The sequence below is a fragment of the Entelurus aequoreus genome, linkage group LG11 (genome assembly GCF_033978785.1).
Source record: "Entelurus aequoreus isolate RoL-2023_Sb linkage group LG11, RoL_Eaeq_v1.1, whole genome shotgun sequence".
NCBI classification, from domain to species: Eukaryota; Metazoa; Chordata; class Actinopteri; order Syngnathiformes; family Syngnathidae; genus Entelurus; species Entelurus aequoreus.
The window spans coordinates 72,920,978-72,993,066 of NC_084741.1; the positions used below are offsets into that span (position 1 = coordinate 72,920,978).

Consider the following 72,089-nt stretch of genomic DNA (forward strand, 5'->3'; position numbering starts at 1 on the left):
TTTGCAAATAATAATTAACTTAGAATTTCATGGCTGCAACACGTGCCAAAGTAGTTGGGAAAGGGCATGTTCACCACTGTGTTACATGGCCTTTCCTTTTAACAACACTCAGTTTTGGTTTGGGAAGTGAGGAGACACATTTTTGAAGTGGAATTCTTTCCCATTCTTGCTTGATGTACAGCTTAAGTTGTTCAACAGTCCGGGGGTCTCCCTTCTCATATTTTAGGTGCCACACATTGTCAATGGGAGACAGGTCTGGACTACAGGCAGGCCAGTCTAGTACCCGCACTCTTTTACTATGAAGCCACGTTGATGTAACACGTGGTTTGGCATTGTCTTGCTGAAATAAGCAGGGGTGTCCATGGTAACGTTGCTTGGATGGCAACATATGTTGCTCCAAAAGCTGTATGTACCTTTCAGCATTAATGGTGCCTTCACAGATGTGTAAGTTACCCATGTCTTGGGCACTAATACACCCCCATACCATCACACATGCTGGCTTTTACACTTTGCGCCTAGAACAATCCGGATGGTTCTTTTCCTCTTTGGTCCGGAGGACACGACGTCCACAGTTTCCAAAAAAAACTTGAAATGTGGACTCGTCAGACCACAGAACACTTTTCCACTTTGTATCAGTCCATCTTAGATGAGCTCAGGCCCAGCGAAGCCGACGGCGTTTCTGGGTGTTGTTGATAAACGGTTTTCGCCTTGCATAGGAGAGTTTTAACTTGCACTTACAGATGTAACAACCAACTGTAGTTACTGACAGTGGGTTTCTGAAGTGTTCCTGAGCCCATGTGGTGATATCCTTTACACACTGATGTGGCTTGTTGATGCAGTACAGCCTGAGGGATGGAAGGTCACGGGCTTAGCTGCTTACGTGCAGTGATTTCTCCAGATTCCCTGAACCCTTTGATGATATTACGGAGCGTAGATGGTGAAATCTCTAAATTCTTTGCATGCAGTAGCTGGTTGAGAAAGGTTGTTCTTAAACTGTTCAACAATTTGCTCACACATTTGTTGACAAAGTGGTGACCCTCGCCCCATCCTTGTTTGTGAATGACTGAGCATTTCATGGAATCTACTTTTATACCCAATCATGGCACCCACCTGTTCCCAATTAGCCTGTTCACCTGTGGGATGTTCCAAATAAGTGTTTGATGAGCATTCCTCAACTTTATCAGTATTTATTGCCACCTTTCCCAACTTCTTTGTCACGTGTTGCTGCCATCAAATTATAAAGTTAATGATTATTTGCCAAAATAAAAAAGTTTATGAGTTTGAACATGAAATATGTTGTCTTTGTAGCATATTCAACTGAATATGGCTTGAAAAGGATTTGCAAATCATTGTATTCCGTTTATATTTACATCTAACACCATTTCCCAACTCATATGGAAACGGGGTTTGTATGAATATGCCTCTGGATTTCTTTATTAAATATATAAATTGTTTTAAGTAGTAAAAACTTTACATTTACAACATTTTACTGTAAAATATAGTGTATCTTTTTTTTTTTTTTACAATATTTTATGGTAAATGGAAAAACAGTACCGCTGTTTTTTGGGGGAGTTTTACTGGAAAAGCTGGCAGATAAGTTGCCAGAATTTTTGTGTTAAATTGACATTGTTTTTGCAACATTATATTGTTAATGGAAAAACAGTACAAGATCTTTTTTTTATTCTGGCAACTCAACTGCCAGTTTTTCTAGCGTAAAAACAAACGTACCGTCTTTCCATTCACAGTAATACACCGTTAAAAACAACAATCGTAGAGTTTACAGTGAAAAACTGGCAGCTGTCAACAGAATTTTAACGCCAAAAAAAGGGTGTTTTTAAAAAAATCAATTTACAGTAATATGCCGTAAACTTTATTGTCATTTTTATTAATTTGATGGGGAGTTTGCTGTAAAGTTAAGTATTTTTATTTAGATAAAAACATGTTTGGAAAGTATGATAATAGACTGTAATATTTGTTGCAATATTGGATACTATTAAAGTTTAAAAGGTGTGCAATTTCAAGCAGTACATATATTTTATCTGTCAAGATGAAAAAAAATCTATTATATTTAGTGAGAAAATATTAAGTACTGTATTGACACGTATCATTTCCAGGTGTTTGCAGGCCAGATCAGAGTTCGACACGTCAAATAACCAAAATGATTCCCGAGCGCGGTGCTAGGTGCTGCTCACTGCTCCCCTCACCTCCCAGGGGGTGAACATGGGGATGGGTCAAATGCAGAGTACAAATTTCACCACACTTAGTGTGACAATCGTTTAACTTTAACCTGTGCATTAGACAATAATAATTATTTTAAAGTATTATTATTATTTGTTTATATTTAATCGTAACTTGGCCACATGTTCTGTTGAAGTTATTAAATGATTTATGGGTATCTTTTGGCAGGGAAACATTTTCATTAAAAAAAAAGAAAAATATGTTGTGTAACAGTGGATATGCATTTATTGAGAATAGTATAATTAGGGCCACAACAACGAGCAGCTACCCGGATAACAAGCCACCAAAATGGGCTAAGTGGTTTGTTAACCGGGTAGCTGCTCGTTGTTAAGGCCCCTGAGTAGATCCAGGACTAGGTCCAAAGCCGACCCGCGTGTCCAGATCCCAGGGAATATCCGTCGGTCGGGTCCGTCCACGTGGCGAGTTTTAAGGAACACAATAATAAAATACAACCAGCACTTACAACACTTTGCCCATTTTGGTGGCTCGTCATCCGGGTAGCTGCTCGTCGTTATGGCCCCTAAGTGGTTCCAGTAAGAGTGGACATGCATTTATTGAGAAAGAGTATAATTAATTTTACACTTTTAAAAAAAATAAAAAAATAAACTACCAACAATATTTCAAATATTTATATATTTTTTTATCATTAATTGAGCAGATTTATTTTGGTTAAAATCGACGTTTCTAATATTTTGGACACATATTTAGCGGTGTCTCATATCTTATGAATAACCTGGACACATTTTAAATTAAAGTGCTTTTTTTAAACTGATCCTGGTAACTTCGAGCAAAATAATCCTTTAATAAACAGTGATAGGTGTGGATTTATAGAGAATGAGTATGAATAATGTTACACGGCACATTTTTGTGAAAATAAATGACATTTCGTATTTCTTTTATAAATAAAATATTTTAGAGCTTTTTTAAATGAACATCGTCAAAGGCAGCATTATATGCTACAACAGCTCTTTCTCATTATTTAATTAATGTTGTGGAAGAGGAGTCGTATATGTCAAATTAACAAAAAAAAGGACATATTCAAATGAATAATCATAATAATACACAGAAAGTAAAAATAAATACCATTTCTTATTTATTTCTTTTATAATAAAATATTGTTTAGCTTTTTTAAATCATCTTTAAGTATGTGTATGAATATTAGTGTTTGAGAAGATGAGTCGTATATCTTAAATTGTAATAAAATATATTTATTCAAAATATTACACATATTTTAGTAAAAATAAATCCAATTGCGTATTACTTTCTTTTAGTTGAAATATTGTTTAGCTTTTTAAAATCAACATCTTTAAAGATATGTGCTACAACAGCTCTTGAACATCATTTAATATAATGTTGTGACAGGTGAGTCGTATGTGTAAACATATTAGAATAGGATATTTATTCAAATTAATATAATTACACACATTTTGGAAACATAAATACAACTGCTTATTTCTTTCTTTTATAGTTGAAATATTGTTAAGCTTTTTTAAATCAACATCTTTAAAGATATGTGCTACAAGTTTTGAACATAATTTAATTTACTGTGTAAAAATATTAAAGTAGGATATTAAATTGTATCTGTTATTTGCAAAATCTTACATCTTAAATTGTGCATTTTCAAAAAGATTGATTTTTTAGTCATTTACCACTAGTTATTGAATATACCGTATTTCCTTGAATAGCCGCAGGGGCGCTAATTAATTTAAAACCTCCTGTCACTCCGGCGTTTACCAGAAGCCTGCGGGATGGCCAAGCACGCGCTAATTATTTTAAAACCTCTTCTCACTCCGGCGCCTACCTCATCATGAAAAGCACATTTAATAAAAAAAAACCATTATTATTGTCTTACCTTTAGGTATAAATGAGTCCATGCCAGCTCCTTTTGAAGAAAAGCATCAATATAGAAGTCTTCCTTATCTTTCTTCAGTTTTAAAAGTCTCTCTGTCTCGATGGAGATCTTCCTTTTAAGTATTACCTCCTGCTTCCATTGAAAGTCCAGTTTAGAAAACTGTTTTATTTTAGATATGTAATCCTCCATGGTAAAAGTCCAAGCAAACAATGGCTGCGCACTCTTGCTGCCGGTTGTCTTCTTCTGCAGTACCAGCAGTCGCAAGAAGGATCACTAGCGCCCTCTACCACCAGGAAACGGGAGTCATTTAATGACTCATATTTGACCCGGCGGAAGTGCCAAGCATGCGCTAATTATTTTGCGAAACGAGTTTGACCCGGCTGTAATTGGAGGCATGCAAATACCATATTCCCGGCGCCAATTCAAGGAAATAGGGTAGTTGTATTTAATGTAGCATGTGTGTATTACTAATCACATCAAATCACCCATTAAAAGTTCCTCCATTATTTATGTAGTGAACATTGTTACACATGATAGTCCTCTTTAGGTAGGAACCGTTATAATAATATAGTATCAAAACAATTAAAAAAAGTACAAATAACAAAACTTACGACGTCAATAACAAGAAATACTTTTCCATGGAAATATTCTCAAGAATTGTTTTCAGATGATAATTTAATCATACAAATGTGATGTTGTGCGAGCCTCAAAAAGAGACCCGTGTAAAAAAGCACTCCAAATTATTGGGATGCATGTAGCGATTTCATCATTTAAGAAGGCGAAATTCAAGTAGAAAAAGGTGAAATGTACAAAATGTAAAAAAAATGGGCCATGTAAAAATATGCCAGTTCCGGTTGAAATGCTGGTGTGAAGTTGGACATACACGGAATACAAAGCATGCTGCCTTGAGGCTGGCGTGTGCTACGCGGAATAAGAAGGCCCTCATTAGATGAGGCTGATGACATTCCAAAGAAGATGTGGCGTCGGCGTAACGTGTGCCCAAATACTGCTCGTCGGGTCCTCCTCCGACCCCCCCTCACGCCCTTTTCAGCTTGTCGATGTGAAAGGTGAGCTTGAGGGCGGGGCCCAGCTTCAGGCCCATGTACTTCATCATCACGTCGCTGCGCAGCAACAGCAGCGCTTTGCCGTCAATCTCCTGCGGCAAAGGAAGGCCACGTCATTCAGCGCTCGCCCAACATTCCGAGGGCACGTGTCATTAGAAGGGGTGGAACAGTACGCCGTAAACACCACTATGAGCTGCAACTCCCCCCCCCCCCCCACGCTTTAAACCCAGCAGCTTATTATCTGGTGTGACTAATTCATGGATTTTTCTTTCTTGGCGACCATAATGCAAATACAGTCATGGCCAAAAATATTGGCACCCCTACAGATAACACACCACTTCTCCCAGGAAATTGTTGAAATTAGAGATGTCCGATAATTAGGGATGTCCGATAATGGCTTTTTGCCGATATCCGATATGCCGATATTGTCCAACTCTTTAATTACCGATACCGATATCAACCGATATCAACCGATATATACAGTCGTGGAATTAACACATTATTATGCCTAATTTGGACAACCAGGTATGGTGAAGATAAGGTACTTTTTTAAAAAATGAATCAAATAAAATAAGATAAATAAATTAAAAACATTTTCTTGAATAAAAAAGAAAGTAAAACAATATAAAAACTAGGGATGTCCGATAATGGCTTTTTGCCGATATCCGATATTCCGATATTGTCCAACTCTTTAATTACCGATACCGATATCAACCGATATATGCAGTCGTGGAATTAACACATTATTATGCCTAATTTGGACAACCAGGTATGGTGAAGATAAGGTACTTTAAAAAAAAAAAAATAAGATAACTAAATTAAAAACATTTTCTTGAATAAAAAAGAAAGTAAAACAATATAAAAACAGTTACATAGAAACTAGTAATTAATGAAAATGAGTAAAATGAAGTGTTAAAGGTTAGTACTATTAGTGGAGCAGCAGCACGCACAATCATGTGTGCTTACGGACTGTATCCCTTGCAGACTGTATTGATATATATTGATATATAATGTAGGAAGCAGAATATTGATAACAGAAAGAAATGGGGGGAGGGAGGTTTTTTGGGTTGGTGCACTAATTGTAAGTGTATCTTGTGTTTTTTATGTTGATTTAATAAAAAAAACAAAAAAAAAAACCGATACAGATAATAAAAAAAACGATACCGATAATTTCCGATATTACATTTTAACGCATTTATCGGCCGATAATATCGGCAGGCCGATATTATCGGACATCCCTAATAAAAACAGTTACATAGAAACTAGTAATGAATGAAAATGTGTAAAATGAAGTGTTAAAGGTTAGTACTATTAGTGGAGCAGCAGTACACACAATCATGTGTGCTTACGGACTGTATCCCTTGCAGACTGTATTGATATATATTGATATATAATGTAGGAAGCAGAATATTAATAACAGAAAGAAACAACCCTTTTGTGTGAATGAGTGTAAATGGGGGAGGGAGGTTTTTTGGGTTGGTGCACTAATTGTAAGTGTATCTTGTGTTTTTTATGTGGATTTAATAAAACAAAAACAAAAAGCCCCGATACTGATAATAAAAAAACCGATACCGATAATTTCCGATATTACATTTTAACGCATTTATCGGCCGATAATATCGGCAGACCGATATTATCGGACATCTCTACCGATAATGGCTTTTTTGCCGATATCCGATATAGTCCAACTCTTAATTACCGATGCCGATATACACAGTCGTGGAATCAACACATTATTATGCCTAATTTTGTTGTGATGCCCCGCTGGATACATTAAAGCAGGGGTGTCCAAACTTTTTCCACTGAGGGCCGCACTCTGAAAAATCAAAGCAAGCGGGGGCCATTTTGATATTTTTTATTTTAAAAACCAATACAATATATGTATAAAAAATATACATTTAGGCCTCCACTCAGGCTTGATCCCGGGGACTCCAAAGGGTTTTGGTCAAAAAAATATTAAAAACATGTCATTATTCAGTATTATTATTTTTATTATTATTCAAGTTTTAAATGTCTAGAGCAGGGGTCACCAACATGGTGCCCGCGGGCACCAGGTAGCCCGTAAGGACCAGATGAGTAGCCCGCTGGCCTGTTCTAAAAATAGCTCAAATAGCAGCACTTACCAGTGAGCTGCCTCTATTTTTTAAATTGTATTTATTTACTAGCAAGCTGGTCTCGCTTTGCCCGACATTTTTAATTCTAAGAGAGACAAAACTCAAATAGAATTTGAAAATCCAAGAAAATATTTTAAAGACTTGGTCTTCACTTGTTTAAATAAATTAATTATTTTCTTTACTTTGCTTCTTATAACTTTCAGAAAGACAATTTTAGAGAAAAAATACAACCTTAAAATTTATTTTAGGATTTTTAAACACATATACCTTTCTACCTTTTGAATTTCTTCCTCTTCTTTCCTGACAACTTAAATCAATGTTCAAGTAAAAAAAAATTTTTTATTGTAAAGAATAACAAATACATTTTAATTTAATTCTTCATTTTAGCTTCTGTTTTTTCGACGAAGAATATTTGTGAAATATTTCTTCAAACTTATTATGATTAAAATTAAAAAAAAAAAATTCTGGCAAATCTCGAAAATCTGTAGAATCAAATTTAAATCCTATTTCAAAGTCTTTTGAAATTCTTTTAAAATTTTTGTTCTGCAAAATCTAGAAGAAATAATGATTTGTCTTTGTTAGAAATATAGCTTGGTCCAATTTGTTATATATTCTAACAAAGTGCAGATTGGATTTTAACCTATTTAAAACATGTCATCAAAATTCTAAAATTAATCTTAATCAGGAAAAATTACTAATGATTCTTTTTTTTAAGTTTTTCTCTTCTTTTTTTCGGTTGAATTTTGAATTTTAAAGAGTCGAAATTGAAGATAAACTATGTTTCAAAATTTAATTGTCATTTTTTTCGTGTTTTCTTCTCTTTTAAACCGTTCAATTAAGTGTAAATATCATTAATTATTAATAATAACATAGAGTTAAAGGTAAATTGAGCAAATTGGCTATTTCTGGCAATTTATTTAAGTGTATCAAACTGGTAGCCCTTCACATTAATCACTACCCAAGAAGTAGATCTTGGTTTCAAAAAGGTTGGTGACCCCTGGTCTAGATCAACATTAGGTCTATCTGTCAATATAACGGTTTTAAAGATTGAAGTTGTATGCTCTTGTTGTCAAAGAAAACCCTGTTTTTTTATGGAAAAAATACAAAATATGCAATATTTTCACACAATAACATTTTTAAGTGGAATATTTGAGATTACTTAATAATTGGAGCCTTAAAAAGGTAAATAACTCATAACAACATTGATTTTAATTCATTATTATTTTTTGAGCAATGACACTTAAAAACAAATCACACTAAATTTATTGAGGATTCAAATAATTATAGTGTTAAAAAATAAATTCTATTTTTTTTTTTACTGGTTACTTTTAACACAATAATCTCGAGATCAACTTCAGATCTATCCGTCAATTATACGTTTTATTGTTGTTTATGTTTTTCGTTTGTTCGTTTTTGGCCCTTCTTTAAAAAAAAACAGCTCCGTTTTTTATATGGCAAACACAAAATATGCAACATTTTCCCCAAAAATATCTCAAATGTGACGTAATTGGAGCCTTGAATAGGTCAATAATTCATAATGACATTGATTTTGATTCATTATTATTTTTTAAAGAAAGAAACAGCCTGCATGGCAGCTTTGTGTTATTAGAGTAAACATTGCGACATTTTCTTGTTACATTTCACCTGTTTGCTCTTTTATAGCACTTATCATGTTTTACATTTTTTTCAATTACATTTTTAAAATGTGCCGTTAAAAAATGACACAAATGGCCCCCGGGCCGCACTTTGGACACCCCTGCATTAAACAATGTAACAAGGTTTTCCAAAATAAATCAACTCAAGTTGTGGGGGAAAAAAATGGCAACATGGCACTGCCATATTTATTATTGAAGTCACAAAGTGCATTATTTTTTTTAACTTGCCTCAAAACGGCAGCTTGGAATTTGGGACATGCTCTCCCTGAGAGAGCATGAGGAGGTTGAGGTGGGCGGGGGTGTATATTGTAGCATCCCGGAAGAGTTAGTGCTGCAAGGGGTTCTGGGTATTTGTTCTGTTGTGTTACGGTGCGGATGTTCTCCCGAAATGTGTTTGTCATTCTTGTTTGGGTTCACAGTGTGGCGCATATTTGTAACAGTGTTAAAGTTGTTTATCAGTGTGACCTGTATGGCTATTGATCAAGTATGCTTTGCATTCGCTTGTGTGTGTGTGTAAGCCGCATATATTATGTAACTGGGCCGGCACACTGTTTGTATGGAGAAAAAGCAGGCGTGACGACAGGTTGTAGAGGACGCTAACGGCACGCCACCAATATTGTTGTCCGGGTGGAAATCGGGATAAATTCGGGAGAATGGTTGCCCCGGGAGATTTTCGGGAGGGGCACTGAAATTCGTGAGTCTCCCGGGAAAATCGGGAGGGTTGGCAAGTATGGTGTGACTACTTTAACTTGAATTTTTTTAAATTAAAAATTAAGGGAGCATCACATGCTTAGAATACAACTATTTTTTTAAACAATTTTGATAAGGTGCCAATCATTTTGTCCAGTCCATTTTCGAGTTCTGTGTAAAATAATATGAAATTTGGCCTTTTTTGTGTGTGTTGCAAAGTAAAGAAATACACATGTGAATACCAAAGCATTTGTAATTTCAACAATCTTCTGGAAGAAGTGGTGCACTATCTGACAGAAACGCAGGGGTGCCAATATTTTTGGCCATGACTGTAGTTTAAAAAAAGACACTGAAAAAAGGTGTATCGTTTGTGGTATGGATGGCGCCATCTTTTGGACAAGTTCGCTCACTGCAGGGGTGTCAAAACGTATGGCTGAACAGGTTTTATCCGGCCAGCGGGATGAGTTTGCTAAGTGTAAAAATGGGCTGAAATATTTGAATGAAGCAAACTGTTGTTCTAAATGTGTCCACTAGATGTCACTGCTTCAAGAGGGTGCTGTATTAAAAGAGAGGCAACACATGTTTGGACAGTATGTACTTTCACTGCTTATTAGTGATAATATACAAAATGTGGATTGTTACGTTTATGCTTTGATTGTCAAATGTGTTGTTGGTAATGTAACCTAGGACATTTCTAAACGCCCCCGCCCCCAAAATTTTTTTTGGGATAATTGGTACATTTCGTGTTGTACTTATGACTGGGGACACCTTTTCTGGGCGCACATAAATATGCTGAAATAATATGTATCCCCTTCTAACTGCACGTGTGATTAAAGAAAGGAGTCTAAATTCACACGTTTTGTTGTAGATGATGCGACATATGTACAGAATACACCACATGATGTTAGTACATCAGTTGAGGAAAATTTGATATTATTCATTTAATCTTTTGATGGATTAAAAATTAACACCGAAGGGAGCATTTCAAAACTTTGCCAGACTCAATTTCACCTACTTGACACAAAGTATAAATAACGACAAATGAAGATAGAATACTATTACCTTTAACATGTACAGTAAGTGTAAAAAAAACAACATTATGATTTGTACATTTTCAGAATGTGCCTGCTCTATTTTCAAACAAAGAAAACAATGTGAATTTGTCTTTATTTTTAAGTTATCATGCCATGATTTTACCAGTCCGGTCCACTTGGGAATAGATTTTCCTCCATGTGGCCCCAATGTGTTTGACACCCCTGTTCTAGAGCTTTCCGTGTGTAAATGTAATGTATCATGTAAATCATTTTAGGCAGGGGTACCCACACTTTTTCTGCAGGCGAGCTACTTTTCAATTGACCAAGCGGAGGTGATCTACCTCATTCATATATATCATTTATATTTATTTATTTATGAAAGAGAGGTTTTTGTTAGCAAGTTAAAAGGTGTTTAATGATAATACAAGCATGTTTACATTCCTTTCTTTCATGAAGACAAGAATATAAGTTGGTGTATTACCTGATTGTGATGACTTGCATTGATTGGAATCAGACAGTAGTGATGATAACGTCCACATTTTCAAATGGAGGAGAAAAAAAGTCCTCCTTTCTGTCCAATACCACATGAAAGTGGTTGCTTTTTGCCATCTTATTTGTCCAACTCCCAGACTCTTTTTTTCCACACTTTACAAGAAATACATTGGCGGCAAACTCCGTAGCTTGCTAGCTTGTGCACGGCAGCTTTCTGAAACTCTCACAACAGACTCTCTCGCCGTACCTTGATTGATTGATTGGTTGATTGATTGATTGAAACTTTTATTAGTAGATTGCACAGTACAGTACATATTCCGTACAATTGACCACTAAATGGTAACACCCGAATAAGTTTTTCAACTTGTTTAAGTCGGGGTCCACGTTAATAAATTCTGCCGTCAAAACTCTAAAGGCCGACTGCACAGTTTCTATCTTCACAATAAAAGCGTTGCTTTATCCTGCCTGCGCGAACAAAATAAGAGTCTCAAAAAGCTGCCGTGCACAAGCTAGCAAGCTACGGAGTTTGCCGCCAATGTATTTCTTGTAAAGTGTATAAAAACGAGTATGGAAGCTGGACAAATAAGGAAAAAGCAACCACTTTCATGTGGTATTGGACAGAAAGGAGGACTTTTTTTCTCCTCCATTTGAAAATGTGGACGTTATCATCACTACTGTCTGATTCCAATCAATGCAAGTCATCACAATCAGGTAATACAGCAACTTATATTCTTGTCTTCATGAAAGAAAGGAATGTAAACATGCTTGTATTATCATTAAACACCTTTAACTTGTTAACCTCTCTTTCATAAATAAATAAATATAAATTATATATACTGTATATATATTAGAGATGTCCGATAATGGCTTTTTTGACGATATCCGGTATTGTCCAACTCTTAATTACCGATTCCGATATCAACCGATACCGATATATTCAGTCGTGGAATTAACACATTATTATGCCTAATTTTGTTGTGATGCCCCGCTGGATGCATTAAACAATGTAACAAGGTTTTCCAAAATAAATCAACTCAAGTTATGGAAAAAAGGGCCAACATGGCACTGCCATATTTATTATTGAAGTCACAAAGTGCATAATTTTTTTTAACAGGCCTCAAAACAGCAGCTTGGAATTTGGGACATGCTCTCCCTGAGAAAGCATGAGGAGGTTGAGGTGGGCGGGGTTGGGGGGGGGTGTACATTGTAGCGTCCCGGAAGAGTTAGTGCTGCAAGGGGTTCTGGGTATTTGTTATGTTGTGTTACGGTGTGGATGTTCTCCCGAAATGTGTTTGTCATTCTTGTTTGGTGTGGGTTCACAGTGTGGCGCATATTTGTAACAGTGTTAAAGTTGTTTATACGGACACCCTCAGTGTGACCTGTATGGCTGTTGACCAAGTATGCTTTGCATTCACTTGTGTGTGTGAAAAACCGTAGATATTATGTGACTGGGTCGGCACGCAAAGGCAGTGCCTTTAAAGGTTTATTGGCGCTCTGTACTTCTCCTACGTCCGTGTACACAGCGGCCTTTTAAAAAGTCATACATTTTACTTTTTAAACCGATACCGATAATTTCCGATATTACATTTTAAAGCATTTATCGGCCGATAATATCGGACAGCCCTAATATATATACCATATTTTCCATAGTATAAGTCGCTCCGGAGTATAAGTCGCACCGGCCGAAAATGCATAATAAAGAAGGAAAAAAACATATATAAGTCGCACTGGAGTATAAGTGGGGGAAATGTATTTGATAAAAGCCAACACCAAGAATAGACATTTGAAAGGCAATTTAAAATGTCTAAAGAATAGTGAACAACAGGCTGAATAAGTGTACGTTATATGAGGCATAAATAACCAACTGGTATGTTAACGTAACATATTATGGTAAGAGTCATTCAAATAACTATAACATATAGAACATGCTATACGTTTACCAAACAATCTGTCACTCCTAATCGCTAAATCCCATGAAATCTTATACGTCTAGTCTCTTACGTGAATGACATCAATAATATTATTTGATATTTTACGCTAAAGTGTTCATCATTTCACACATAAGTCGCTCCTGAGTATAAGTCGCACCCCCGGCCAAACTATGAAAAAAACTGCGACTTATAGTCCAAAAAATACGTTATATATGAATGAGGTAGATCCACTCGATTTGGTCAATTGAAAAGTAGTTTGCCTGCAGAAAAAGTGTGGGCACCCCTGCTCTAGATACACGATTCTTACACCAGAAAAACACTTCTTGGCTGCCATTTTCACAAAGCGACAGAATGGCGGTCGTCGATAAATGCCAGACATCTATTAAGTTACCAACCGTGGACTTCCTAAAGTTGTGACGTGAGAGAAATTCATGTCAAGTTTCTAGGACCCTAATTACGAATGCACAAATACAAATACACCCCTGGTAATAATTACAGTAACGGTATGCGTACGTGTTTCCTGAACAGGTCGGCGTACGGCGCCAGCACGGGGTCGATGTCCCGGATGTACCGCATGACTTCCTCTACGCTCCAAAGGTTGGGGTCCTGACCGCTGGGCTTGGGGCTCTCCCGAAAACTGCCAGAGCCTGAAGGAGCACCGAAGTCATCCATCTGCTGACTGTTCAGGTATGTGTGTGTGTACCTGACGAGCTGACATGACGCACTGCAGACTTCTGCGTCAAAGATTTGGGAGAGAGGGGTCTCTTCTTTAAGTGCTCTGCTGCCGCCATGACACTGCTCTCCAGGCATTCCCCTGAGTAGGACAGTAAAAGCCACTGATGAAATAAACAACATTTAATGCAGATAAAGTGAAATATACCTAAGAGGTGATTGTGTTGGGAGAGGGAGAGTGTTTAAATGAATAAATGACTCGTCATTAAGTTAACTGTAATCCAAGGAAACACAAAGCTGATTAAAAGTTGAGAGTAACCGTGCAGGTCCTGTTTTACCACCATCTTTTTTAATCAGGTGCAAACTACAGACTGTGCAAACAAATGTCTCACTTAAACTTAACTGAGCTTGAGAGCAACTGGATATCAAAAAATATCATCAGTTGAGTTGCTCAACTGCAGTGAGTTTGGGCATCTGTAAATCCAGTTTGGGCTTCAGCGCTTTCGCTTTAAAAAGGTCCCTTATGGCAAGGGTCCCCAACCTATCTTAACCCTCCACGTGTGGCAGATAAATACAGCAAAAATAAGTGCATGAAAAATACATCTGATAGTTTATATACCAATGATGAAATCTTAACATTGCAACACATGCCAATACGGCCGGGTTAACTTCCATCCATCCATTCTCTACCGCTTATTCCCTTCGGGGTCGCAAGGGGCGCTGGAGCCTATCTCAGCTACAATCGGGCGGAAGGCGGGGTACACCCTGGACAAGTCGCCACCTCATCGCAGGGCCAACACAGATAGACAAGACAACATTCACACTCACATTCACACACTAGGGCCAATTTAGTGTTGCCAATCAACCTATCCCCAGGTGCATGTCTTTGGAGGTGGGAGGGGCCTATCCCCAGGTGCATGTCTTTGGAGGTGGGAGGAAGCCGGAGTACCCGGAGGGAACCCACGCAGTCACGGGGAGAACATGCAAACTCCACACAGAAAGATCCCGAGCCCGGGATTGAACTCACGACTACTCAGGACCTTCGTATTGTGAGGCAGACGCACTAACCCCTCTCCACCGTGCTGCCATGAAAAATACAACTCCCCATAATTTAATTATGTTGTTTCTTTGTGATGAGATGGTCTCCAGCAGGCTACACCGTACATTCCGAACTATAAGTTGCTACTTTTTTCCTACACTTTGAACCCTGCGGCTTATAAAACGGTGCGGGTAATTTAAGGATTTTTCTTTGCTCATGGCTATAATACAAAAATCGGCGTTAATTTGTGTTGACTAAAAATGTTTGTTGTAGTCATAGACATCTTATAAGTAGACGCAGCATCCAGCGCTTCTGCCTACTGGCGCGGACAAGACGCGGGGCCGCCATCTTGGAGTGGTGATCCGCTCCACTCAGTGCAATTCATTTGGCAGGAGCAATGAACCGTCAGCACATTTGATTCATCTTACCTCACTGAATACTACTGATTTTCACACGTTTTTTGTCATACGTGTAGCTATGATAAAGGACACATGTTTTTCTTCTGGCGTGTTTTATTATTCATAGTTTGCTTAACAGTAATATAATATTCTTATATGCTGTAAGTGACCAGACGTCCGAGATCAAAACTGGGAATATAATCCCAGAGAAGGGCGGAAAAAAAGGTTATCTATTTCTAAGTTGAAGAAACAATATGATTAGGTTATATACCGTAATTTCCGGACTATAAGCCGCACCAGCTAAATTTAGGGGAAAATACAGATTGCTCCATATATAAGCCGCACCCGACTATAAGCCGCAGGGTTTTGATGTGTAATTAGCGTAATATATAGGGGTTCCTGCTACCACGGAGGGGATTGTCGGGACTGAGATGACTGTTTGGGAACGCAAAGCGTCCCATTTATTAACAAAAAATCATTCAATCATTCAATCAAACTTTCACATCTTTGACATGGCGAACAGCATTCGTGCAGAGTACAAATAATACAACGGTGCAAAGTAATACATAGTGCTCGCCTGTACGTTATCAAAATAACCAGCCTACCGGTATATGAAAAGTCAGTCTTTAATCATTGTGTCATCGTCTTCCTCCTGCGTACTAAAACCACCGAAATCCTCTTCGTCGGTGTCGGAGAAGAACAGGCCGTAAATAAGCCGCACCCTTGTATAAGCCGCAGGGACCAGAACGAGGGGAAAAAGTAGCGGCTTATAGTCCGGAAATTACGGTATACGATATATATATATATATATATGAATACATTAGATATCTATTTATCTTAGGGACCTATAGACTGTATCTCTGTTTCTGCAGCAGCACAGAGTTTATTCTGTCTTGACACTTTGTATTGATATTTTGTATTATGTTTAAAAAATATAACTTAGTCAGAATATTTCAGTGTGTATAAGTACTTTTAAGCACATTCAACAATATCACTATAATAATTTCAAACAATATTGTAGGACCTTTGAGAAGTATTTTTAACTTAGCTTTACAGATGCCATGTATGCAGGGTGGTGTGCGTTGTGGTAAAGACATCCATTACGACACATGGCAGACAGCATTATTTATAATAAAGTTTAATTACCATCAGTCGATGAACGGGAAATCTTGGCCAGTTTTGAGGATCGGATACTGATGTTAGAGTCCTGCAGGAGCCTCTTGGTGCCTTGCCCAGAACCCGTCGTCAGGTTATCTCCCAAACTGCCACTGTCTAAGAGCAGAGAAGTGATAGCCGTCATTTTCTTGTTCACTTTCCCATGTTATATTGCTAATTGTCAGTAATTGCTTTGAAGGAACAAAATGAAACATTGTGGGGACTGGCCTGTAGTGTAGGTGCGCCCGTCGTAGTGCAGGCTTTCTCTGGCCACAGGCTGACTGCCAAACAGGGGGTCACAGTGGAGGTTATGGCAGAGCTTTTCCAGGAAGCGGAGGGCGTACGTGACGCTGCCGACGGTGGGCAGCGTCAGCGTGTGGTGCTGCTGATTGAAGACGGCTGGTGGACATTCATAAACGTGGAATTTCATATAAAAAAAAGAAAATACATCTGCTGTATTCAAACTACAGTTCATTGTATCATTCTTACCTGAAACCACCTCGCCCCCCTGGCCGGGCTTGAGGCAGGAGAAGACGGTCGCCTGGTTATGGGCGGAGTCCATGCAAGCTTGGACACACTGCTGAAGCACGGAGGACGCGCGACCTGGGCCGAAGTGGTCTGGGAGCTTCTGGACACGCCGCTGGTCCAGATGTGGTCCCACTTTGCCATACTTGTTTAGGTAAACACAAACTGAGAGTGGGGACAAAGACAAGGAGGTGAGTCTGTGGCTGTAGGAAACCTCAGAATGCATTGTTTCGATTACGGTCAGCATCCAGCAGCTTTAATTCTCTCTACTTTAACTTTAAAATGTTGCTACACCGCTAGTTAAAAAAGTCAAAGAGAGATACTGTTTCCTTCTCACTTTTTCATGCACTCCAAATCTTTACGCTAGCAAGCTTTCAACTAGGGCTGGGCGATATATCAATATACTCGATATATCGCGGGTTGTGCGATATAGAAAATGACAATATCGTGATATTGGAGAACCGTATTTTTCGGAATATAAATCGCAGTTTTTTTCATAGTTTGGCCGGGGGTGCGACTTATACTCAGGAGCGACTTATGTGTGACATTATTAACACATTAGCGTAAAATATCAACTAATATTATTTAGCTCATTCACGTATAAGAGACTAGACGTATAAGATTTCATGGGATTTAGCGATTAGGAGTGACAGATTGTTTGGTAAACGTATAGCATGTTCTATATGTTATAGTTATTTGAATGACTCTTACCATAATATGTTACGTTAACATACCAGTTGGTTATTTATGCCTCATATAACGTACACTTATTCAGCCTGTTGTTCACTATTCTTTAGACATTTTAAATTGCCTTTCAAATGTATATTCTTGCTGTTGGCTTTTATCAAATACATTTCCCCAAAAAATGCAACTTATACTCCAGTGCGACTTATATATGTTTTTTTCCTTCTTTATTATGCATTTTCGGCCGGTACGACTTATACTCCAGAGCGACTTATAGTCCGAAAAATACGGTATACGTTCTCAGGCAGTTGCTTTTAGCTGCAGGCATTATACTACAGGTGTTTCTCACTCTTTGTTGTCTCTCCTTCTCACAGAGACTTAAACAAGCGCACCTTCTTACATACGTCACATACGTATACGCCCTCGCGGAGCAGAGAGGTAGCATGGGTAACGTTAGCTGTGATGCTAGCGGTGTGGTGCGAGAGAAAGAAGGTGCGAATCTGGTAACAAATGAAGGAAGAATTAATTCCCAAGAAAAACAGCACGGGGTCCATCGTCTGGCGGTGGTTTGGCTTCAAGCGGGAAGATGTCGAACAGACAACCGTAATTTATCAAGTGTGGGGCAAAAGCGTTGCTACAAAAAGTAGCATTACTGCTAATTTGTAGCATCATTTGAAAAGTCACCCGCTAGAGAATGAAGAGTGCTTGAAACTCTGCATGTCAACATCTCCGTTTGGTGCCACACCCACAAAATGCGGAGGCAACCATTTCCACATCAACACCGTATGAAAAAAATAGTCAACAACAGAAGGAGATAACGTCCGCAGGAACCTACCACATAGCGAAGGATTTGATTTCCTATTATGCAGCTCATTTTTATTTGACATTTATTGAAATATCTTGTGTGACATCATGCACAAAAGTGCACTTTATTTGTTTTAAACTATTGTAGTGGCGTTCTGTACAAAAAGTGCACTTTAATTTAGTGTTGTTTTGATATGTCAACTTAGTGACATCATGCGCAAAAGTGCACTAACAGCTTGTTTTAAAAAATCTTGCACTTTCTGTTTTGAAATGACATGAATGTTTGTGCCACTGCTTAATAACTGTTTCATAAATACACTTTTAGTTGTGATTTCCCTCTCTGCATGAACGTTTAAAATGAGCATATATTAATGCAGTATGAAGAAGAATGTTTTAATGTAGACACATAGAATCATCATACTGCTGGGATTATATGCATCAAGTGTTCATTCAAGGCTAAGGCAAAATATCCAGATATATATGGTGTATCGTGACATGGACTAAAAATATCGAGATATTAAAAAAAGACCATATCGCCCAGCCCTACTTTCAACAGCCTCTATTTGGTTTAGAGAAATAATAGAAGAGGATTCATGGCAATATGTTTTATGGTACCTGTGGGGGCTTGTAGTGCAGAGTTGGGGATGGTGGCGTTGTCGAGGATGATGGTGCTGGTGTCAGGCTCTGGCATGCTGCTGGTTGGAGACGTGGGGACTGGATTAGGCACCAGGCGAGGTTTTCTCTGGACAAAGAGGCGTTTGTACTATTCTTTACAACGGAGAACAGCTGAAGTCAACAAAGTAAAGCCACAGGCCAAGGAATGTCTGAAGAAATCGATATTGAATTGGCAACGTTCGCTGGTTGGCAGCATAAATGAACAAATCCTTCGCTGCTAACATTATTGTTGAAGCTTAAGGCTTCCATCAGAAAACAAGCCCAGGTTTGTTGTGTAAGTGACGTCTACCTTGCTGCCAGGTTTGGGCCCTCTTTTTTGGGGGATCTTGATAGGTGTGGACTGGGGCTGCTGAAGGGCTATCCTTTGGGCCCAGTTGTCCGGCAATCTTCCGCGGGGTCGTCCTGGACCTGCAGCTGGCCGCCCGGGTCCTGCCATAGCGTCTTTCAGCCAGTCGGCTTTCTTTACCCAACTCAACTGCAAATACGGTAACATACCCAAATAGATGTTAGTGGGGACTTGCCAGCGTGCTACTTGTCACACGTGTCTAGCCTACCTTACGTCCAGGCTTGGGCCCACGTTTCTTGGGGATCTTAATGGGTTCAAGGTCTTTGGTAGTAGCCTGGACACTCGTTGGTCCTAAAGCCCCTGAGGTCTTCTGATTCCAAGCCCCCTTGGTTTTCCTGCGCCCGGGTTTACGCCCCCTTTGTCTGGGAGGTCTGTCTCCAACGGTTGGTGTTGGCATGGCTTGATTTTCCACTGCCCGGTCTGTTAGGGGTCCGATACCCTTCGGCAACACTACTGTTAAGGGGAAAGTTTGAGATATTGCTATGAGAAAACTAGGTCAAGTTTGACACAATTTAATCACAGGGTAGGAAACTAACTTCAAGAGGTAACAAACTGAGACTCCTTTGAAACAGAGTGCTATCAATGCTAATTAAGGAGTGAAGTACCAAATATTGACGCAGCCTTAATGCATTTCTACATAACTTCTTCAAATAATTATTCCAGTCTTGTCCAGATGTCCAATAGCTACTTTACAACTCATATGCTTCCAAAGATGTTCTACGCTATTATCATTTTGGACAGCAGTGTTTCCCACACATTCATTTATTTGTGGCGGCCTGCCACGAAAGATTTACCTCCGCCACAAATAAAAAAATAAAAAATAAAATTAAAAATTAAAAAAAAAAAAAAATTTTTTTTGTCCTCTCCAGAGTCTCAGGCAAATCATATAGTTGATGTAGATGCCCATATCGGCTGTTCAGATTTACTTTACAAAAGAGAAGTGTAGGATACTTCTCTTGTTGCCTTATTTGTATTTGACTTTATTAAATGTATTTATATTAGAAACACAACATGTGTATATAACAAAGGGTGCAAAGTCTGCAGGCAGTAGGAAACACATGGTTAAGTGTAGGGAGTAAAACTGATGGCAGTCTAAAGTTCAAGATTTTTGGAGCTCTTTGTTCAGTGGATCAGATGTTTGATGAAGCTCTGTGTCTATCTACCACCACTACTGTTTTCTGTTTATTTGTTACTGACTGTGGCAGGACACCTCTGCCTCTGTTTCACTTTATGTTGCTGGTAAATAATATGCCTGTAGTAGTAGGCTAAAGTTAAATTATTTAGTATGCACTAATTAAAGGGGCAGAGCTTTATGAGACATTTTAGCTTTTATATTTTATAAGATATATTTTTTGTAAGAATCACAATTAATAAATATATTTCAGTGAATAACTTATTGTTCAAATCTGTATATAAATATGTACATAAAGTGTTGTAATTATATTGTAAAATGGATGGATGGATGGACGTTTAAAACAAAACTGTTATTATTAATTAGTAAGTATACATTTTTTTAGCCTTTTTAGAGAAAATCATATCATTGTAGTAAATTATGCAAATTACTCGATGATGTCATGGTGACCACGCCCCCACCACCACAGGTATCTTGGCAGTTTATGGGAAACACTGGACAGTTTCTTATAATCACCTTATTGTGAAATACAAACAAGCAAGCGTTAGGTGCATCGACTGCAAAAAGAAAAAGAAAAAACTAAATAGCAAACCCAGACAAGAAGTAAGGATTTATTTTGCACTTCGCGACCTTCTAAATGCCTGACGGCTGTGACTTAAAACCAGGTAACCTTTGAGGCCTAAAGGTTCAACACCTTACAAGGAAGCTTGCTGCCAACAGATGTCAACCCGACAGCAAATCAGAAGCTGAAGCATACAAAGTATACACTATGCAGCCTGTGGGGATTATAAATTAAATACACTTCCACAGAGGAATGCTGATAAATGCGCTGCTGCAAGCTGCAACAACTTTTCATACGGGAGCTACCGTGAAGCTGGGAGAAACACCACAGTTGACCGATCAGCACAGATTGCTTGATTCTTTGTGAATATACTTAGGTTACATGTTCATTGATCAGTGGCAGCCTTTACAAATACACACGTTTGTAGCAAGCAAGCAATCACACTCTTGTCTAGCATTTCCTCCCCTCGAGGGAGAGTTCAGGGAGTTCACAAACACACTCAAAACACTTCCTTCACTTTAAATTAATTCTGTCCTTTTGCTCGTCTTACCTTCGCTGTCCTGCTTAAACAAGAGTCAAACGTCTCAGCTCGGCTGTTTTTCTACGGCAGATTAAAAAACTACTATCCAGGAGCTCAATGCCACTCTTCGCTCCTCCCTCCTCCCACCATCTCTGACTGGAATATGTCCTCTCAGCACACTTACACCAGTGCGCCCGTTCCTTGCATCACTTATCATGCCTGTCTTCCAAACCATGAAGAAGACAAGCAAATGTTGTGCTTAACTTCACAAAAACCCCGGAAGGATTCCTACCTTTGGTTCCAGGCGGCTGCAGGTTGTCCCCGGTTAGCGTGCACCAGCCGACCGGGAAGATGTCCCTAGAGTCGTAGCGGCAGTAGTAGTCGAAGGCCCCCCGCCAGCCGTCGAAGGTGACCAGTACCTCCACTCCGCGGAGGGCGCCCACTGTTGCCGGGCAAATGAAGTGAGGGTTTTTGCGGTCCACCGCCTCCAGCTTCATACCCACTTGGAAGGAGTTTTGCTCCGGAGTGGGAGGCTCCTGCTAGGGGATGTTATAAAGGGAGGAAGAGGGTCACGGTATAGAAGGCACAATGAGTGTTAGTGCACCTTGTATAAAGAGGTGGGTGTAGAACTTAGTTTATTTACTCAACAGGAGAGGGTACCAGGCAAATATTTATTTACGAGGAAGGCTTTCATTTTTACAAATGCGTGCGTAAGGGTGGAAAATGATGTGTTGTTAATTAAAGGGTTACTTGTGTTACAACTAGGGATGATACTCGAAACCGGTTTTCCCGGTTGTTTGATAAGAAAAGAACCGAGTCCTCGGACTCGAATCCCTTTTTGAGAACCGGTACCCGTTATCGAGACCACTATAGTAAAGGAAAAGAGTTGATTCTTTATTCGAATCCCGTCCCGACCAGAAATGCTCCGTGAGACATCACAAGAAATTACGTCATGTAGCTCAGTCATTAGGCGCAGATAGCGAAAGCAGGAAAACAATGGACGGGAAAAAGCGCTCCAAGGTGTAATAAAGTTCAAAACAAAAGCTATCGTCCATCGAATAAATTTACTGAGAGATTTTAGCAGGGTAAAACACATGACGGACACTTTTACGACCAACCGGAAACATAGCAACCAGGCTAGCAACGCACCTCCTTTACGGCAGCTGTCGCAACGTTCTTAAAGCAACCGCAGCACATACATATATATACAACACTGCAGCACATACATATATATACAACATATCTCCCTTTTTTAACTTTTGTTTTTCTTTCCTTGTAAACGTTACAAAATCACACTGTAGATGTGTTGTCTGTCTAATTATAAATAATGCAGACGAGGCGTGTTGGCTGACTTCTTGACGTTTACTTTCACAGCGTGGCAACATGCAACACTTTTCGGGGCTACCGCGCATGCTCGTAACTCCCGTTGCATGCTGGGTAGTGTAGTTGTTATATTCTCTCGCTCATAACATTTTTCCTCCTATAAAGAAATAATGTTAACTCAATAAAGTGTATTTCTTTTTTTAGCTTTAACTTTTCATTTATTAGCATTGTAACCACATTTGCTAAGAACTTTTCTCTTCATAGAATTTTCTTTCAATAAAGAAATAAAGTGCAAAAATGTCAAAGCATCATAACAAACAGTTATGTCAAATAGCAGCAGAAGTGCACTTTTTGGAGAGCTGTATTATTTTCAGTGTTGTGCCCAAGGGACTGATTTTATTGAACACTATATTATTATTTATACACCTATAGTGATCACAGAGACAGCTTGTTTTTGTGTTACTATATATATTTGTTTCTCTGAAAAATCCCACTTAATATACTTTGGGTAACAACAGTCAATATTTATTTTATTATTATTTTTTTTTTTAGGTGGGTAACCATCAATATTTATTTATTTATTAGATTTTATTTTTTTATTATATAATAAAAGTGAGCTTTTGTTAAACCAAATATTGTGTGTTTTTTTCCATATACAACAACCTATCTGGACTCGATTAGAGAATCGATAAGGAATCGGTTCGATAAGAGGATTCGATAATAGGCTCGAACTCGATAATTCCTTATCAAACATCATCCCTAGTTACAACTAGGGCTGCAACAACTAATCGATTAAAATCGATTATAAAAATAGTTGGCGATTAATTTAGTCATCGATTCGTTGGATCTATGCTATGCGCAGAGGCTACTTATTATTATTTTTTTTTTACATAAACCTTTATTTATAAACTGCAACATTTACAAACAGCTGAGAAACAATAATCAAAATAGGTATGGTGCCAGTATGCTGTTTTTTTTCAATAAAATACGGGAAAGGATAGAAATGTAGTTTGTCTCTTTTATCCGATTATTAATCGAAGTAATGATCGACAGATTAATCGATTATCAAATTAGTTGTTAGTTGCAGCCCTAGTTACAACGCCAAAAAAACATTTGTTTCTCTGCTGTGGTCCATACGGGCCGAAGTAGTACTTAGTTGTAATACACTTTTCCACATCTTGTGGCAAAAATGACAATATCAAACAAAAAAGACGTTTGGACCTAAAGTCATATATACGTTTCTTAAATGCAAAAAGTATGACTTAAGTGGTGAAGCTTTATTACATTTGCACTTTAATTTTATTGACAGTTTTGTTAAAATGTTTTAATTATTAAGGATGTCCGATAATTTTGGACTACCGATATTATCGGCCGATAAATGCTTTAAAATGTAATATCGGAAATTATTGGTTTAGGTTTCAAAATTATCGGTATCGGTTTTAAAAAGTAAAATTTATGACTTTTTAAAACGCCGCTGTGTACACGGACGTAGGAAGAAGTACAGAACGCCAATTAACCTTGAAGGCACTGCCTTTGCGTGCCGGCCCATTCACATAATATTTACGGCTTTAGACACACTCACAAGTGAATGCAAGGCATACTTGATCAACAGCCATACAGCTCACACTGAGGGTGGCCGTATAAACAACTTTAACACTGTTACAAATATGCGCCACACTGTGAACCCACACCAAACAAGAATGACAAACACATTTCGGGAGAACATCCGCACCGTAACACAAGATAAACACAACAGAACAAATACCCAGAACCCCTTGCAGCACTAACTCTTCCGGGACGCTACAATATATACCCCCCGCAAACCCGCCCACCTCCTAATGCTCTCTCAGGGAGAGCATGTCCCAAATTCCAAGCTGCTGTTTTGAGGCATGTTGAAAAAAATAAAGCACTTTGTGACTTCAATAATAAAAATATGGCAGAGCCATGTTGGCACTTTTTTCCATAACTTGAGTTGAAGTTGTTCTCTTATTTTGGAAAACCTTGTTACATTGTTTAATGCATCCAGCGGGGCATCACAACAAAATTAGGCATAATAATGTGTTAATTCCACAACTGTATATATCGGTAGCGGTTGATATCGGTATCGGTAATTAAGAGTTGGACAATATTGGGATATCGGATATTGGCAGAAAAGCCATTATCGGACATCTCTATCAATTATTAATGTAGTTATTTATTTTAAACACAATATATCCATCCATTTTCTACCTCTTAATTGTATGTACATTTATTGTTCATCAGTCCCTTCTTATGCGGTATGTTTGATTAGCATGTATTTGTCTAATCAGCCTGACCTAAAGATTATGTATTGAATAATAATCTTTGTAATTACCACGTCATGTCGTTTCATGTCATTAAAAAACAAGATCCCATTTAAACTATTTTTTTTCATGATCGCTTTTATATTTGCCTCTAAATCTTTGAAAATACGCCTAAATCTGCACTGATTCAAGTAAATAAACAGGAGTGTGCTTGAAACCCAAAAGTGCCCGGAAATGCCTCTAGGTCACGTGATTGCAACCCAACTATTTTGTGTTTGTGCATGACTTCATGTCCCAAACAAGCAGATTTTAGCTAAATTAATGTGCTGTGTTGCGGCGACCGTCAAAAAAAAAAAGCTCTGCGTATATTTAGCGCGGGGATGCGGCAGTGGAAACCGACCCATTGACTAGAATGAAAATGGAAAAAGTCAGCCGCCGTCGGGGCGCCCTTCCGCAGCCATTAGACATACAGTAGAAATCTGGGATTAGTCTGTGAGCTTTGTATAAGTACCTTGTGAAAGATGCGAGGAGGCGCCATCTCAGCCCCATTTAGTGTCTTCAATAGAAACATAGGCCAGGACGATGCATTAAGACGAAAACCTGAGGAGACGATACAATACGCAGAAACTTATGAATTTTTACTAAAAACCTGTAAAGCTCAATGCCTACGTACGCGTGTCCTTACCGAGCGGCGGCTGCAGCATGCCCCCGTTCTTCTCGCAGTAGCCGATGGGTTGGATTTCTGACGAGTCCACCAGGCGCCAGAAGTCATTCTTGTTGTCCGAGCCATCCAGGCGGAGGCGCAGCCGTGACCCTGTCAGGCCCACCACGGTGGCGATGCAAGTAGACGTGGTGTTCCGTGGGTCCTGCGCCTCCAGCTTCATGCCCGCTTTGAACTCATTGAGTGGGGGCGTAAGGCTCTACATCAGGGGTGTCAAAGTCATTTTTAGCTAAGGGGCTACATGGAGGAAAATCTATTCCCATGTGGGCCAGACGGGTAAAATCATGGCATTATACCTAAAACAGGCATGTGATTTGACCACAATGAAAAAGACTGAAACATTTTCCAAAGGCCCCCAGCCAGGTCCAGGGCGGTGCCCTGGTGGGGGTACAAGGGGGGCAACGCCCCCCGAAGCTCCTGGTTTTTCACCAATTTAACATGCTAAAATGAACAAAGACAGCACCATTTGAAGAAAATATTTGAGTGTTTAAAGACATGAAAACATCATTAATAGAACATACATAACCCAATGATCCTAATGAATCACTGTATATGGTTCAGTCCCAACAGTATTTAGTCACTAATATTTACATCTTGTGTTCATTTCACATCCACAGGTGTCACATTGATCAGTGTTATTATCTACACTTTATTTACAGTATTACCACATTACTTCAGTTCATTTAATGTAATGTAAACATTTCATTCTTTTCGCCAAAATAGGATATAAATTTATGAAAATAATTAAACGTGTTTAGTATTGTTTACTCATATTTGAAAATAGGAAATAATAACAATGTGAGGACACTGACATATTGCATGAAACAAGTGTGAAAATATTTACCTTCAAGATTGTTACACCACTGACAATAGTTTCAACAGACTACATAAGAACTTAATATTACAAAATAGTATTATATGCAAATTTATTTCAAATAAATTGTTAACTAGAATCAATAATGCGACTCTTTGAATTTCTGTAATTTCATAATATATTTTCACGTGGCTTTTTATTTTTAGAAAAACCCATTTATATTTCGCAAAGCAATAATTGGTTAATATTTAAAACAAACATGCGTATTTCGCAAGCAAATATTTTTTAGCTTACCTCATTATTAACAACCCTGTCTGCAACTGAAGTGGGTGGATCTTTCCTCTCCATGTCTACGGCAGTTGTGGATGTAAACAAGATGAAGTCCGTAAGGTTTGCTCACTTTCGGTTGACATCCAAAAGTAGCAGCTAGTGAAAAGTTTGCTTTCCTTGCTTCAAGTTGTTTCATATGTTTTTGGCGTTTCACATGTACTTCCAAAGCCTTGAAACCTCGTGATCCATAGTCAATATTATCATGACACCGCGTGCACAAAACCTTTCCGGGACGATCGATTTTCCGAATAAAATCACCGAACAAAGTCGTAACTTCCTTCTTCCCAACAGTATCAGTGATTTCCCTTTCCATCCAGTCCCATCCAAACTTATTTTTGACATGTTTATCAATTTCTTTTACTCGTAAAGCGTCCTTTCTCTCGAGAACCGACATCGTTTACATATGGAAAATGGCGCTAATAACCATTATGAATGATGACGTTATTAACGTCATCATTCATAACAGATGTCCTGATTGGTCACAAGGAACATATCGACCAATCAACTACGGCGTAATATAAACTACGTCTCGAATATTGATTTAGGGTCGGAAAAAAAACGGAAAAACGGGAGATAATTTTTTTTCCCCCCGAGATTAAAAAAGACGGAATTCCGACTTTAGACTGAAAAATCACATGCCTGCTAAAAAGAACAACTATGACAACTTCAGATTGTTTTCTTTGTTTTAAGATGCGACTTTCAGGTTTTACTACTTACGTATAAAATAATAAACGGTCTAGCTCCATCCTATCTTGCTGATTGTATTGTACCATATGTCCCGGCAAGAAATCTGCGTTCTAAGAAGTCCGGCTTATTAGTGATTCCCAGAGCCCAAAAAAAGTCTGCGGGCTATAGAGCGTTTTCTATTCAGGCTCCAGTACTCTGGAATGCCACTACCAGTAACAGTTAGAGATGCTACCTCAGTAGAAGCATTTAAGTCCCATCTTAAAACTCAGTTGTATACTCTAGCCATTAAATAGATCCCCCTTTTAGACCAGTTGATCTGCCGTCTCTTTTCTGCTCTGCCCCCCTCGCCTGCGTGGAGAGGTTATCAGGTGACCACAGATGACGAGCTAGCTGTTCAAAGTCGGACTTGTGCCAGCTTCTTTGAAACATGTTGCAGGCATCAAATTCCAAATGAGCTAATATTTGCAAAAAAAATAACAAAGTTTACCAGTCCTTTGCAGTGTATTCAATTGAATATAGGTTGAAAAGGATTACAAAACATTTAGCTTGTATTGATGTTATAGGAACACTGACAAAGTTAGCAGTTAAATAACAGACGAGTGACCATCCCAGTAAACAAACGGTTGTGACAACGTTCCCTACACATTGCTCGCTGCATGGTAAATCGGGATATATGCGTCTGTCTCCAATACTGTCCAGACCTGTCGTCATCTAATAACAGCAGTGCGCTCTTAAATGCACTCCAAGATTCGGCGGAAGTAGAAGCGAGTGAAATGAAGCAATCAGTTCAGGGAACCCCTCCAGAGCAAAGTCCCTGTAGTTGCCGCCATTTTTTTCCGAACCTAACAGTGCTAGAGCACATGCGCAGCGGCGCTTCCGTTTCCAGGAAGTGGGCAGTGTTGCCTGAAACATTTTTTTTTTTCAGTAATTACAAATTTAAATGGTATTACTAACTTTCTGGAATTTTACCGCGGTTTATCATTATACCGTTTACCGTTACATCCCTGGTTGTTGTATGACGCATGTTAGTGGGAGCTATTTATTATGCACTGAAAATAAATGAACACAGCCACTATTTTTTCACAACCCGAGTGAGTAGCAAGTTAACTGTGTCACTGAGAAGCTGCGGCTCATAAAGGGGAAACCCCAATTCTAACCTTAACTGTGACGTTGTGAAGCAAAGCATGATTCTCTCTAGAGATGGCCGATAAATGCTTTAAAATGTAATATCGGAAATTATCGGTATCGTTTTTTTTAATTATCGGTATCGTTTTTTTTAAATGTTTTTATTAAATCAACATAAAAACACAAGATACACTTACAATTAGTACACCAACCCAAAAAAACCTCCCTCCCCCATTTACACTCATTCATACAAAAGGGTTGTTTCTTTCTGTTATTAATATTCTGCTTCCTACATTATATATCAATATATATCAATACAGTCTGCAAGGGATCCGTAAGCACACATGATTGTGGTCCATGATTGTGGTCCACTAATAGTACTAACCTTTAACAGTTAATTTTACTAATTTTCATTAATTACTAGTTTCTATGTAACTGTTTTTATATTGTTTTACTCTCTTTTTTATTCAAGAAAATGTTTTTAATTGATTTATCTTATTTTATTTTATTTTATTTTTTTAAAAAAGGACCTTATCTTCACCATACCTGGTTGTCCAAATTAGACATAATAATGTGTTAATTCCATGACTGTATATATCGGTATCGGTTGATATCGGTATTGGTAATTAAGAGACAAGACAATATCGGCAAAAAGCCATTATCGGACATCCCTAATTCTCTCCCTTGGGAAACGGGGCCACGAGCTAGATTTGCAATATGATAAGGAGTCCAAACACATCTTCAAGATGACCTGTGCCTTGCTGAGGAAGCTGAACGGGATGGAGTGGCCAAGTATGTATCCTCCAAACCGGAGTGCATAGTGTAGTGTGTAACATCCACCACCTTAGTGATGTCATCATGGTGGACTGGACGAGGATTTCAATAACAACTAATGTAGCTCTGGTAAAATCCCAAGAGGATTAAGACAGTGCTTGATACAAATAGTCCTCATACTAACATTTTAGACACAATTTGGACATGTTCACAGGAAGGTGTACTCCCTTGCGTTGCCAGACAATAATTGCTGTGTTTTGACTCAATTTCAGTGGATAGTAAACCTGTACCGCTATACAAGCTTTTACAAATGCTTGCTGAAATATGTCGGATGTTTTGTGAGATACTATACAGGCAGGGTAAACATTGATCTAGCTTACCTGTCGGAAGCATTGTGCAGGTGCAGCACTGGTTCCTGTCTCTTTTAGATACTTATCCCAACTGAAATGTCCTGTGGAAAATATAAGAGTTAGAAACCAACTAATACTTTGATTTTAATAGTTGGCTGTCGTGGGCTAATCACCTTGATACAGTGTGGGCCGTCCACTGCGGGTATGCTTAATCTTTCTTGCATCTTTCCACTCTATAGCTAGACAGCAAACAGACAAAACAGACTCATCTTCAATGTATTCTCCTTTCAACAAATAACCTGCAAGAATTAATGTTTGCTTTCAAAACAATTCAAACATTATAGCAATAATTTGCTTACCTTTCTGTGGCATAGGCTTCCTCATGCTCCAACGGTATGGACCCAGCTCAAGATAGGACAATGACGTTTACCCTTTAAGAGCAGAAAGAACATGACAAAAAGTCACAACAACAGTGCGAGACCACGAGAAGATGCATCAGACTGGCCCGTAAAATAACTTTGAAAAGACACAATATTTTGCAGTAGATTCCCAAAACACTATAGCTCTTTAATATAGATATTTTACTAGGTTTTTTGCAGTCAGTACTTAAAAACAGCTAATTCTCAGGAATACACAATGTAAGCATAATAGTGTTCCAAAAGGGCTTGGCCAACTTCAGTTATGTTTTACGGCAAACTGAATAGGTTTTCTTAGTTCTAACAATGAGAAAAAAACGACACAAAATACGATCCGGAACATCAGTTTTAGTGAATGCATTGGCCATCGATTGTAGTTTACGTGCTTGTTTGTGTCCATAATTCATTTATGCCGAATTCCATTGCAAGACATAACAGGAAAATAGACAACTTCACCTGCAGTGTCCAATATACAGTATTTGTTACACAGTCACAATGGCAGACAGTATGCCAGCGTCGGTTAAAATCCAGCTTAAGTGTCTATGTAAATACACTATATTGCCAAAAGTATTTGGCCACTCATCCAAATGATCAGAATCCGGTGTCCTAATCACTTGGCCCGGCCACAGGTGTATAAAATCAAGCACTTAGGCATGGAGAATGTTTCCACAAACATTTGCGAAAGAATGGGCCGCTCTCAGGAGCTCACTGATTTCCAGCGTGGAACTGTCATAGGATGCCACCTGTGCAACAAATCCAGTTGTAAAATTTCCTCGCTCCTAAATATTCCAAAGTCAACTGTCGGCTTTATTATAAGAAAATGGAAGGGTTTGGGAACAACAGCAACTCAGCCACGAAGTGGTAGGAACTATGGTGTGGGGTTGTTTTTCCAGGAGTTGTGCTTGTCCCCTTAGTTCCAGTGAAAGGAACTTTGAATGCTCCAGGATACCAAAACATGTTGGACAATTCCATGCTCCCAACCTTGTGGGAGCAGTTTGGAGCGGGCCCCTTTCTCTTCCAACATGACTGTGCACCAGTGCACAAAGCAAGCAAGGTCCATAAAGACACGGATGACAGAGTCTAGTGTGGATGAACTTGACTGGCCTGCACAGAGTCCTGACCTGAACCCGATAAAACACCTTTGGGCATACTTGCCAACCTTGAGACCTCTGAGAGGGTTTCGAGCTGTCCTGGATGAACTGAAATTATTTTTTCCAATCATTTTGGAACTTGCAAGCGTACTTCTTCTTACTCGTCGTCGCCATGTCTCTTCTTCGTTCTTCTGCTTCGTCTCTGTAATGTTTTTGGACCTTACTACTTGCCGTAGTTTTGAAGCCATGCATGATGGGAATCCGGATGTTTTGTGTCAGTGTATAAACACACGCTGAGAAATAGCTCCGTGCCTGCCTACTTTATGGCTTATAGATAAACCTATGGATAACGGAGACATATATAATAGTCTCCTTTTCATGTGACTATTCTATATAGAAGACTCTAAAGGCAGTGCCTTTAAGGCAAGCCCCCAATATTGTTGTCCGGGTGGAAATCGGGAGAAATTTGGGAGAATGGTTGCCCCAGGAGATTTTCGGGAGGGGCACTGAAATTCGGGAGTCTCCCTGGAAAATCGGGAGGGTTGGCAAGTACCGTATTTTTCGGAGTATAAGTCGCTCTGGAGTATAAGTCGCAACGGCCGAAAATGCATAATAAAGAAGGAAAAAAACATATATAAGTCGCACTGGAGTATAAGTCGCATTTTTTGGGGAAATGTTTTTGATAAAAGCCAACACCAAGAATAGACATTTGAAAGGCAATTTAAAATAAATAAAGAATAGTGAACAACAGGCTGAATAAGTGCATGTTATATGACGCATAAATAACCAACTGAGAACGTGCCTGGTATGTTAACGTAACATATTATGGTAAGAGTCATTCAAATAACTATAACATATAGAACAGTGGTTCTTAACCTTGTTGGAGGTACCGAACCCCACCAGTTTCATATGCGCATTCACCCAACCCTTCAAATTCAAGACAAAGTTATATGTTTTTGGTAACACTTTAGTATGGGGAACATATTCTAAGTAACAAAGACTTAATTTAGAGCTTTTTGGACACTAGGGGAACATATTCTAAGTAACAACGACTTAATTTAGAGTATTTTGGACACAAGGGAACATATTCTAAGTAACAAAAACTTAATTTAGTTATTTGGTTAGGGTTAGGGTTAGAGGGTTAGGGCCATGGTTAGAGGGTTAGGGTTATAATAAGGCCATGCCGAAAAAGGCATTAATAAGTACTTAATAATGACTAGTTAAGAGCCAATATGTTACTAATTTGCATGTTAATAAGCAACCAATTAATGGTGAATATGTTCCCCATACTAAAGTATTACCATGTTTTATTACTGGTGCACAAAATGAACCGTGCATGAACATCACCTTGTTCAAAGAACAAAACCAATACAGTGCATAAACTCACAACAAATGACACACCTGCAAATCAGTGTGACTTACGTAGCACGCCGATAGGGAGAAGTTTTTATTTACACGATGAGTCGGGTGTGTCTTGACCTCCGACGAACCCCTGAGCCCGACTCACCGAACCCCTAGGGTTTGTTCGAACCCAGGTTAAGAACCACTGATATAGAACATGCTATACGTTTACCACACAATCTGTCACTCCTAATCGCTAAATCCGATGAAATCTTATACGTCTAGTCCAGTGGTTCTTAACCAGGGTTCGATCAAACCCTAGGGGTTCGGTGAGTCGGGCTCAGGGGTTCGGCGGAGGTCAAGACACACCCGACTCATCGTGTAAATAAAAACTTTTCCCTATCGGCGTATTACGGATAAGGCAACAGCAGAAGTCACACTGATTTGTTGTGAGTTTATGCACTGTGTTGGTTTTGTTCTTTGAACAAGGTGATGTTCATGCACGGTTCATTTTGTGCACCAGTAAAAAAAACATGGTAACACTTTAGTATGGGAAACATATTCACCATTAATTAGTTGCTTATCAGAATCAGAATAGTTTTATTGCCATTATTTGAGTACGGGTTCACAAACTAGGAATTTTTCTTGGTGCAATCGTGCAACATAAAACACATATAACACATATTTGGTAATAAAAAGAGCTGTAACTGAGCTATCAGATAGACTTAGAAGGAATTCAAGGAGCTACTGTTAGGAGTTATTGTTCATTTGCCTGATGGCTGGCTCTTAACTAGTCATTATTAATTACTTATTTATGCCTTATTCTGCATGGCCTCATTATAACCCTAACCCTCTAACCCTGACCCTAACCAAATAATTTATTACTTAGAATATGTTCCCCTAGTGTCCAAATAACTCTAAATTAAGTCTTTGTTACTTAGAATATGTTCCTCATACTAAAGTGTTACCAAAAACATATAACTTTGTCTTGAATTTGAAAAAAAAAAAATATATATATATATATTTTTTTCACTAAAGAAGGGTTCTGTGAATGCGCATATGAAACTGGTGGGATTCGGTTCCTCCAACAAGGTTAAGAACCACTGGTCTAGTCTCTTACGTGAATGAGCTAAATAATATGATTTGATATTTTACGGTAATGTGTTAATAATTTCACACATAAGTCGCTCCTAAGTATAAGTCGCACCCCCGGCCAAACTATGAAAAAAAACTGCGACTTATAGTCCGAAAAATACGGTATGCCTTTGGGATAAATTAGAACGGAGACTGAGAGCCAGGCCTTCTCCACCAACATCAGTGTGTGACCTCACGATCTAACAAAGGTCTTAACTCATTCTCTTTCTATGCCACATCAATGTGGAATGCGCTCTCAACAGGTATAAAAGAAAGGACATCTCTATCCTCTTTCAAAACCGCAATAAAAGTTCACCTCCAGGCAGCTACAACCCTAAACTAACACCCTCCCCGGATTGCTAATAATCAAATGTAAACAATCAAATGCAGATACTTTTTCTTATGCCTTCTGATCTCTCTCTCTCTCTACTTGCTGTCCATATCCTACCAAGTCAGACCTACACTGTTCCAATATCCATTTCTCTGTTCTCAATTGTTGATGACTGATGATGATAACAACCAAACCTAACCCCCTCCACACCCCGGATTGTAAATAATGTAAATAATTCAATGTGATTATCTTGTGTGATGACTGTATTATGATGATAGTATATATCTGATATTATATATTTGTATCATGAATCAATTTAAGTGGACCCCGACTTAAACAAGTTCAAAAACGTATTCGGGTGTTACCATTTAGTGGTCAATTGTACGGAATATGTACTTCACTGTGCAACCTACTAACAAAAGTCTCAATCAATCAAAAAAAAAAAACAACGCGCTTTTGTAAGAATGATGGAAAATTCCTATAAAGACACTCCGCAACCTTGTGGACAGCCTTCCCAGAAGAGTTGAAGCTGTAATAGCTGCAACAGGGAGACCAACATCATATTGAACCCTATGGGTTAGGAATGGGATGGCACTTCAAGTTCATATGAGAGTCAAGGCAGGTGGCCAAATACTTTTGGCAATATAGTGTATGTACATGTGGGGTGTACCTAATGAAGTGTCCGGCAAGTGTTCATTGCAACTTGAGGACTGGATAATAATGTTACCATAAAAAAAACAACTGATCGTATTTCCGGACGACAATAAGCTGGAATATTAGACAGACTTACCTTAGAGCAACTTCATAACCGTTGAGCAGTGTTGTTTATCTCCACTGGATGACAGTAGTGCGCCTTTTTTCTTCCGCCAAACTGGGCGCTCAAATTAAAGCGACCCACCACCTGTGTTGTTTCCCCGTGTGGGATGAAGAAGAATGAACAATATATATATTAAATAAAAATAAAAAGCACTTGTGAGTGTGAGCGGATCGCCTACGTGAACGATCGGCGCTAGGCTGTGACACATCCACAGCCATGCTAGTAGCTAGCTTAGCATGCTGGCCGCTGACGTCATTTCTCAAACAAATGACGAAACGCGAACGTACCAGCACACTTCCCCTTCGCCAAGGCAAGCGCGTTGGTTGTGGTGGGCCGCCTTCAGGATGAAGACCGTCTCTCGGAGGAGTTATGTTGTCGACATGGCGAGCGTGTGTGTTCATCTCCTGGCCGCCATTTTCCCCCTCCCACTACTTGGTGATGAGGAAGAAAAGGGGGAAGATAGTGGGAAGAAGGGGAAACTACGGCACCCGGTGGCCAAATGGTAGTACTGCAGGAAATGATGCTGATACAGTACTGTACAGCATGGCATTATTAATGTAATTAATGTAATTATTCATGTAGGCATTATTTTCACAGACTGGCCTTCTACGTGTGGCAGATAGACGTACTTGCCAACCTTGAGACCTCAGAATTAGGGAGATATTGAAAAGGCCCGCTGGGGGTGTGTGTATATATATATATATATATATATATATATATATATATATATATATATATATATATATATATATATATATATATATATATATATATATATTAGAGATGCTTTAAAATGTAATATCAGAAATTATCGGTTTGATTTTTTATTATCGTTTTTTTTTTTTTTTTTTTTTAAATCCACATAAAAAACACAAGATACACTTACAATTAGTGCACCAACCCAAAAAACCTCCCTCCCCCATTTACACTCATTCACACAAAAGGGTTGTTTCTTTCTGTTATTACTTATGGTGTACATTGTGAATTCATTGAGAACAGGAAGTGAACAAAAGTTTTAGCAACTGTTATGTAAAGGAAAAGGGGTGGAGCCCATCTCAGCTACAATCGGGCGGAAGGCGGGGTACACCCTGGACAAGTCGCCACCTCATCGCAATATATATATATATATATTGTTATACAGTTTGCCTTCTTTTAAACACTTTTATGAGTGGGGGTCTTTTGGGTCCCTGCGCCTTTTAGTCTGATTTTGTAACAGTGTCTGTCTATCTGTGTTGGCCCTGCAATGAGGTGGCGACTTGTCCAGGGTGTACACCGCCTTTCCCCCCAATGCAGCTGGGATAGGCTCCAGCACCCCGCACCAACCCGAAAGGGACAAGCGGTACAAAATGGATAGATGGATGTTAAAAAAACAAACAATAAATTAAAATCAATGTTAAGATTTTTTTTCCCTAATTTTACTTAACATCGAAAAAAAAAATCTTTTTGACATTACAAAATCAGGGTTTTCTTTGAAAAAAATGGCATACAACATTTAAAACATACAATTATGACAACAAATCGGATAAAAACACGCGACCCCGAAAGGGTGGTAGAAAATGTATGTATGAATGGAAATTACTTATTTTCAACACTTTAATCACTGAGACTCTTCTGGGTCCCCATGACCTTTAGCATTCACCAAAATTGAGGGGAGCCCTAAGGGTTTTTCAAAAGAAAAAATATATAAAATGGCCACCACAGGCTTGAATTTTGCTTTGAATTTTATGTACATATATATATATATATATATATATATATATATATATATATATATATATATATATATATATATATATATATATATATATATATATATATATATATATATATATATATATATATATATATATATATATATATAAGAATAGAATAGGCTTTTACAGTATAGTTTGTAGTTTATATGTATCTATGTATGTATGTATGTATGTATGTATGTATGTATATATATATATATATATATATATATATATATATATATATACAGTATATGTATGTATGTATGTATGTATATATATATATGTATGTGTATACATATGTATATATATATATATATATATATATATATATATATATATATATATATATATATATATATATATATATATATATATATATATATATATAAGAATAGAATAGGCTTTTATAGTATAGTTTGTAGTTTATATGTATGTATGTATGTATGTATATACATATATGTATGTGTATACGTATGTATGTATATATATGTATGTGTATATGTATGTATATATATGTGTGTGCATATATATACAGTATATGTATGTATATATGTATGTATGTATGTGAATATATGTATACATTTGTGTATATATATAAATGTGTACATATATGTACATACTGTACATATATATGTACACACTCACACACACACACACACACACACACACACACACACACACACACACACACACACACACACACACACACACACACACACACACACATATGTATATGTATATGTATATACATATATACAGTATATCTATACATCTATATAAATATATATATATATATATATATATATATATATATATATATATATATATATATATATATATATATATATCAATCAGGCTATGAATATTTTAAAACATTTGTGGAAGCTTTGTACAAACCCCGTTTCCATATGAGTTGGGAAATTGTGTTAATTGTGTTAGATGTAAATATAAACGGAATACAATGATTTGCAAATCCTTTTCAAGCCATATTCAATTGAATGCACTACAAAGACAACATATTTCATGTTCAGACTCATGAACGTTATTTTTTTTTGCAAATAATTATTAACTTAGAATGTCATGGCTGCAACACGTGCCAAAGTAGTTGGGAAAGGGCATGTTCACCACTGTGTTACATGGCCTTTCCTTTTAACAACACTCAGTAAACATTTGGGAAGTGAGGAGACACATTCTTTAAGCTTCTCAGGTGGAATTCTTTCCCATTCTTGCTTGATGTACAGCTTAAGTTGTTCAACAGTCCGGGGGTCTCCCTTCTGCTATTTTAGGTGCCACACATTTTCAATGGGAGACAGGTCTGGACTACAGGCAGGCCAGTCTAGTACCCACACTCTTTTACTATGAAGCCACGTTAATGTAACACGTGGCTTGGCATTGTCTTGCTGAAATAAGCAGGGGCGTCCATGGTAACGTTGCTTGGATGGCAACATATGTTGCTCCAAAAGCTGTATGTACCTTTCAGCATTAATGGTGCCTTCACAGATGTGTAAGTTACCCATGTCTTGGCCACTAATACACCCCCATACCATCACACATGCTGCCTTTTACACTTTGCACCTAGAACAATCCGGATGGTTCTTTTCCTCTTTGGTCCGGAGGACACGACGTCCACAGTTTCCAAAAACAATTTGAAATGTGGACTCGTCAGACCACAGAACACTTTTCCACTTTGTATCAGTCCATCTTAGATGAGCTCAGGCCCAGCGAAGCCGACGGCGTTTCTGGGTGTTGTTGATAAACGGTTTTCGCCTTGCATAGGAGAGTTTTAACTTGCACTTACAGATGTAGCGACCAACTGTAGTTACTGACAGTGGTTTTCTGAAGTGTTCCTGATCCCATGTAGTGATATCCTTTACACACTGATGTGGCTTGTTGATGCAGTACAGCCTGAGGGATGGAAGGTCACGGGCTTAGCTGCTTACGTGCAGTGATTTCTCCAGATTCCCTGAACCCTTTGATGATATTACGGAGCGCAGATGGTGAAATCCCTAAATTCCTTGCAATAGCTGCTTGAGAAAGGTTGTTCTTAAACTGTTCAACAATTTGCTCAGGCATTTGTTGACAAAGTGGTGACCCTCGCCCCATCCTTGTTTGTGAATGACTGAGCATTTCATGGAATCTACTTTTATACCCAATCATGGCACCCACCTGTTCCCAATTAGCCTGCACACCTGTGGGATGTTCCAAATAAGTGTTTGATGAGCATTCCTCAACTTTATCAGTATTTATTGCCACCTTTCCCAACTTCTTTGTCACGTGTTGCTGCCATCAAATTATAAAGTTAATTATTATTTGCAAAAAAAAAAAACGTTTATCAGTTTGAACATGAAATATGTTGTCTTTGTAGCATATTCAACTGAATATGGCTTGAAAAGGATTTGCAAATCATTGTATTCCGTTTATATTTACACCTAACACCATTTCCCAACTCATATGGAAACGGGGTTTGTACGTAACTGTGTACAAATAATGTGTAGACTACTGTACATGAAGGACATGACCAAATCTGGGAAATATTAAATCTCAGATTGCGATGTGTATGAGGTATGGCAGCTGGGGAATTATAATGTGTCTGTTAAAACGGTACAACATTGTACATAGGACTGAGTATTAGGTCATTCATTAGTGCCAATCAAAACTGAGAATAATTAGTAAAATGTTTTCATAGATGGTGTACCTAAGTATACATATTTCACTATGAACTCTACGATACCAGAACACGGATTCGTCATCCTACATACACTAGCGTTCAAAAGTTTGGGGTCACATGTAAATGTCCTTATTTTTGAAGGAAAAGCACTGTACTTTTCAATGAAGATAACTTTAAACTAGTCTTAACTTTACAGAAATACACTCTATACATTGCTAATGTGCTAAATGACTATTCTAGCTGCAAATGTCTGGTTTTTAGTGCAATATCTACATAGGTGTACAGAGGCCCATTTCCAGCAACTATCACTCCAGTGTTCTAATGGTACAATGTGTTTGCTCATTGGCTCAGAAGGCTAATTGATGATTAGAAAACCCTTGTGCAATCATGTTCACACATCTGAAAACACTTTAGCTCGTCACAGAAGCTACAAAACTGACCTTCCTTTGAGCAGATTGAGTTTCTGGAGCGTCACATTTGTGGGGTCAATTAAACGCTCAAAATGGCCAGAAAAAGAGAACTTTCATCTGAAACTCGACAGTCTATTCTTGTTCTTAGAAATGAAGGCTCGAACACAAAATTGTTTGGGTGACCCCAAACTTTTGAACGGTAGTGTAATTTGCACGGAAGAGGGTTCTATCGCCATAAAATGCAATTGACTCTAAAGTCTAAATGCTAGCAAGCAAAATAAAGTCATGATTTTGTTCAATTTGAGCGCATTAAGATGTGTTCTAGCTCTGCCTTTAGCATTAATAACAGAGCAATATTTATAAAGGTTTGTTCCAGTAAAATGCATTCTTCTAACATGGTGAACTACAAATAGGGAATTTAAATATTTCATGCACGGAATAAATGAGGGCCCTTTTAATGTAAGGAGTGCAGCTGCAGTGCAATATTACATTTATTTTAAAAAAAAGAAGAAAGAAAAAAAAGGGTGAGTGTAGCATTAGAAAAAAAGTTGGAGGAAAGCATGCCAATTAAGGCCTGAGTGGCAAGTGTAGCTATGTGATTTGGAGAGAACACCTCAGTGCTCCACTTATGAGCGTGTGTGTGTGTGTGTGTGTGTGTGTGTGTGTGTGTGTGTGTGTGTGTGTGTGTGTGTGTGTGTGTGTGTGTGTGTGTAATGGTCACCTGGCAGTGGCGCTAATGCCCGTTTCAGCCGACGCTGGGCAGGCCGTGTCCCTCCACCCCCTTCACCCTAGGCAATTATGTTTGGTTTCACACGGTGAAAAGGGTTAATTGGCAGCGCCCACGCGCCTGATTGGACCTGTTTCACGCCTGTCGGCCTTCATCGCATCAAAGGAAGCCCCGGTCCACCGGGAGAGCATTATTAGCGCACATTCACGCAGCTCTGGCAGGACATGCACACAGTGGGTTCTTAAAGCGTAATGCTCTTGCGACCGCGCACATGAATGGAAGAATGTGCACTCGCACAATTCTGATAAACGACACTTCACTTGAAGCTCATGCTGAGACATGAGAGTGCTCACTTTTGGCAGCCTCCATTATAGCTCGTTCAGGTTTGCCCACTAGGGGTCAGTGTTGCTTCAGTCAATGCTCCTCCCAACTCCATCCTCCTCATCATTATGTCTGCTGTCCTCCTGGGATGCACATGATGATCCATCACGCCACATTGTTCTGTCATTTCAAGTCACTCGTTAAATCCTAATAATGACCGCCTTTTCTCGTTGTGTAATATTTATGGTGTCCTTTTACGTTCTTTGAAGGCAATTTTTGTCTTCTGAGAATGGCTCGTTGTCCAGTCCTCCCCGCCCACCCTCGGTTTTATTTTGTCTGCTTGTCCATGTGATCTTTATTAATAAGACATGTAGCATCGGAGAGGCTGGAACTGTCAACTCCATCACGTTTGTTAGCCTCAATTAACTGCACTTTTATCAATCACACTCTAGTTCTACCGTAGGAAGCAACGTTAAGTAGAGATGTCCGATCGGCCGATAAATGCTTTAAAATGTAATATCGGAAATTATCGGCATCGGTTTTTTTTTATTATCGGTATTGTTTTTTTTTATTAAATCAACATAAAAAACACAAGATACACTTACAACCCTAACTACTATTACTATTACTATTGTAATGGTCTCCTTGCAGGTCTTCCCAAAAAAAGTGTCAGGCAGCTACAGCTTGTTCAGAACGCTGCTGCTAGAGTTCTAACAAAGACCAAAAAATGTGAGCACATTACACCAATTCTTAAATCCTTACATTGGCTCCCTGTAGATCAGAGAATTGATTTCAAAATCCTCCTGCTCACATATAAATCACTACATGGTCTAGTATATCACTGATATGCTCCCACTATATAAGCCCTCTAGATCACTAAGATCTTCTGAGAGCAATCTGTTAGCGGTTCCAAGAGTAAACTCAAATCAAGGGAGAGCATCATTCAGTCACTATGCAACACATAGCTGGAATAAACTTCCTGAAGATGTCAGACTCTCCCCAACTCTCACTACTTTTAAAACTAGACTGAAGACTTTTATGTTCACCTTAGCTTTCAGCTAAATCTTTTAATCTTTTAACTTTTAACATCTGCACTGTTTTTATTTTTATTGTCTGCATTTTAATTTTGCTTTTATTTTCTTTCATTTCACTTTGTTGTCTGTGAAGCACTTTGAGTCTGCCTTGTGTATGAAAAGCGCTATACAAATAAAGTTGCCTTGCCTTGCCTTGCCTTACAATTAGTGCACCAAGCCAAAAAACCTCCCTCCCCCATTTACACTCATTCACACAAAAGGGTTGTTTCTTTCTGTTATTAATATTCTGCTTCCTACATTATATATCAATATATATCAATACAGTCTGCAAGGGATACAGTCCGTAAGCACACATGATTGTGCGTGCTGCTGCTCCACTAATAGTACTAACCTTTAACAGTTAATTTGACTCATTTTCATTCATTACTAGTTTCTATGTAACTGGTTTTATATTGTTTTACTTTCTTTTCTATTCAAGAAAATGTTTTTAATTTATTTATCTTATTTTATTTTATTAATAATAAAAAAAAAAGGACCTTATCTTCACCACACCTGGTTGTTCAAATTATAATATAATAATGTGTTAATTCCACAACTGTATATATCAGTATCGGTATCGGTTGATATCGGTATCGGTAATTAAAGAGTTGGACAATATCGGAATATCGGATATCGGCAAAAAGCCATTATCGGACATCCCTAACGTTAAGTATATTAATCGATTGCGCTCTGCTTGCCAAGCCTGCGGATGCTCACAATTCAGCGCACCTGGACCTGATGAGAGGGACCTTTATAAAGGACCAGTGGACCCAAGGATCCAGGCGGGAACTTAGTTACCTCTTTGTGTACCGTAAGCCTTATGCTCTCTCTCTGCGTTTTTAAAAAATTGTAAATAATGTAAATAATTCAATGTATATACCCTGATGATTATCTTGTGTGATGACTGTATTATGATGATAGTATACACTACCGTTCAAAAGTTTGGGGTCACATGTAAATGTCCTTATTTTTTAAGGAAAAGCACTGTACTTTTCAATGAAGATAACTTTAAACTAGTCTTAACTTGAAAGAAATACACTCTATACATTGCTAATGTGCTAAATGACTATTCTAGCTGCAAATGTCTGCTTTTTGGTGCAATATCTACATAGGTGTATAGAGGCCCATTTCCAGCAACTATCACTCCAGTGTTCTAATGGTACAATGTGTTTGCTCATTGGCTCAGAAGGCTAATTGATGATTAGAAAACCCTTGTGCAATCATGTTCACACATCTGAAAACACTTTAGCTCGTTACAGAAGCTACAAAACTGACCTTCCTTTGAGCAGATTGAGTTTCTGGAGCATCACATTTGTGGGGTCAATTAAACGCTCAAAATGGCCATAAAAAGAGAACTTTCATCTGAAACTCCACAGTCTATTCTTGTTCTTAGAAATGAAGGCTCAAACACTAAATTGTTTGGGTGACCCCAAACTTTTGAACGGTAGTGTATGTTTTGGCCCTGCCCATCGCAGTGCGGTTATTGGAAATGCATTTTTAGTACTTTGTCTTTGGTAATTGGCGAAAGGATTGAACTGAATTGTCTGAGTGGACTATGCTGTCATTTTCTCTGAGCAAATCCAAAAAGAATCTGGTGGCATTCACTACTTTATTTAGAAGACTTATTGGGCTTAACTGGAAGGCTGCAGCACCTCCCTACCACACCTGCTGGATCAGAGATATTCTGTATTTCCTTAAATTGGACAAACATTAGGCTGACATTGAATGGTTGTTCTATAAAAGTTTAAGAAGTATGAGGTGCTTGATTGAAATATGTAAAGGAAACTGATGTCCAGTTTGGTTCGATTGAGATGTGGTTGATTGTGGATGATTTATGAGCCTTTTGTATACTTTTGAGTATCGCCGCACCATTTTGGGGCCATTCGGTCGTGCAGTTTTTTTGCGGCTTTATATCAATATTTGCCTGTACTTATTTTACTGAACATTTGATTAGTATCGTATTGTATTTCTGTTAACTGTGTGTCAAAACCATTGGCGTTGTTAGGCCTACTTTAGGGGGGCTCAAGCCCCCCTAAAATGTTCTTAAGCCCCCCTAAATAATTTGGTGTTAAAAAAAAAAAAAAAAAAAAAAAAAATCTATTTTTTTTAATTTTTTATTTATTTATTTATTTTTACAAATAAATGCTGACATATTCATTATAAAGTGGCCCGAATATGAGTTTAAATAAATAATCATATAACCTGTCATTATTCACTCAGTTTCCCCTCACTTCATAGCGTAAGGTAGAGAGCCCTTTTAGTGCGTCGGTATCCAATCCATTCCACTTGTTCATATAGAAAATGCCCACATCACTCAAATACCAGTCCGCATTTTCTCTGCAACCTTGCTTGCGGTCCTGCAGGTGTACGAAGCACATTAGCACACAGCACTGCAGAACAAGAACCTTGTCTGCAATTGTAAATAATTTAGTTTTTAAGTTTTGTGTTTCTTGTAGAATCTATCTAAAGTAATATACACTACTACCGTTCAAAAGTTTGGGGTCACCCAAACAATTTAGTGGAATAGCCTTCATTTCTAAGAACAAGAATAAACTGTGGAGTTTCAGATGAAAGTTCTCCTTTTCTGGCCATTTTGAGCGTTTAATTGACCCCACAAATGTGATGCTCCAGAAACTCAATCTGCTCAAAGGAAGGTCAGTTTTGTAGCTTCTGTAAGGAGCTAAAGTGTTTTCAGATGTGTGAACATGATTGCACAAGGGTTTTCTAATCATCAATTAGCCTTCTGAGCCAATGAGCAAACACATTGTACCATTAGAACACTGGAGTGATGGTTGCTGGAAATGGGCCTCTATACACCTATGTAGATATTGCACCAAAATGCAGACATTTGCAGCTAGAATAGTCATTTAGCACATTAGCAATGTATAGAGTGTATTTCTTTCAAGTTAAGACTAGTTTAAAGTTATCTTCTTTGAAAAGTACAGTGCTTTTCTTTAAAAAATAAGGACATTTCAATGTCACCCCAAACTTTTGAACGGTAGTATATATATATATATATATATATATATATATATAGTTTTGGACTCCCTCAGTTCCTGTTTTGTGCAGCCTTAAATTTGTTTTAGTTACCATCCATCCATTCATTTTCTACCGCTTGTCCCTTTTGGGGTGGCGGGGGGTGCCGGAGCCCATCTCAGCTGCATTCGGGCGGAAGGCGGGGTACACCCTGGACAAGTCGCCACCTCATCGCAGGGGCCAACACAGATAGACAGACAACATTCACACTCACATTCACACACTAGGGACCATTTAGTGTTGCCAATCAACCTATCCCCAGGTGCAGTCTGTGGAGGTGGGAGGGGTCTATCCCCAGGTGCATGTCTGTGGAGGTGGGAGGGGCCTATCCCCAGGTGCATGTCTGTGGAGGTGGGAGGGGCCTATCCCCAGGTGCATGTCTGTGGAGGTGGGAGGGGCCTATCCCCAGGTGCAGTCTGTGGAGGTGGGAGGGGCCTATCCCCAGGTGCATGTCTGTGGAGGTGGGAGGGGCCTATCCCCAGGTGCATGTCTGTGGAGGTGGGAGGGGCCTATCCCCAGGTGCATGTCTGTGGAGGTGGGAGGGGCCTATCCCCAGGTGCATGTCTGTGGAGGTGGGAGGGGCCTATCCCCAGGTGCATGTCTGTGGAGGTGGGAGGGGCCTATCCCCAGGTGCATGTCTGTGGAAGTGGGAGGGGCCTATCCCCAGGTGCATGTCTGTGGAGGTGGGAGGAAGCCGGAGTACCCGGAGGGAACCCACGCAGTCACGGGGAGAACATACAAACTCCACACAGAAAGACCCTGAGCCTCGGAATTAAACCCAGGACCTTCTGTGCCAGCACTAACCACTGCGACACCGTGCTGCCCGCTTTATTCATTATTGATGTATTTCTGGCCACTTTGTGTTGTTTAATTTTTTCATGAGATTTCCAATTCATTTTCTCATCTATTATTACACCCAAAATGTGGTTTCTTTTACTCCTTTATTGTCTGTCTATTTGTATTTGTGTTTGACTTTCTCTTCTATTGCTACCAAGTTGAAGTGTTTTAGTTGAACTGAGATTCAAATAGTCTGTTTTTGCAAACCATCTCCTAAGTTTGTTAATTTCTTCTGTTATTATTTCTATTAGCTTCTGTGTGTTCTCTCCTGAACAAAACTCGGATGTCATTAAATGTGTTTACCAAGCACAAGACGCTGTAATCGGTGGCTCTCCAGTGTTGATGGCCAACCTTCACTTCCCATATTTGTCTTCTTTCCGGGTTGTTGGGAAAGCGACGTAAAAGCTTTCCATAATTCTCGCATGCTGCACAACAACAGAGCATTTACACCCGTCGAAATATTAACGAGGAAGATGGAAAACAGTGGAGATGATCTTGGACTTCAGGAAAGTCAAAGCCCCACCATCCCCCCTCACCCACATTGACTGGGTTGACAGATCTAACATAATAGTGAGAGTCCAGTCCATAGTGGATCTGACATAATAGTGAGAGTCCAGTCCATAGTGGATCTAACATAATAGTGAGAGTCCAGTCCATAGTGGATCTGACATAATATTGTGAGAGTCCAGTCCATAGTGGATCTGACATAATAGTGAGAGTCCAGTCCATAGTGGATCTAACATAATATTGTGAGAGTCCAGTCCATAGTGGATCTGACATAATAGTGAGAGTCCAGTCCATAGTGGATCTAACATAATAGTGTGAGAGTCCAGTCCATAGTGGATCTAACATAATATTGTGAGAGTCCAGTCCATAGTGGATCTGACATAATAGTGAGAGTCCAGTCCATAGTGGATCTAACATAATATTGTGAGAGTCCAGTCCATAGTGGATCTAACATAATAGTGAGAGTCCAGTCCATAGTGGATCTGACATAATAGTGAGAGTCCAGTCCATAGTGGATCTGACATAATAGCAGGGATGCTGTTATTTTATAATTTCCATGAATATTGTATGCATTTGAGGTCTTTATAAAACCCTTCCACTGTTATTAACCTTTCACACAAACTCATAAACACCTCCTACGTACGTATACACTTTCTACACTCTTATGTAATTGGAACAAAGTATATTTGTACTCCAGGCAAGGAACAGAGTTATGGACAGTTGTTGCAAAAACAATAAAAAACAAGTAAAGAAAAAGCCAAATACTGTATTTTTCGGACTATAAGGCACAGTGAAAATCCTTTCATTTGATCAAAACTCGACAGTGCGCCTTATAACCCGGTGCGCCTAATGTACGGAATCACTTTGGTTGTGCTTACCGACTTCCAAGTTATTTTATTTGGTACATGGTAAAATGACAAGTGTGACCAGTCGATCAGTCACACATAAGAGATACGTGTAGACTGCAATATGACTCAAGTAAACAACATCAAAATTGTATATGTTCCATTGAAAATATAGAACATTACACACGGTTCTCAAAAATCTATCAAAATGTTTTAGTACGACTTTGGTAAGCTATGAAGCCGCACCGCTTGATGGATTGTACTGTGCTTCAACGTCATACTTGCCAACCCTCCCGTTTTTAGCGGGAGACTCCCGGTATTCAGCGCCTCTCCCTCGAAATTTTCTCCCGACAAACTCCCGGTATTCAGCCGGAGCTGGAGGCCACGCCCCCTCCAGCTCAATGCGGACCTGAGTGGGGACAGCCTGTTCTCATGTTCGCTTTCCCACAATATAAACAGCTTGCCTGCCCAATGACGTCATAACTGTAGAATGATGGAGGGCGAGTTCTTGGTTTCTTATGTGGGTTTATTGTTAGGCAGTTTCATGAACGTCCTCCCAGCGCGGTAACAACACACAACAACACACGTCACGTTTAGTCTACCGTAAAGCAGTTCTTCTGCCGTAAACAGCAATGTTGTGACACTCTTAAACAGGACAATACTGCCATCTACTGGATAGCCTCCAGAACACTGAAATTCAAGTATTTCTTTTATTTACCGTAATTTCCGGACTATAAGCCGCTACTTTTCCCCCTCGTTCTGGTCCCTGCGGCTTATACAAGGGTGCGGCTTATTTACGGCCTGTTCTTCTCCGACACCAACGAAGAGGATTTCGGTGGTTTTAGTACGCAGGAGGAAGACGATGACACAATGATTAAGACTTTTCATATACCGGTAGGCTGGTTATATTGATAACGTACAGGCGAGCACTTTGTATTACTTTGCACCGTTGTATTATTTGTACTCTGCACGAATGCTGTTCGCCATGTCAAAGATGTGAAAGTTTGATTGAATGATTGAAAAATGTATTGTTAATAAATGGGACGCTTTGCGTTCCCAAACAGTCATCTCTGTCCCGACAATCCCCTCCGTGGTAGCAGGAACCCCTATATACTACGGTAATTACACATCAAAACCCTGCGGCTTATAGTCAGGTGCGGTTTATATATGGAACAATCTGTATTTTCCCCTAAATTTAGCTGGTGCGGCTTATAGTCAGGTGCGGCTTATAGTCCGGAAATTACGGTATATGTATAATAAAATAAAAAAAATAAAAAAATATATATAGCTAGAATTCACTGAAAGTCAAGTATTTCATACATATACATATACATATATATATATATATATATATATATATATATATATATATATATATATATATATATATATATATATATATGAAATACTTGAGTTGGTGAATTCTAGCTTAAATATATTCCCCTCTTAACCACGCCCCCGACCACGCCCCCACCACCCCCCACCTCCCGGTATCGGAGGTCTCAAGGTTGGCAAGTATGTTCAACATACGAGTATTATTATGGTGTGTGTATAAGGTAAGACATTATCTGGCGTTTTGTTTTGCAATATAATGCAAAAGCAACTTTTCTTACCTTCTGGTACCTGGTGATGTGTATTTGAGATCTGCATACGTCCTGAAAATGGGCGCACGTCCGCCTTTGTAGTCCGTGACGAAACTGTAGTCAGAAGCTTCTTCTTTTTCTCCATCTTCTTGTTGTCTTATTCATCCTCCGCTGTTGCCATTTCTAATATAAAGTAGTGTAAAGTTATTACTAATATCTGTCAGTAAACTCGCCATGAAAGCACTAAAACATACCGGTGTAGTGAGTTTACATTATTCACCCAAGGAACTTTAGTTATTAGAGAGTTCCGGCCGGACTGTTTTTCACGGGACACATTTCCGGCGTTGTTGTTGTTGCACTAGTGAGCCACGGATGAGGAGATGCTGCTCCGTTATTGATTGAAGTCAAGTCTAGGGATGATGTTTGATAAGAAATTATCGAGTTCGAGCCCATTATCGAATCCTCTTATCGAACCGATTCCTTATCGATTCTCTTATCGAATCCAGAGAGGTTGTTGTATATGGAAAAAAACACAATATTTGGTTTAACAAAAGCTCACTTTTATTTTATAAGAACAAAATAAAATAAATAAATAAATATTGACTGTTGCCCCCCTAAAAAAAATAAATAAATAAATATTGACTGTTGTTACCCAAAGTATATTAAGTGGGATTTTTCAGAAAAACAAATATATACAGTAACACAAAAACAACCTGTCTCTGTGATCACTATATGTGAATAGCCATGCCTCGAGGCGTTTTTTCCGGTCCATTATTTTTGCTGCTTGTGTGACATCACAGGAAATGACATAGATCAGTCTAATGACTGAGCTACGTCATTTCCTGTGATGTTCCACAGGGCATTTCTTGTGGGATGGGATTCGTTCCCAGGGATTCGAATAAAGAACCAAGTCTTTTTCTTTACTATAGTGGCCTCGATAACGGGAACCGGTTCTCAAAAAGGGATTCGAGTCCATGGAATCGGTTCTTTTCTTATCGAACGGTTCTTTTCTTATCGAACAACCGGGAGAACCGGTTTCGAACATCATCCCTAGTAAAGTCTGAATGTCATTAAAACAGTTAGCGCCATCTTTTGACACTTCTTCCACTCCCGTCCTGGCACGCTACACCGCTACAACTTTGGACTTGATACATTGGACCCTTAGCCGAGAGTCGCAGGCCTCAGAGTCCCGCTGACGAAGTGACGGAAGCCCGCCGGGAAGTCAACATGGAAACATACGGCTCCGGAAAAAGTGACAGCACAAACAACTTTTAGCCCAAAAAAATTTGGGAAGGACGACTCGTCCAAGCGACTTCACACTCGGGTCGCCAGCAATGCACCCGCAGAGTGCGAAGTAAAAACAGAAGGACGCCCAAACACACACACAGACTCCAGCCTTTGTTGTCTTTGCCTGGAAATGTGGTAGGAAATAGTAGAGATACTCATAATCGCCTTTATAAACAGAGACTAGGATTGATTTAAATTGATGTATCGTGAAATAGCTCGTCAACCTGCAACACTTTCAAGAAATATGGCAGACTAAGCAACATTAGGGGCTGGGGGCACTCAGTGGATTGCCCCTAAAAGTGGTAAGATTTGGTCATCTCCGTCATTTTCTGGGAAAATTGTCCCAAAAGGAAAATATGTTCACTGTATTTTCTGGAACCATAGGGCGCACTGGATTATAAGGCGCACTGCCGATGAGCGGGTCTAGTCAAGTCTATTTTCATACAAAAGGCGCATAGGATTATAGGGCGCATTAAAAGGGTCTAATTGTTATCATTTTTTTCTAAATGTAAAAGACTACCTTGTGGTCTACATCAGTGTTTTTCAACCAGAGGCACACCACCAGCAGAAATCATTAAAAACGATACTCAGTTGACAGTAAAAAGTCGTCGTCGCAATTGTTTGATATGACTTTAAAGCATAACCAAGCATGCATCAATATAGCTCTTGTCTCAAAGTAGGTGTACTGTCACCACCTGTCACATCAAGCCGTGACTTATTTGGACTTTTTTGCTGTTTTCCTGTGTGTAGTGTTTTAGTTCTTGTCTTGCGCTCCTATTTTGGTGGCTTTTTCTCTTTTTTTGGTGTTTTGCTGTAGCAGTTTCCTGTCTTCCTTTTGAGCGATATTTGATATTTTGAGCGCATCTACTTTGTTTTAGCAATTTAGGATATTTCAGTTGTTTTTATCCTTCCTTGTGGGGACATTGTTGATTGTCATGTCATGTTCGGATGTACATTGTGGACGCCGTCTTTGCTCCACAGTAAGTCTTTGCTGTCGTCCAGCATTCTGTTTTTGTTTCCTTTGTAGCCAGTTCAGTTTTAGTTTCGTTCTGCATAGCCTTCCCTAAGCTTCAATACCTTTTCTTAGGGGTACTCATTTTTTGTTTATTTTTGGTTTAAGTGATTAGACACCTTTTTACATGCTGTTTCCGACATCTACAAAGCAATTAGCTACCAGCTGCCACCTACTGATATGGAAGAGTATTACACGGTTACTCTGCCGAGCTCTAGACAGCACCGACACTCAACAACAACACATCATTTGCAGACTATACCTACTGGTTTGCAAAAAATATTTTTAACCCAAATAGGTGAAATTAGATAATCTCCCACGGCACACCAGACTGTATCTCACGGAACACTAGTGTGCCGCGGCACAGTGGTTGAAAAACACTGGCCTACATAACATGTGATGGTGGTTCTTTGGTCAAAATGTTGCATAGATGATGTTTTACAGATCATCTTCAAGCCGCTTTCTGACCGTCGCTTCAGGAGGCGCCGTTTTGTGGGCGGTCTTATTTACGTGGCTCACCTTCGACAGCGTCTTCTCCCCGCCATCTTTGTTGTAGCGGTGTAGCGTGCAAGGACGGGAGTGGAAGAAGTGTCAAAAGATGGAGCTAACTGTTTTAATGACATTCAGACTTGACTTCAATCAATAACGGAGCAGCATCTCCTCATCCGTGGCTCACTAAAGCAATAACGCCGGAAATGTGTCCCATGAAAAACTGTCCAACCGGAAATTTCTATTAACTAAAGTTCCTTGGGTGAATAATGTAAACTCACTCCACCGGTATGTTTTAGCGCTTTCATGGCGAGTTTACTGACAGATATAAGTAAGAACTTTACACTACTTTGTATTAGAAATGGCAATAGCGGAAGATGAATGCTACATAAGAAGATGGAGAAAAAGAAGAAGCTTATGACTACGGGGTCGGCACGGACTAAAAAGGCGGAAGCGCGCCCATTTTCACGACTTATGCAGATCCCAAATACAGATCAGCAGGTACCAGAAGGTAAGAAAAGTTGCTTTTGCATAATAGTGCAAAACAAAACGCCAGATAATATGTCTTACCTTATACACACACCATAATAATACTCCTATGTTGAAGCACAGTACAATCCATCAAGCGGTGCGGCTTCATAGCTTACCAAAGCCGTACTAAAACATTTTGACACATTTTATAGAACTGTGTGTAATGTTCATTATTTTCAATGGAACATATACAATGTTGGTGTTGTTTACTTGAGTCATATTGCAGTCTACACGTATCTCTTATGTTCGACTGCCATCAGATTGCAGTCTACACTTATCTCTTATGTTCGACTGCCATCAGATTGCAGTCTACACGTATCTCTTATGTTCAACTGCCATCATATTGCAGTCTACACCTATCTCTTATGTGTGACTGCCATCATATTGCAGTCCACACGTATCTCTTATGTGTGACTGCCATAATAATGCAGTCTACACGTATCTCTTATGTTCGACTGCCATCATATTGCAGTCCACACGTATCTCTTATGTGTGACTGCCATCATATTGCAGTCTACACGTATCTCTTATGTGTGACTGCCATCATATTGCAGTCTAGACGTATCTCTTATGTGTGACTGCCATCATATTGCAGTCTACACTTATCTCTTATGTTCGACTGCCATCAGATTGCAGTCTACACGTATCTCTTATGTGTGACTGCCATCATATTGCAGTCCACACGTATCTCTTATGTGTGACTGCCATCATATTGCAGTCTACACTTATCTCTTATGTTCGACTGCCATCATATTGCAGTCTAGACGTATCTCTTATGTGTGACTGCCATCATATTGCAGTCTAGACGTATCTCTTATGTGTGACTGCCATCATATTGCAGTCTACACGTATCTCTTATGTGTGACTGCCATCATATTGCAGTCTACACGTATCTCTTATGTTCCACTGCCATCATATTGCAGTCTACTTGTATCTCTTATGTGTGACTGCCATCATATGGCAGTCTACACGTATCTCTTATGTTCCACTGCCATCATATTGCAGTCTACTTGTATCTCTTATGTGTGACTGCCATCATATGGCAGTCTACACGTATCTCTTATGTTCCACTGCCATCATATTGCAGTCTACTTGTATCTCTTATGTGTGACTGCCATCATATGGCAGTCTACACGTATCTCTTATGTTCCACTGCCATCATATTGCAGTCTACTTGTATCTCTTATGTGTGACTGCCATCATATTGCAGTCTACACTTATCTCTTATGTTCGACTGCCATCAGATTGCAGTCTACACATATCTCTTATGTGCGACTGCCATAATATTGCAGTCTACACGTATCTCCAATGTTCGATTGCCATCATATTGCAGTCTAGACGTATCTCTTATGTGTGACTGCCATCATATTGCAGTCTAGACGTATCTCTTATGTGTGACTGCCATCATATTGCAGTCTACACGTATCTCTTATGTGTGACTGCCATCATATTGCAGTCTACACGTATCTCTTATGTTCCACTGCCATCATATTGCAGTCTACTTGTATCTCTTATGTGTGACTGCCATCATATGGCAGTCTACACGTATCTCTTATGTTCCACTGCCATCATATTGCAGTCTACTTGTATCTCTTATGTGTGACTGCCATCATATGGCAGTCTACACGTATCTCTTATGTTCCACTGCCATCATATTGCAGTCTACTTGTATCTCTTATGTGTGACTGCCATCATATGGCAGTCTACACGTATCTCTTATGTTCCACTGCCATCATATTGCAGTCTACTTGTATCTCTTATGTGTGACTGCCATCATATTGCAGTCTACACTTATCTCTTATGTTCGACTGCCATCAGATTGCAGTCTACACATATCTCTTATGTGCGACTGCCATAATATTGCAGTCTACACGTATCTCCAATGTTCGATTGCCATCATATTGCAGTCTACACATATCTCTTATGTGTGACTGCCATCATATTGCAGTCTACACGTATCTCATATGTGTGACTGCCATCATATTGCAGTCTACACGTATCTCTTATGTTCGACTGCCATCATATTGCAGTCTACACATATCTCTTATGTGTGACTGCCATCATATTGCAGTCTACACATATCTCTTATGTGTGACTGCCATCCTATTGCAGTCCACACGTATCTCATATGTGTGACTGCCATCATATTGCAGTCTACACGTATCTCTTATGTGTGACTGCCATCATATTGCAGTCTACACGTATCTCTTATGTGTGACTGCCATCATATGGCAGTCTACACATATCTCTTATGTGTGACTGCCATCATATTGCAGTCTACACGTATCTCTTATGTGTGACTGCCATCATATTGCAGTCTACACTTATCTCTTATGTTCGACTGCCATCATATTGCAGTCTAGACGTATCTCTTATGTGTGACTGCCATCATATTGCAGTCTAGACGTATCTCTTATGTGTGACTGCCATCATATTGCAGTCTACACGTATCTCTTATGTGTGACTGCCATCATATTGCAGTCTACACGTATCTCTTATGTTCCACTGCCATCATATTGCAGTCTACTCGTATCTCTTATGTGTGACTGCCATCATATGGCAGTCTACACGTATCTCTTATGTTCCACTGCCATCATATTGCAGTCTACTTGTATCTCTTATGTGTGACTGCCATCATATGGCAGTCTACACGTATCTCTTATGTTCCACTGCCATCATATTGCAGTCTACTTGTATCTCTTATGTGTGACTGCCATCATATGGCAGTCTACACGTATCTCTTATGTTCCACTGCCATCATATTGCAGTCTACTTGTATCTCTTATGTGTGACTGCCATCATATTGCAGTCTACTTGTATCTCTTATGTGTGACTGCCATCATATTGCAGTCTACTTGTATCTCTTATGTGTGACTGCCATCATATTGCAGTCTACTTGTATCTCTTATGTGTGACTGCCATGTACTGGTCACACTTATCACTTCACCATGTACCAAATAAAATAGCTTCAAGGTCGGTAAGCGCAACCAGAATTATTCCGTACATTGGGCGCACCGGGTTATAAGGCGTATATATAACTGTGGAGTTAAAAAAAAAATGTAAAGGATTTTAAGTGTGCCTTATAGTCTGGAAATTCCGGAACATCATTTTTTCACATGACTCAATGTACCCTGGGATAGGCTCCAGCTCCCCTGGTGACCCTCGCGCGCGATGCATGGTCCCTTCTTGGCGGCGGTTTCACACTTTTTGCAAGTCTTCCTTGCTCATTTTCATGTTATTCCACTAATTGAGTCTGGCAATGTGAGTTTTTTTCTCTTTTGGACTTCCAAACATGTTGCTGTAGGTGTCCTCTCGCCAATGGCCGGGCTCCATCTCTCCGCCTGGCCTGCTTCTTTTTTTTGTTGCTCACACAGGCGGGGGGACGGCGAGGCTCCATTTCCCACTGCGCCTCCTTGTCACTTCCAGCACTCTGGCACGCTCCAACAAAGTCACCCACCCCGCACACTCGCCATCGCCGCCAACCCCCCCCCCCCCCCCCCCCTCCAATTTATTCGCACGTACACAAATATCCACACGCCGTCATTAGTACACGCCGGGCGTGTGCACGCGGAGAGAGTCGGATTGCGTGCGTTCCCTCCCAACTGTGCCTCGGAGGACCGTGAGCGTGTACACACACAAATACGAGGCCTGATACACACTTCCCATCTCTGCTGGCATCCTGGGAGGGACATGTGAGAGGGAGAGAGAGAGAGCATATGTTGGATAGACATTTCTCTTTGGATGTTGTCTCACAAGCTCTGACGGCGTGGTGCAGAAAGAAGGCGTATTTTTATTTTTTTATTTTTTATTTTTCCTTCCCCCCTCCCTGCATATTTTTTTTTTTCTCTCCCTCATCCAATTTATTAATCCTTTTAGGCGATGTTCTCTGTTCAGAAATGCAAATTGAATCAATCTGAGGCCGACTTTAAGACTTTTCAAGTGGGATTTAATTAGAAGCCAGGGCCTGCAGTTTTTTAATGAGAGAGGGGGTGGAGAAAGAGTGAGTGAGTGAGAGAGAGAGGGAGAAAAAAAAGAGAGTCATGGGGAGGGAGAGTGGGTTTGTGGTTTTGATCTGGGGGTCCTGCTGGAGAAAGGATGCACAAACACACACACACACACATCAACACACACCAACACACAAAGGTACAAACATGAGCGCATGCACGCAAATTCACCCTATGTGTTTGCTTTTTTCCCTCATCTCCGTCTTCTGAGAGTTCAAGCAGACGTCTTTTTATTACTTGAGAACATCTCTACAAAATCCACCACCTCCCCCCTCCGAAAAAAAAGTACGTGGACGTGGATGGAATAGAGCCTCCATGTTGTTGTTAGCGGAGAAAACTCAAGCTTGGTATCAGATTTGTGACTGTTTCAATAATAAAAGAGGCGGGTTTTTTTTTAGGCCTGTTACGCCTATACTGGCTCACCTGCACTGGCTTCCTGTGCACTTCAAGGCCCATGAAAGCCACTACTAGCGACCACGCAGTCTGATAGTTTATATATCAATGATGAAATCTTAACATTGCAACACATGCCAATACGGCCGGGTTAACTTATAAAGTGACATTTTAAAATTCCCGCCACACTTCCGGTTGAAAAACTCCTTTGGATATGATTTATGCGCGTGACGTCACAAAATCCACGGAAGTGGTCGGACCCCGTCGAACCCGATACAAAAACCTCTTGTTTTCTTCGACAAAATTCCACAGTATTCTGGACATCTGTGTTGGTGAATCTTTTGCAATTTGTTTAATGAACAATGGAGGCTGCAAAGAAGAACGTTGTAGGTGGGATCGATCGGTGTATTAGCGGCTAAGTACAATACTTACAGCAACACAACAACAACAAACTTACCCTGATAGAAGACGCCTAGCCGATGCTTGCCGCCAAACCCACGGATGAAGTCCTTCGTCGCGCCGTCGATCGCTGGAACGCAGGTGAGCACGGCTGTTGATGGGAAGATGAGGGCTGGCTGGCGTAGGTGGAGCGCTAATGTTTTATCATAGTTCTGTGAGGTCCGGTTGCTAAGTTGCTAAATTAGCCTTAGTGTCGTTAGCAACAGCATTGTTAAGCCTTACCAGGCTGAGAATTTTTAACCGTGTAGTTACATGTACATGGTTTAATAGTATTGTTGATCTTCTGTCTATCCTTCCAGTCAGGGGTTTATTTATTTTGTTTCTATCTGCATTTGAGACAGATGCTATCACGTTAGCTCATGCTACAGAGGTTCGTCGATGATGGGTGTCGTTCTTCGCGCCATCAATCGCTGGAACGCAGGTGAGCACGGCTGTTGATGTAACCGTGTAGTTACATGTCCATGGTTTAATAGTATTGTTGATCTTCTGTCTATCCTTCCAGTCAGGGGTTTATTTCTTTTGTTTCTATCTTCATTTGAGAACGATGCTATCACGTTAGCTCAGTAGCTAAGTGTGTCACCGATGTATTGTCTTGGAGATAAAAGTCACTTTGAATGTCCATTTCGCGTGCTCGACTCTCATTTTCAAGAGGATATAGTATCCGAGGTGGTTTAAAATACAAATCCGTGATCCACAATAGAAAAAGGAGAGAGTGTGGAATCCAATGAGCCAGCTTGTACCTAAGTTACAGTCAGAGCGAAAAAAGATGCGTCCATCACTGCCTCTCTAGTCCTTCACTGTAACGTTCCTCATCTACGAATCTTTCATCCTCGCTCAAATTAATGGGGTAATCGTCGCTTTGTCGCTCCGAATCTCTCTCGCTCCATTGTAAACAACGGGGAATTGTGAGGAATACTAGCTCCTGTGACGTCACGCTACTTCCGCTACAGGCAAGGCTTTTTTTTATCAGCGAGCAAAAGTTGCGAACTTTATCGTCGATGTTCTCTACTAAATCCTTTCAGCAAAAATATGGTAATATCGCGAAATGATCAAGTATGACACATAGAATGGATCTGCTATCCCCTCCATCCATCCATCCATCCATCTTCTTCCGCTTATCCGAGGTCGGGTCGCGGGGGCAGCAGCTTAAGCAGGGAAGCCCAGACTTCCCTCTCCCCAGCCACTTCGTCCAGCTCCTCCCGGGGGATCCCGGGGCGTTCCCAGGCCAGCTGGGAGACATAGTCTTCCCAACGTGTCCTGGGTCTTCCCGTGGCCTCCTACCGGTCGGACGTGCCCTAAACACCTCCCTAGGGAGGCGTTCGGGTGGCATCCTGACCAGATGCCCGAACCACCTCATCTGGCTCCTCTCCATGTGGAGGAGCAGCGGCTTTACTTTGAGCTCCCCCCGGATGGCAGAGCTTCTCACCCTATCTCTAAGGGAGAGCCCCACCACCCGGCGGAGGAAACTCATTTCGGCCGCTTGTACCCGTGATCTTGTCCTTTCGGTCATAACCCAAAGCTCATGACCATAGGTGAGGATGGGAACGTAGATCGACCGGTAAATTGAGAGCTTTGCCTTCCGGCTCAGCTCCTTCTTCACCACAACGGATCGATACAGCGTCCGCATTACTGAAGACGCCGCACCGATCCGCCTGTCGATCTCACGATCCACTCTTCCCTCACTCGTGAACAAGACTCCGAGGTACTTGAACTCCTCCACTTGGGGCAGGGTCTCCTCCGCAACCCGGAGATGGCACTCCACCCTTTTCCGGGCGAGAACCATGGATTCGGACTTGGAGGTGCTGATTCCCATCCCAGTCGCTTCACACTCAGCTGCGAACCGATCCACCGAGAGCTGAAGATCCTGGCCAGATGAAGCCATCAGGACCACATCCTCTGCAAAAAGCAGAGACCTAATCCTGCAGCCACCAAACCAGATCCCCTCAACACCCTGACTGCGCCTAGAAATTCTGTCCATAAAAGTTCAGAACAGAATCGGTGACAAAGGGCAGCCTTGGCGGAGTCCAACTCTCACTGGAAACGTGTCCGACTTACTGCCGGCAATGCGGAACAAACTCTGGCACTGATCATACAGGGAGCGGACCGCCACAATCAGACAGTCCGATACCCCATACTCTCTGAGCACTCCCCACAGGACTTCCCGAGGGACACAGTCGAATGCCTTCTCCAAGTCCACAAAACACATGTAGACTGGTTGGGCAAACTCCCATGCACCCTCAAGGACCCTGCCGAGAGTATAGAGCTGGTCCACAGTTCCACGACCAGGACGAAAACCACACTGTTCCTCCTGAATCCGAGGTTCGACTATCCGGCGTAGCCTCCTCTCCAGCACACCTGAATAGACCTTACCGGGAAGGCTGAGGAGTGTGATCCCACGAAAGATAGAACACACCCTCCGGTTCCCCTTCTTAAAGAGAGGAACCACCACCCCGGTCTGCCAATCCAGAGGTACCGCCCCCGATGTCCACACAATGCTGCAGAGTCTTGTCAACCAAGACAGCCCCACAGCATCCAGAGCCTTAAGGAACTCTGGGCGGATCTCCTCGGTGCCTTGCCACCGAGGAGCTTTTTAACTACCTCAGCAACCTCAGCCCCAGAAATTGGAGAGCCCACCACAGATTCCCCAGGCACTACTTCCTCATAGGAAGACGTGTTGGTGGGATTGAGGAGGTCTTCGAAGTATTCCCTCCACCGATCCACAACATCCGCAGTCGAGGTCAGCAGAACACCAACCTCACCATACACGGTGTTGATAGTGCACTGCTTCCCCTTCCTGAGGTGGCGGATGGTGGTCCAGAATCGCTTCGAAGCCGTTCGGAAGTCGTTTTCCATGGCTTCCCCGAACTCCTCCCATGTTCGAGTTTTTGCCTCCGCGACCGCCGAAGCCGCACACCGCTTGGCCTGTCGGTACCTGTCCGCTGCCTCAGGAGTCCTATGATCCAAAAGAACCCGATAGGACTCCTTCTTCAGCTTGACGGCATCCCTCACCGCCGGTGTCCACCAACGGGTTCTAGGATTACCGCCACGACAGGCACCAACTACCTTGCGGCCACAGCTCCAATCAGCCGACTCGACAATAGAGGTGCGGAACATGGTCCATTCGGACTCAATGTCCAGCACCTCCCTCGTGACATGTTCAAAGTTCTTCCGGAGGTGGGAATTGAAACTCTCTCTGACAGGAGACTCTGCCAGACGTTCCCAGCAAACCCTCACAATGCGTTTGGGCCTGCCAGGTCTGTCCAGCATCCTCCCCCACCATCGCAGCCAACTCACCACCAGGTGGTGATCGGTAGAAAGCTCCGCCCCTCTCTTCACCCGAGTGTCCAAAACATGAGGCCGCAAATCCGACGACACAACTACAAAGTCGATCATGGAACTGCGGCCTAGGGTGTCCTGGTGCCAAGTGCACATATGGACACCCTTATGTTTGAACATGGTGTTTGTTATGGACAATCTGTGACGGGCACAAAAGTCCAATAACAAAACACCGCTCGGGTTCAGATCCGGGCAGCCATTCTTCCAAATCACGCCTCTCCAGGTTTCACTGTCGCTGCCAACATGAGCATTGAAGTCCCCCAGTAGAACGAGGGAATCACCCGGGGGAGCACTCTCCAGTACTCCCTCGAGTGAATCCAAAAAGGGTGGGTACTCTGAGCTGCGGTTTGGCGCGTAAGCGCAAACCACAGTCAGGACCCGTTCCCCCACCCGAAGGCGGAGGGAAGCTACCCTCTCGTCCACCGGGTTGAACTCCAACATGCAGGCTCTGAGCCGGGGGGCAACAAGAATTGCCACCGCAGCCCGTCGCCTCTCACTGCCGGCAACGCCAGAGTAGAAGAGAGTCCAGCCCCTCTCGAGAGAACTGGTTCCAGAGCCCTTGCTGTATGTCTAGTCGGAACTTCTCCACCTCGCGCACTAGCTCAGGCTCCTTCCCCCCCAGCGAGGTGACGTTCCACGTCCCAAGAGCTAGCTTCTGTAGCCGAGGATCGGACCGCCAAGTGACCTGCCTTCGGCTGCCGCCCAGCTCACATCGCACCTGACCTCTATGACCCCTGCTATGGGTGGTGAGCCCATTGGAGGGGGAACCCACGTTGCCTCTTCGGGCTGTGCCCGGCCGGGCCCCATGGGGGGGACTTTCAACATCTACGGTCCATAATATTAAAATGTATTAATTTTTCAGACTGAGACTCACTTACTTTGGCTCATTTTCTGTGAAGAACATATATCAGAATACATATTTAATGACCACACACCACACCCCCCCCCCTACACATTTCTATTGCATATAAGATGTCCGGGTCCACTGGAAATTGATGTTCTGTGTACCACACACACACACACACACACACACACACACACACACACACACACACACACACACACACACACACACACACACACACACACACACACACACACACACACACACACACACACACACACACAGCAGGCCTAAACAGGAGGAGGACAGATTGTAGGTACACAGAACATCAGAGGGTCAAATGTGCGAGAAAATGAGAGCAGACAGTGTTGACAAATAATGTTGCAACCTTGTGTGGGAACCGCAGGTGCAGAAACACAAAAGAAGAATCCCTGTGGGTTGCAGAAACTGGCGGATAAATGTTCCGTGCAACGTTCATATTGTTGTTACTCAGCCAGCGTTTGTGGGTCTGATGGACCCGTTGCATTTTGTGGCTTTTAACGCCTCACAATCAAACACTTTTATGTTAAAATACTGAACAGATGTTTATTGGGAAAAGGTAAACATCTGTTCAGTATTTTAACATAAAAGTGTTTGATTGTGAGGCGTTAAAAGCCACAAAATGCAACGGGTCCATCAGACCCACAAACGCTGGCTGAGTACACGGCAAAAACTGAAATCTAAGTAAGATTAAATACCTCAAATAAGGGTGATATTTGCTTATTTTCTGTCTGATAAGATCATTCTTCTCACTAAGCAGATTTTATGTTAGAGTGTTTTACTTGTTTTAAGTGTTTTGCTCCTAAATGATGTCAGTAAGATATTACAGCTTGTTGCTGAGATTTGATGACCTATATTGAGTAAAACATGCTTGAAACTAGAATATCAACTGTTGTGTCATCAACACTCACAAGTACAAAACTACTTTTTTAAAGTAGTAATTTCTTATTTAAAGCATGTAAAAAAAAAAAAATCATGACTTTGACACAAATGTGTCTCATATTAAAACAGATGACAGCCAAATGGACCTGTTTTATTTTCAATGAAACAAGAGGAAATACGTACTCGTATAGTAGTACACTTGTTATTAGTGAGAATATACTTATTTTAAGGTATTTTTGGGTTCATTAAGGTTAGCTAATTTTACTAGTTTTGGAAAGTCTTGACAAGCCAAATGTTCTTGTTCTATTGGCAGATAATTGTGCTTAGTTCAAACAAAATACTACAGAGCCCCTAAAGGGACATGGGGGAAATTTTATTTTTTATAATTTTTTTTTCTAATAATTTTTTTTTTTAGACATGTATCTCGTGCGAACAAGAACGTTTTTATAAAGTTATGAAAAAAAAAAAAAATTATAATTTTTTAAAATTTTCTTTTTAGACATGTATCTTCTGCGCACGAGATACATGTCTAAAAAAATAAAAAATAAAAAAAAATAAAAATTGTAAAAAATAAAAATCCCCCAATGTCCCTTTAGGGCAGTGGTTCTTAACCTGGGTTCGATCGAACCCTAGGGGTTCGGTGAGTCGGGCTCAGGGGTTCGGCGGAGGTCAAGACACACCCGACTCATCGTGTAAATACAAACTTCTCCCTATCGGCGTATTGCGGATACGGCAACAGCTGACTGATTTGCAGGTGTGTCATTTGTTGTGAGTTTATGCACTGTGTTGGTTTTGTTGTTTGAACATGCACGGTTCATTTTATGCACCAGTAAAAAAAACATGGTAGCACTTTAATATGGGGAACATATTCACCATTAATTGGTTGCTTATTAACATGCAAATTGGTAACATGTTGGCTCTTAACTAGTCATTATTAAGTACTTATTAATGCCTTATTCAGCATGGCCTTATTATAACCCTAACCCTCTAACCCTGGCCCTAACCCTCTAACCCTAACCAAATAACTCTAAATTAAGTCTTTATTACTTAGAATATGTTCCCCTAGTGTCCAAAAACCTCTAAATTAAGTCTTTGTTACTTAGAATATGTTCCCCTAGTGTCCAAATAACTCTAAATTAAGTCTTTGTTACTTAGAATATGTTCCCCTAGTGTCCAAAAACCTCTAAATTAAGTCTTTGTTACTTAGAATATGTTCCCCTAGTGTCCAAATAACTCTAAATTAAGTCTTTGTTACTTAGAATATGTTCCCCTAGTGTCCAAATAACTCTAAATTAAGTCTTTGTTACTTAGAATATGTTCCCCTAGTGTCCAAATAACTCTAAATTAAGTCTTTGTTACTTAGAATATGTTCCCCTAGTGTCCAAAAACCTCTAAATTAAGTCTTTGTTACTTAGAATATGTTCCCCTAGTGTCCAAAAACCTCTAAATTAAGTCTTTGTTACTTAGAATATGTTCCCCTAGTGTCCAAATAACTCTAAATTAAGTCTTTGTTACTTAGAATATGTTCCCCTAGTGTCCAAAAACCTCTAAATTAAGTCTTTGTTACTTAGAATATGTTCCCCTAGTGTCCAAATAACTCTAAATTAAGTCTTTGTTACTTAGAATATGTTCCCCTAGTGTCCAAATAACTCTAAATTAAGTCTTTGTTACTTAGAATATGTTCCCCTAGTGTCCAAATAACTCTAAATTAAGTCTTTGTTACTTAGAATATGTTCCCCTAGTGTCCAAAAACCTCTAAATTAAGTCTTTGTTACTTAGAATATGTTCCCCTAGTGTCCAAAAACCTCTAAATTAAGTCTTTGTTACTTAGAATATGTTCCCCTAGTGTCCAAATAACTCTAAATTAAGTCTTTGTTACTTAGAATATGTTCCCCTAGTGTCCAAATAACTCTAAATTAAGTCTTTGTTACTTAGAATATGTTCCCCTAGTGTCCAAATAACTCTAAATTAAGTCTTTGTTACTTAGAATATGTTCCCCTAGTGTCCAAATAACTCTAAATTAAGTCTTTGTTACTTAGAATATGTTCCCCATACTAAAGTGTAACCAAAAACATATAACTTTGTCTTGAATTTCAAAAAAAACAACATTTTATTTTTCCCTAAAGAAGGGTTCTGTGAATGCGCATATGAAACTGGTGGGGTTCGGTGCCTCCAACAAGGTTAAGAACCACTGCTTTAGGGGCTCCGTAAAATACCCCTCATTTTTGTATTTTTTTTTTCTTGTTTTTGAACCCTGACTTTTTGCAGTGTAACAACAATATGAACGTTACACAAGGGTTAAAAAGTCACTGTTGCATAATAGGGGACCTTTTTAATTAAAATCAGTGGTGGTTTTTGCCTTGACGTTGTGTAATCCTTGAAAAAAAAAAAAATCCCTCAAATTGTAAGAGGATTGCTTTCAGACTGACAAGAAGCCTCAACAGACGTGTTTAAACGTGGCATCACCAGCTCACATCAAACATTAACAGCATCACTGACAGTGAAAAATTCGACGAAAAATAACGAGCAACGTCGCACAGACAACAGGAAGTGGCTGATAATGTGTTGTGAGCGATGCAGATTTACAGGACGCGCTCTTATCTCGTGGTGCATCCAGGTCATTCCGCCGCGACCACAGTCTACACAACAGCCCGACCACTTCAAACAAAGTCCTTCCCACATGGTTTGGTTTGAGTCGTCGTGCAGGCCGCCGCAAATCATCCCCCTTCCCACTCACACACCCAAAAAGCGGACGGCTGCACACGCATGTGATGGTATTTGTGTCAGAGCCTAAATGTTATTTCTGTGTTTATTAGGGTTATTTTTAGTCGCTGCCTCTCTTTGAACATTGGCGGAGCCTCCCGTCACTCCGATGATTCTAACAGACAGCCTCCTCCTTCAAAAGGAACCCTGGCGCTGGGATTCATCAAGAGACTCTCGCTGCCATTTGGCGTCCGCTCGCGCTCTGGCTGGTGCATTTTGGGTGTGGGGGAACTAATACGGTGCTGTTAAAAAAAAAAAGGGTGAGGTCAGCTTGCGGTCCTGGCTGGGATGTGGTCCACCCTCTTTCCCCTCTGTGTTTCCTGCACACTAAAAACATGCTGGGTTATTTTCATAACCCAGTTTATGAGTTGCAAAATTTTAGAGTTATTTTTATGAAGAGCAATCAATTTTTTGGGTCGGAAGGGTATTTTTTTAACTCAATTTCTGGGATTTCAAAACTATGAATCATTTGTGGGTTGTTTTTCAATGAGTAACGCATTTTTGGGTAAAGGGTTGTGTTTGTGCAGGGGAATAAGACGGCACAGACAGCAGGGACGTCGTTTTAGCTCTAGGTTTATTTATATATATAAAAAAATATATATACACTAGCGTTCAAAAGTTTGGGGTCACATGTAAATGTCCTTATTTTTGAAGGAAAAGCACTGTACTTTTCAATGAAGATAACTTTAAACTAGTCTTAACTTGAAAGAAATACACTCTATACATTGCTAATGTGGTAAATGACTATTCTAGCTGCAAATGTCTGCTTTTTGGTGCAATATCTACATAGGTGTATAGAGGCCCATTTCCAGCAACTATCACTCCAGTGTTCTAATGGTACAATGTGTTTGCTCATTGGCTCAGAAGGCTAATTGATGATTAGAAAACCCTTGTGCAATCATGTTCACACATCTGAAAACACTTTAGCTCGTTACAGAAGCTACAAAACTGACCTTCCTTTGAGCAGATTGACTTTCTGGAGCATCACATTTGTGGGCTCAATTAAACGCTCAAAATGGCCAGAAAAAGAGAACTTTCATCTGAAACTCGACAGTCTATTCTTGTTCTTAGAAATGAAGGCTATTCCACTAAATTGTTTGGGTCACCCCAAACTTTTGAACGGTACTGTAAATATGGCTCTGCAGCATCGCATGGACATCGGGGGCGGTACCTCTGGATTGGCAGACCGGGGTGGTGGTTCCTCTCTTTAAGAAGGGGAACCGGAGGGTGTGTTCTAACTATCGTGGGATCACACTCCTCAGCCTTCCCGGTAAGGTCTATTCAGGTGTGCTGGAGAGGAGGCTACGCCGGATAGTCGAACCTCAGATTCAGGAGGAACAGTGTGGTTTTTGTCCTGGTCCTGGTACTCTCGGCAGGGTCCTTGAGGGTGCATGGGAGTTTGCCCAACCAGTCTACATGTGTTTTGTGGACTTGGAGAAGGCATTCGACCGTGTCCCTCGGGAAGTCCTGTGGGGAGTGCTCAGAGAGTATGGGGTATCGGACTGTCTGATTGTGGCGGTCCGCTCCCTGTATGATCGGTGCCAGAGTTTGGTCCGCATTGCCGGCAGTAAGTCGGACACGTTTCCAGTGAGGGTTGGACTCCGCCAAGGCTGCCCTTTGTCACCCATTCTGTTCATAACTTTTATGGACAGAATTTTTAGGCGCAGTCAAGGCGTTGAGGGGATCCGGTTTGGTGGCTGCAGGATTAGGTCTCTGCTTTTTGCAGATGATGTGGTCCTGATGGCTTCATCTGGCCAGGATCTTCAGCTCTCACTGGATCGGTTCGCAGCCGAGTGGGAAGCGATTGGGATGAGAATCAGCACCTCCAAGTCCGAATCCATGGTTCTCTCCCGGAAAAGGGTGGAGTGCCATCTCCGGGTTGGGGAGGAGACCCTGCCCCTCGGGGTCTTGTTCACGAGTGAGGGAAGAGTGGATCATGAGATCGACAGGCGGATCGGTGCGGCGTCTTCAGTAATGCGGACGCTGTATTGATCCGTTGTGGTGAAGAAGGAGCTGAGCCGGAAGGCAAAGCTCTCAATTTCAGGCATGTGATTTGACCACAATGAAAAAGACTGAAAAAATTTCCGGGGGTCATCCCCCAACCAGGTCATCCCCCAACCAGGTCCAAAACATCAAATGTACAACATTAAAACTTGCTCACATGTGCATACAGACAAGGTAGACTGCAGTCCTTTCACAGAAGCTTTAAACTCATTTAATGTAACAAGGGTTTGAAGTTGAATATTGGATTGTAGGTTATTCCAAGCCTTCGCTGCTGAAAACCAAAATGCTTTCTTGCCCAGTTCAGTTCTTACTTTGGGGACGACAAATTGCAGAACATTCATTGAACGAAGATTCAAGTTATGACCAAAAGGACAAGATCACGGGTACAAGCGGCCACAATGAGTTTTCTCCGCCGGGTGGCGGGTCTCTCCCTTAGAGATAGGGTGAGCAGCTCTGTCATCCGGGGGGAGCTCTAAGTAAAGCCACTGCTCCTCCACATGGAGAGGAGCCAGATGAGGTGGTTCGGGCATCTGGTCAGGATGCCACCCGAACGCCTCCCTAGGGAGGTGTTTCGGGCACGTCCGACCGGTAGGAGGCCAGGTGGAAGACCCAGGACACGTTGGGAAGACTATGTCTCCCGGCTGGCCTGGGAACGCCTCGGGATCCCCTGGGAGGAGCTGGACGAAGTGGCTGGGGAGAGGAACCGTGAACATCCTTCCCGTGACCCGACCGCGGATAAGCGGAAGAAGATGGATGGATGGATGGATGGATGTATATAAATACAAAATTTAGTGTGTAATTAATCCCAAATGTGTGTTGTCATGATCCGTTACCCGGATCATGGCATGATTTATGTTGGTAATGTTTCTGTTTTAGTCTGTTTCCTGGGTGCACACTCTTTCCCTGTTTACTGTTGGTTGCCATGGGCACTGATTCTCCTCACCTGTCTTAGTTTAGCAATTAGTGTTCCCACCAGGTGTTTTGGTTAATCACTCCCCTTTATAGTTTCCTGTCACCCAGCAATAGTTGCTGGGTCAATGTTTGCGATAGTCAACATTTACGTTCCCCTGGTTTTCTCCTCGCTCTTGAGATTATTCTGTCCTCCAACATTCCCCGTTTTTCACCCTTGGTGACATTTTGGTTTTTGTTTAGCTCCACGCTTGCTAGCGTCCGCAGTGTTGTATTTTTGTCCTGCGTTTAATTTATTAAAATATACCATAATCTTACCTGTTACTTGTTTTCTGCCTGGGAAGGAACACGACAATCGCAGCCATGCGTCGAAGATGTAACACGTGTGTGTGTGTGACTATGTGTGGGGATTAACTGAAGAGGGTTGAGCGAGAGGTGCGAAGGTCCAACGGGGGAAAGACAAGCTCGGAGGTCCGTGAGACAGGCAGGAAGTCGGGGCTAATAGCGAGGCGTCAAAGTCCGCGTCCCGGCGGGAGGTCGAGATCCAAGAGGCAGCCAGGGGAAGCAGAGGGAATACGGGGGAGACGAGACACACAGCTCGTGACGCGGGGACGGAGGTCCGCTGCTGGAAGGCGACGAGGAGGACACGAGACAAAATGAACACGGCTGGGGGAGAAAACACAGAGAGAGAAAGAATGCATAGAGCAGTGGTTCTTAACCTGGGTTCGATCGAACCCTAGGGGTTCGGCGGAGCCTCTCCTTATCGCCATATTATGGATACCCCCAAACAATGTTCCCTCTAATTTTCCATCTGATTCGCAGGTGTGTAATTTGTGTTGGTTTTGTTCTTTGAACAAGGTGATGTTCATGCACGGTTCATTTTGTGCACCAGTAAAAAAAACTTATCTTTGTCTTGAATTTGAGGAAAAAAACATTTTATTTTTCACTAAAGAAGGGTTGGGTGAATGCGCATATGAAAGTGGTGGGGTTCGGTACCTCCAACAAGGTTAAGAACCACCGGCATAGAGCTTGACAGGTTGGGATTACTGTACACGACAGGTAGCTACGTTCTGGCACAGGATGCAGGTTTGCACTGCCATTAGAAGGCAGGGCTTCTCATCAGCGACGGGTGCGTTGGTTGCTGGCGATTGATTGCAGCTGCTTGCCGCAGCCGGACTGGCGCGCTCTTGGAGGTGCGTGACAAAAAGGCTTTTTTTTGTCATGGCAGCGATTTGGATGTCAAGAGGCGGGGAGTGAACCTGCAACCCTCAGGTCTCTGGCACGGCCGCTCTACCCACTACGCCATACCGCCCCGGTTGTAGTGTGTGTCACCCACCGCAAGGAAACAGCCTCGGCATATTTGAGGTCTCCTATGTGACATCCTTCCCTTTTTCGTTTGAGGAATCCGCCGGGGAGTGGGAGGGTTTTTGACTCTCGCGAGTGCTTCTAAATTGACCATTTCCACTTTCGCCGTCTCACAGGGGGCGCGGTGTGTCCCTCTCCCGTGCTACGGGAGGTAGAGGCAGCGATAAATGTCAAGAAGAGTATTTCAGTCTTGCAAAAACGCTTAATACGGGCAGGAATAAACATGAAAAAGACAAGACACCAAAACAACAATTTTCCATGCCAGCGGGGTTGATGTACACTTGAAAAGGAGGGAGAGAAGAAAAGAAAAAAAAAGGACGCGAGGACTCTCAGGCCGTCATGCCGAGACACCAATTCCGCCGTTCAAGTCCAAAACAGCGGCCACGGAAATGTTCGACAACTCGCTCGCACCGTCAATGTTTAAATAACACTAATTAATCTCGGTTATAGAAACATGTAATTAATCTCCCTCATCCATTATGGCTGTCTCTCTGTCTGCTCGCTCGCATTTAATGGAACATGAAAGCGAAACCCCGAAGAGCAAATGCTATGTTGTGGTCCTGGCGGGGAGCTCATTGTGGGACTCAGATCAGAGGAGAAGACCGGCCCACAGACAGACGGCTGGACATGTTTTGACAAACAGACAGTTGGTCCAGAACTCCTCCCTATCTCCGTGCCACCTCTCTCTCTCTCTCTCTCTCTCGGTGTGTGTGTGTGTCTTTGAACTAAGGCCTTCATTAACAATCTGCTGATTAACAAGCTGGGGAACACAGGGGGTGGATGGATCAGAGGCGCAGAGATAGACAGCCCGAGACACGGAGGGAAATAATAAGAGCACCATGCAACTTTAGACCGCATTCGCCACTTTCAGACTGCATATTAATTTCCGCGAGACCGCGGCAACAACACTAAAAATACTGCTTCATTAAAAAAAAAAAAGGGAGGAGGAGGGAGCTGGCGAAGGGGGAAAAAAGTTGGCTCAAACTTGGCCGCCACATAATAAAACACCAGCCCATCAGCAGCGCTGTGCAATGTTATTTGCATTCAAGTTTGGGGCTGTACGCTATACCAGTACTGGTGTAGTATTACAGTACTGGTGTAGTATTACAGTACTGGTGTAGTATTAATGAATACACTGCAAAAAGTCAGTGTTCAAAAACAAGAATAAAAAAATACAAAAATGAGGGGTATTTTATTTGAACTGAGCAAAATGATCTGCCAATAGAAGCAATCAATCAATGTTTCTGTATATACCAGGGGTCGGCAACCTGCAGCTCTTTAGCGCCGCCCTAGTGGCTCTCTGGAGCTTTTTCAAAAATGTATGAAAAATGGAAAAAGACGACGGGAAAAAAATACATTTTTGGTTTTAATATGGTTTCTGTAGGAGGACAAACATGACACAAACCTCCCTAATTGTTATAAAGCACACTGTTTATATTAAACATGCTTCACTGATTCGAGTATTTGGCGAGCGCCGTTTTGTCCTACTAATTTTGGCGGTCCTTGAACTCACCATACTTTGTTTACATGTATACTTTTCTCCGACTTTCTAGGACGTGTTTTATGCCACTTCTTTTTCTGTCTCCTTTCGTCCACCAGACTTTTAACGTTGTGCGTGAATGCACAAAGGTGAGTTTTGTTGATGTTATTGACTTGTGTGGAGTGCTAATCAGACATATTTGGTCACTGCATGACTGCAAGCTAATCGATGCTAACATGCTATTTAGGCTAGCTATATGTACATATTGCATCATTATGCCTCATCTGTAGGTATATTTGAGCTCATTTAGTTTCCTTTAAGTCCTCTTAATTTAATTTATATCTCATGACACACTATCTGTATGTAATATGGCTTTTAATTTTTTGTGGCTCCAGACAGATTTGTTTTTGTGTTTTTGGTCCAATATGGCTCTTTTAACATTTTGGGTTGCCGACCCCTGCTATATACACTGCAAAAAGTGAAATCTAAGTAAGATGAAATATCTCAAATAAGGCTGATATTTGCTTATTTTCTGTCTGATAAGATCATTCTTCTCACTGAGCAGATTTTATGTTAGAGTGTTTTACTTGTTTTAAGGGTTTTTATTCCTAAATGACCTCAGCAAGATATAAGATGTGGGCTCTGTACCGAGGATGTCGTTGTGGCTTGTACAGCCCTTTGAGACACTTGTGATTTAGGGCTATATAAATAAACATTGATTGATTGACATTGATTGATATTACAGCTTGTTGCTGAGATTTGATGAGCTATATTGAGTAAAACATGCTTGAAACTAGAACATCAACTGTTGTGTCATCAACACTCACAAGTAGAAAACTACTTTTTTAAAGTCATCATTTCTTATTTCAAGCATGAAATAAAAAATCATGACTTTGACACAATTGTGTGTCATAATTAAAACAGATGACAGCCAAATGGACTTTGCTGTTTTATTTTCAATGAAACAATAGCAAATACGTACTCATATAGTAGTACAGTTGTTATTAGTGAGAATATACTTATTTTAAGGTATTTTTGGGTTCATTAGCTAATTTGACTTGTTTTGGAAAGTCTTGACAAGCCAAATTTTCTTCTTCTGTTGGCAGATAATTTTGCTTAGTTCAAATAAAATACCCCTCATTATTATTATTTTTTTCTTGTTTTTGAACACTGGCTTTTTGCAGTGTAGCCCTAAATCACAAGTGTCTCAAAGGGCTGCACAAGCCACAACGACATCCTCGGTTCAGAGCCCACAAAAGGGCAAGGCAAAACTCACAACCCAGTGGGATGTCAATATGAACGACTATGAGAAACCTTGGAGATTACCGCAGATGTGGGTGACCCCCCCACCCGTCTAGGGGAGACCGGATGCAATGGATGTCGAGTGGGCATACTTGCCAACCTTGAGACCTCCGAATTCGGGAGATGGGG

At 40.6% G+C, this 72,089-nt stretch overlaps 1 protein-coding gene across 2 annotated transcripts; it reads right to left on the minus strand.

Annotated features, from left to right (window-relative positions):
- Positions 1 to 4,177: 4,177 nt before the first annotated feature.
- On the minus strand, positions 4,178 to 35,556 carry LOC133660448 (polycomb protein SCMH1-like). 2 transcript variants are annotated; one of them, XM_062063954.1, is made up of 17 exons: positions 35,406 to 35,556; positions 35,092 to 35,202; positions 30,348 to 30,419; positions 30,162 to 30,227; positions 30,019 to 30,089; positions 25,873 to 26,107; positions 25,699 to 25,787; positions 21,875 to 22,118; positions 19,577 to 19,821; positions 19,312 to 19,497; positions 18,963 to 19,089; positions 16,824 to 17,024; positions 16,563 to 16,733; positions 16,326 to 16,451; positions 13,774 to 13,884; positions 13,584 to 13,717; positions 4,178 to 5,246 (listed from the first exon to the last, which is right to left on the minus strand). In XM_062063954.1, the coding sequence occupies exons 3-17, from the start codon at positions 30,370 to 30,372 to the stop codon at positions 5,127 to 5,129; spliced, it is 2,151 nt and encodes a 716-aa protein (XP_061919938.1). In that variant the 5' UTR covers positions 30,373 to 30,419; positions 35,092 to 35,202; positions 35,406 to 35,556; the 3' UTR covers positions 4,178 to 5,126. The 2 variants fall into 2 exon arrangements, with proteins under 2 accessions (XP_061919938.1, XP_061919937.1); XM_062063953.1 differs by having other exon boundaries at positions 4,179 to 5,246; positions 21,875 to 22,121.
- Between the last annotated feature and the right edge of the window lie 36,533 nt (positions 35,557 to 72,089).

Coding starts and splice junctions, on each gene's coding strand:
- LOC133660448 (XM_062063953.1), bottom strand. CDS start 30,372: ATGAGGAAGCCTATGCCACAGAAAG. Junction 30,228..30,347: donor GAAGCCTATGCCACAGAAAG/GTAAGCAAATTA, acceptor TTTGCTGTCTAG/CTATAGAGTGGAAAGATGCA. Junction 25,788..25,872: donor CATGCTGCAGCCGCCGCTCG/GTAAGGACACGC, acceptor TCGTCTCCTCAG/GTTTTCGTCTTAATGCATCG.